We start from the raw sequence: 72089 nt of genomic DNA, 5'->3' as shown, positions 1-72089 counted from the left end.
AGACAAGCAGTCATGCTAGCGAAGGAGATGGGTTCGGTGAAGCTTATACTAGAATCGGATTGTGCGGGTGCTATGTCGAAACTGAGAAGCGGAGAGCTAGATCGATCAGCTCAAGGCCCTCTGGTTGAGGACATCAAGGCTCGGCTTGGCGAGTTTGAGGATGTCTTGATTACTCATGTTCGTCGATCTTGTAATGAGGTTGCTCATCGATTAGCGAAGGCAGGCTGTAGGAATAAGTTAAGTGAATCCTGGGTGGGTACTCCCCCTGGTTTTGTAATGAATGCTTTGGCTCTAGAGGCCGGTGATTAATAAAGAACAGCCTGATCTTTTCTCAAAAAAAAAAAAAAAAAAAAGCTTCTAGGGTCTTTGGACCCTACCCCTATTCAAAAAAAAAAAAAAATCTAGATGTTCGTCTCTAAGAGCAAAGCAATGGAAGGCACATATGGCTAGTGAGTGAAAATTGGTTTGGGCACCGATATTTCACAAGTTGTGGTGGGGGCCAAAATGAGAATTACATGTTGTTTTTAGTAAAAGAATTACATGATTTAAGCCTGCAATACATGTCATCCCAACAATCTAAGAGCCACTAGATGATATGAGCTCGGGATCAGTTTTGCATTTTCCGCGGAGGAAAAGTTCCTCCGCTTCCTATGTTGGATTCAATCCCCAAAATCTGGCCCTGCTCTTTCTTCTTTTTCGTTTCTCCTCGATCGATAAAGCAAAGCACCAAAATCTAGCTGCTCGTCTCTACTCCTATAGTCCTATCCACGAATCGAATGCGTGGGTCATCCCCCAGAGGGCTGGCTCGGCGTGGGGGAAAAGCGGAGATCCGGGATGCGCCTGGAGCCGCGGGCAGGCGAAAGCGATGGCAGACGGCCGCGCGGAGCAGAGGTGGTAAGCGACGGCTGGCAGACAATTCTCCGGCGCAGCTCACGGGATGGCGTCCTTCCGGCCATCAGGCCATTCCAGATTGAATCCCCGCCAGTTGCTACTCTTTGTCTCTGTTACCTTTGAACAAACAGGAGAATGAATCGCCTCACGTTTGCTGCTCACTGCCCATCCATCGCTGGCGCAAACAATGATGGAAATCAAATCTGCTAGCGTCGCTGTTAGAGTATCTGAAATCATCTTTAAAAAAAAAGCAGCATATATCGCTTCATGCTTTGACAAAGCGGAAAAGAAAGCAAGGAGAGTGTATACATGAAGACTGCAAGCGAGGAATCCTGCACTCTTCATTTACAAAGAGGAGGAGACAGCGAGCAAATCCATCTCGATTTGTCATACTCTTGCATGCGCAGCATATCTGCTCTCATTTTGGGGTGGATTAATAGGTTGAAGAAGAAGACCAGAGTAATTCAGGAGTTTCAATCAATACTTCAGTTTCGGCGAGCTGCCTGTGTCTGCTGCCAAGGTAATTAGTACGTAGTTAGTAACAAACAGTAGCATTTGCGACCTTTCTTTCTTCGTAACCATATTTCTGCCAAAACTTAGCATGCAACTAAGCTCTAAGCAGCACTACCGATTAACTATAACACTGGTGAGAGACACTCGTAACATGTTGTTGCCATCGTTGTGTATGTATATGCAGGTGGTGAGCCAAGAGAGATCTTGGAGTCATGTATTATATTGATTGAATTTGACGCTGTTATTCTCTTGCCGCTGCTTTTCTCTCACTAGGTATTGGACAGAGGAGTTTATCATGAGTCCAGTCCCGAAGGTACTACCCTTGTACATTTTATGTTAACAAAGCAGTACATGCATCCATGTTTTTTAGCTACAGTAACTATGTTGAGCCTATGGATGTGTACATATCCAGTGTTGTTAAAATCAATTATAAATCGTCCATGATAGTTATGGTTTTCTCACTGCTATGGTGCATTGGTGCTTGATCGGGCTGGTCGAATGTCTGGTGTTACAATCACTTCACTGTCAAATAGCCAGATTCCTAGATATGGCAGAAGGGCGATCAAATTTAAATTTTTATTCATGTTTCTGTTGTGTTTCATATCTAGTCTACACCAACTTGCTTGGAAAAAAAAACTCTGATGTTGTTGTTGTTGTTGTGAGATGCATGCAGGATTGATCTCTCACATTCCATAGTTGATATTGTTGTTTTCTACTTGTGCACTTGCACTTCAAGATTGTTTACTGAAAAACGAAATCGTCATGCTTGCTGTTGGTTATAATAGGCCTACGAGCTTCTTTCCTGCAGCGCACTCGCAACTAATTTTAAAGCCATACCTCATCAGACTCAGTTCATTTCTTACAGGCTATGCCAACAGTAGAAGAAAAAAATATAGATCCAGGCAGCTCTGATGAACGGGCCTTGTGTAACCAAATGTACTATATATCTCACACGATCAGGTATGTACATGGCGTCAATGACGGACCTATGTTGGGGCAAAACCGGGCAATGGCCCGCCCAGCCCAAGATATTTTAGCCTATACCGTAGATGGGGGGAAATTGCACAATCCACCACTTATTGATGTTGTTCTCGTTGCACAAAACACTGACTTCACATATTTTTTTGCACATGCCACCAACTATATGTAAGATTAAGATGTTTAAGAGCAAATCAGATGATCGAGGATCACCAACTATATGTAAGTCCATCCTAGGCGTTTTGCTCCTCTGCAATATTTATATAATGTTGTTGATTTAGAGATTTCCATTCTTATGCATGTTCTTCCATACCACTAGGTTAGGTTTGATATGGATATAAATGCTTCACCAGTAAAAGCAGCGTGCAAGAGGTATCTTCAGATAGGTGTTAAGCACCAACAACACGTCCTAAAAAGAAAGCACTTTGATAACCGTCTTCTCTGCGATGTACCGAAAGAAAGTCCTGTCAGTTCGATGAACGACGTTGAGTCAAATGAGCTTGTGCAGCACTCGATGGATCTCAAGATGAAGGTCAGTTATTTTATGAAAATCGAAGCTGGTACATTACATGCTTATGGCAGATGAACTTGTGAACTGAATTAATTTACTAGCCCTTTCCTCAGTTCTGACTTATGACTGCATTTTCTTGTGCATGAAGCTTGACTATGAGTACTGTTACTAATTCTACCATCCAGCAGGAAATCAGTGAGAAAAACAAATTCAACCGTGCTAAGGTCCTAATCCATCCGGCAACCGGATCATGCAACTATGTCGTGCACTTGGAAAACATGGTAATTCACGAACTGTCACAACATAAAACTGTGTTGTGATGAGTATTTCAAGTTTGTTGGTTATATAAGTTTGTTGTTGCAATCAACACACGTGCTAGATGATGTTCCCTGTTTTGTTTTTTTAGGACGGATTGGATTTTATTTATTTCACAATAACATCATTTGCAGAGCAACGTCAGTTCAAATTGAATACCAGTTATGGTAACTATAGTGCACATGGTCGCTAGCGGAAACTGTATATTTTATGTACACCTGAAACCTTTAAGCTGATCACCTATTTATGTTATTTTATTCAGAAGGACAAATACAACAGTAAAGAACTTAGTCCTCTGGATATGTTCAAAGAGTGTCACTTGAGCTGACATAACGGCTTCTCCACCCCGACAAAGGATGCAATTGTAAGTCATCTTTCAAAGCGTTGTAGGTAACGTTTATCTTATTTCTTGCTGCATCTCCTAACAATGATTCTTCATTGTAAAATAACGCTGAGATAGAATATGAGCTGTGTGGGTCACACATCACTCCTCTCGATCCAGAATGAACAAGCTTGCTGCAGAACTAGAGAAGGAGAAGTTGGCAAGTGAAGAGCTGTCCAATGTTGCCAAGATCCAGAGGGATCAAATTAATCAGCTGACAACCAAGGCAAGGAAAAGATTAGAAAAGCAGGCTGCGATGTCAGCAAAGATTGAAAGGTTTCTCATGCTTAAGTAAACGTAGACTGCATAAACCTGATAACGCGGTTCACATAGGTCGTGGTATGCTCAACGCTGGAAATGTTTTTTGATGCTGGTGGAGCTGGTCTGGTCATGTTGAAGAGATATCTTGGTGCTACTGTGCACGCTTAACTCTGATCTGATGTTATTGCATAACTGTAATTATTTTAGTATGAAAATTATATTTCTGAATGTAATAATGTAGCGTTTTCAGTTTTAGCATGCTCTTGTGAACATTGGTTATACGAAAATTAAGAAATTGAATTTTAATGGGTTGCATAAGAGGCAATTTTAAACGGGCCGATCCATCAACTAACGGGCTCAAGGCCCACGATCAGAGGGATTGAAGGCCCACCAAATATAGGGCCTAAAGGCTCACAAATTAACGGGCCTGAAGGTCCATCAAATGACGGCCCAAGGCCCATAAGCTAGTGGGTTCAAGACCGACCGACTAACGGGACATAAGGCACACCAACTAACGGGCCTCCAAGGGCCATCAAACAATGGACCTCAAGACCCATTAAAATATGGGCTTCAAGACCCATAGACTAATGGGCTTCAAGGCCCATAGACTAATGATCCTAAAGCCCATAGACTAATGGGCCTCAAGCCCATCGCCTAACAGGCCTCAAGCCCATCGCCTAACGGGCCTCAAGGGCCTTCTCCTAACGGGCCTCAAGGCCCATCGCCTAACGGGCTTCAAGGCCCATCTCCTAACGGGCCTCAAGGCCCATGTCCTATCGGGCCCACGTGTCATGAATCTAGTGGCACATTTGTCGCAGCGATGTTAGTTTATTTCAGAGCAGATGCTGCCACGTGTCCTCTGCGGGGCAAGCCACCGCATCGTTGAGAATATGCTAGGCGACAAAACAATATCACCCAACCGTTATAATGGTCCAATCATTGGCCTGACATATCGGTCGGGTACAGGGGGATCGCCCAACAAGGTGTAAGTCCATCACAACGGTCTGGGCCGGCTGGGCTTTGGGCTTGGACCTACCCGTCATGGATCTGTGACGCACTTTCCTAACCGTCAGTCTGGCCATCTGTGACACGAGATCCGCCACAGTCCTACAAACCGTCAGGATGAGGCCTCTATGACGGATTTTGCACATTCGCTGACGAACTAAAATCGTTATAGAAGCCTCAATTGTTACTAGTGCAATAAAGCGATGAATTCTTTGGCACTTCTTCGCTCTCCTTGCCGAGTTGGCATCGATCCTCCATCAGTGTGGGAGTGGAGTTGCAGCCCGCCATGCCAACTTTTTTTAGCAGCTTGTTGGTGTGGGAAGCTTAAGTGATCATGGTGCATCCACGTTCTTGCTTCGCCCGAAATAGTACCGAAGAAGGCCGAGATCGCTCATGCTGAAGAGGTTCTTCATCTCCTCCTGGAACCGATGCAACTCCTGCTGCTCCACGCCGGTGATGATGAGATCATCGATATAGACACCCATGATGAGCGGTGTGGTATATGTTCCTCACGAGTAAACGCCATGTTCACTGACTCTGCGCGTGAACCCGGGCGATGCCAGGCTCTTGTCTAGCTTCGCGTTCCACACTCTTTGAGCTTGATGCAGACCATATAACGCCTCGTGCATCTTGTAGACTTCATGTTCTCGACCATCGACACCAAAGCCCGACGGCTGTGTGACGAACATCACATCCTCAAGATTACCATTTAGGAAGGTGGATTTGACATCCATATGACGAACCTCCCAGCCATGATAAGCTTGTAGAGCAAGGATTAGCTACACCGACTCCAGCATTGCCACTGGTGCGAAAACCTCTTCGAAATCAACACATTATCAAGCAAACGGTTCGGCCCGTGCCGGTCATTCTTCAACTTGAAAACCCACTTGTGGCTAATTGTGTGGTGACCCTTAGGGAGCCAGGTGAGCGATATCATTGTCGTCGATGGCTTGAAGCTCTTTCGGCATTGCCTGCCGCCAGCATCTTCCGGTTGATCTTCAACAAATTATGACGGTTCCTCCCACACACGAACAACAAAAAACTCATCGTCATAGGACCATTTCGTGAGCTTGGGTGTATCCGCTAGCTGCAGTTGTCCAGGGGCCGCCGCAACAAGCAGATCGTTGATAGGGCATCTTGATTTATATCGTGATTTGCATCAGCTAAATTATTTCTTGTCGAGTTCTATACCATCAGATCCGCATCTTGATTTATGCACTTAAATTGCAAGTTTGGTTGTAATTTAAAACATTTAGTTGCAAATTGGTCTGCACCTGAATTTGTTTTGGCTGTAAATGAGTTGTAAGTACTTGTAAACGGATCGTTAGATTTTCTACGTGATTCATGCTAATCATGATTTGCGACATGGCTTGCAAGAAGAACCCCATGTCGGTGAATTGAAGTCTGCTGTTGCGTTCTTGTATGTTTTATTAGTTCATTTCATCTGCATAATTGCATGGTTATCATGTGCCAAGCTGTGCGCAATGAGTAGTTGCAAGCTTGCACGTATCTGCAAACCGCAGTCGTGTTCAGAACTCGAGAATGACACCACCTCTGCTTTTCTTTCGAGCGAGTGCATTGTCTCGGCTTGGTCAGCGTTTGCCAACCTCGTGATGTGAACTTCTCTCCTGACAGCCTTAAATGGGCTTAGACGGCCCCCATTACCCATGGATCGTAGGCCCATTGTTTTCCTTGTTCCTTGATCCTTTCGAAAGATATTCCGAGCTTTGGTGGTACAAGCAAGGCATTCATTGTTTGAACATTGCTCGATCGCGATTCAAGTGATCAGGATGTCATATGCTCTTCCGGCTGAGCACAAAACGGAACAAGTATATACTGTATAAACCTTTTGGTCAAACTGATCCATCCCTTTAAAAGAACTCCAAAAAAAAAAAGTGAATTAATAGGGAGAAATGAGAAGAAAATGGGGCTGCTCTAAGCTAGTATACGAATCAACCAATGTTACATAGCTCGATCATCGCCGGTTACTCCCTGAGCATTGCCATGGCCTTGAGCAGCACGGGCTCGAACCGTTCAAGATCGAGCTTCACATCCTGCCTTCCGAGGTAGTACTCCGCCACCTTGTTCCACCCGCTCCGGTGAACCGACTCCGGATCCTTCACGGCGGGGTGATCCCTGCCGAGCGTGTCCACCAGCGAGCTCTCCTCCACGCCGCAGGAGTAGGCCATGTACTTCAAGCCCATGTCCACCGCCGGCACCCCGAAGTCGACCTCCCCGATGTGCTCCATCTTGCCGTACGGCACCACCTGGATGAACACCGCCCCCGTCGGCAGGAACAGCGAGTTGGTCAGCCCGGCGCCGTGCACGCCCACCAGCACGTCGGCGCCGTTCACCTCCCGCGCGAAGTCGCCCACGTCCACGTTGAACGGCGGGTCCCCGATCACCACCTCGAACCCGACCCGCTCCGCCAGCGCCGTCACCTCCGCCACGTTCAGCAGCTTCCTCGGGTGCCGCCGCGAGATGATCATCATCCTCGGCTTCTTCTCGCTCCCGTCCACCACCCGCACCGGCGCGGCGCGGGGCAGCGCGAAGACGGTGCGCAGGAACTTGGTGAACTCCGGCATGGAGTGCCCCGTGGGCTCCTTCTCCGGGTCGATGCTGAACTCCTTGTGCATCCGGATGCCCACCACGGCGCCCGGGAAGCACCGGATTTGATCATCTTTATCCATGTCCACCACCTCGTACCGCGACAGCCGCGCCAGGATGTGCCGGTACTTGCCGACGTACCAGCGCTGGATGTTGGTCACCACCAGCTGCACCTCGCCGTCGAAGCGGATCGCCTGGAGGTAGAGCGGGATCATGATGTCGCTGAAGTCGTGCCAGTAGTTGCCCGTCAGCCCGCCCATGGCGACCACCAGCGCGGGAACCTGCGACGTCACGGCGCAGGCCGGCGCCTCCGCCGCCGTGGCCAGCTCCCGCACGGTGACCACGTTCATGCCGGCTTGGTGCTTCCGCGAGTAGGGGACGATGCTCCACGACTGCGGGTTCGGGTTGCTGCCGCCGGACTCGATGGTGGGCGGGATCAGCACCGTGCGCTCCGAGCCGTGGATGCGGACGTTGACGGAGACGTCGCACACGTCGGACGCCCAGGGCCCCTGGATGTCGCACGCCGGCTTCTTCGCCGGTGCGCTCTCCTCCGCCGCCGGAACGGTCAACCTGCTGCTACCGCCGTCATCTGCATGGATAAGCATCAACCATCATTATTACCTCATCGCTTTTCTCTCAGTTCAGATTCGGTGGAATTCTGACGGAGCAAAGTTTTCAGCACCCAACACGTCTCCGATACAAAAGTTGCAAATTAGGGAGTACTTTAGATTGAGAATTGGGCTGTGAGATCTAATCGAAACTCGTATACTTTTCTGCTGATATCGACGGGTACTTGGAAGAAGTGGGCAAGTGTATAATTCAGTACCGATAGGCGGCTGGTCCTGCTCTGTTTGTGTCGGGGATTCCTCTGTTTGTGTGTGGCCTTCAGTTTCGTCAACAGGTGGGGGCTTCTCTTGTACTTGCTCATGCTCTGGCTTGGGTGCTTCCTCCTCTGCTCCATGCATGGCAACAAACACATGATCAGATCAGAATTCACAAAATGAGATTTCTGTTGAATTTTGCTGAATTCAGATGCGGAATTTTGATGACGAGGGGGTGAATGGTTTTAATTTGTTTACCTTTGACGGGGAGTTGCGTCGGCGTCCTCTCTGCCACGGCAGGGGTGGCCGGCGTGGGGCTCGCCGGGGAGGTCCTCCGGATAGCTGCAAATTTGGGAAAAAATCTCATCAGTTTCATAACCAAGAACAACCAAGAACATCTCCATCTTCGATTCGCAAGTTAAAACTCTAGGCAAAAAAGTTGTTCCAAAAAAAGATAGTCACTAAATCGATACAGGGACTCTTTCGGCTGAACCAGGCTGAAATGATCGCAGCTTTTGATGCAAACTATGCTTGCTGGCCCCGATAAAGCACGCAAGAAAAAGCCATGGCAGAGCAATACCAAAACCACCAGAATCCACTCGGAAGAACTCACCGTTGGGCGCAGCGATGGCGAACTGCTCGGAGAGGGTGAAGTAGGTGAGGAGGACGAGGAAGAAGCCGAGGAAGAAGGCCACGCCGACGTACTTCTGCGCCGCTCCTCGCAGGCTCTTCACCAGCTTCCCGCCGCCATGATCGCCCCCCATCATCGCTCTAGGCTCTTGCTCTTTGCTCGTGAACTCTTCCTCTTTCTTGTGACGGATAGTAGATAGATATGCTGGCCGCGTGTGCGTGTGCAGGTATCCTAGCTTAGCTAGCGAGCGGCGACGACGATGGCACCAACTACTCCCTGACGCGGGAGAACCTTCCAAGAACACCTCAAATGGACCGGTTCGCGAGGAAAGGGCCTTTATGGCCGCCCTCCTCAGGGGAAGGGAAGACCTTGCCAAAATGATGCCAACTCAACTCAACTTTTCCTTCCCTCCTGACTGCTACGTCTACGTGTTAATCATGGAGCATACCTAGCTGTACTTCAGTAAATTGAGCATATATGCTCTTACTTGTATAACACCATGTAGTGCTATTATTCAGAAGTTTGTTTGACTATTAGTTAATCAGAAGTTGGCATATAAACTTTCCAGATCAAACTAATAATATTAGGATTATACCTGTTCTGGCTAGCCATTACATGAGCAGTTTGCCTGATGATTGACTAGGGCATGGGTTGGCATGTTGGAGAGGGAAGCAAAAAAGAGACAATCTTGCATCCCTGAGGCATGATTGATTGAATATGAATGTGAGGTGGTTGATCCAACTGGGTCAAACCTGTGGAATATGTGATTGGAATTTGGGTGTCTCTCAGTAGAGAACAAGAGTCATGAGTTGTCAGGGTATGTCATCATGGGGTCCACATCCCTGCCTAACTCGGAACTTACAAACCACAATATCCTTTTTCTTGCAGACACACACTTCCTTTTCTTGCTTTCTTGCTTTCTTTCCTTTTTTTTCTTCTTTATCGTGACATTCTTTCCTTTGATCCATATGTTCATTTATTTATAGGCAATAGATGCTAATTTAATTATGTACTTGCGACCACAGAACATCGCGAAAAAATGGGACCTCGGAATAATCTTTGGACTAAATTCGACTTTTCACCTCCTCATTTGACCAATTGGCATATGAAATTGAGAGCATTTTCTCTTGTACATAACACTAGGTAATTTGCTGCACTTTTTATTTCTAATTCGAGCTGACCAACCGTCACACCGACAGATCACACATCACATGAATTTTTTGTCCAGAAATTTTCATTTTCACACATGAAAAGGACGGTTTGGGACTTCGTAGATTCTTCATTGCCATCTTTTTCTAACAAAGACGGAGACAGATGCAATGTTAGTGGTTTCCCAATGCTCATGAGAAGTGACCTCTTACTGCAAATATAACTCCTCCAGTGCATTGTATATGTACTCCGTATATTAGTTCCTACAAAAAACTTTATTTTGTGAATTTAATTGAACTCACCAAAATTCACATATTTAAGTATGCCAGACTAACAGTTCCATATGCATATGGAAACTTTTTTGAACAAGTGTTTTTGAGAGCAAGCCAAAGTTGTATCATATTCTTATAGAAGGGGAGCTAGCACACCAAATTGCAAAAAACAGCCAAACCATCAGCTAACAATTGGATCGGCTAAGAGCATCTCTAACAGAGCCCGTAACAGGCCAAAACTATAAAATAACCGCCGTTTACGGGTTCAGTTTAGAAATCGGCGCAGATCAGTTACTCTAAACGGGACGAAACCGAAAAAAAATTACAGGCCGAGACTGAAAACCAATAGGGGTCGGAAGGTCGAACTGAACGCTGAACTGTACTCCTAGTGGTGTTTTGGCGGGCTGAAACTTCAGCTCCAAACAGTGCACTTCCGCCGGATTACTCCCGGAATACGGCCAAAATACGGCCAAAATTCGCCAAAATTCGGCCGGAGGACAGCCAAATTTCAGCGGAGCCCTACGTTGCGAGCTCGGGGAAGGAAGAGTGGGCAGCCGGCCGGCCACGCGTTCGCCGGGCGCGGGCAGGGCGGAGTCGAGCTCGCCGGGGCAGTGTTGCGCGGCGGGGCGGGGCGAGGTTGGGGCGGCGCGGGGCGGCTCGTCGCGGGATGTCGCCGGGGCGGCAGGGGGCAGCGCGGGGTGGCTCGTGGCAGGACGTCGCCGGGGCGGCTCGGGGCGGGTCGTCGCCGGGGGGCTCGGGGCGGGACGGGGCCAGGGCGGCTCGGCGCGGGGCGGGGCGAGGCGAGGCCGAGGCAGCGCGGGGCAGCGTCGGGAGGGACGGGGCCGAGGCGGGCCAGGCGAGGCCGGAGCGGCGCAGGGCGGGTGGCCGGAGCGGGGGCTGGCCGAAGCAAGCGTGAGCAGAGGAAGAAGAAGGATTCGGCCAGGAAAAATACATGGGCCTATTAAGAAATATTCTCTTTTACAGTTTTATTTTATGGGTCCTGATCTGCGCCGACACTTTTTCGACCCGTAAACATGAGTTCGGTGGCCTGAACTCAGTTTTTTCAATTCGCGTGTTTACGGGCTCTGCTAGAGATGCTCTAACATCACCACACAAACCTAAGCATACTCTCGTGATGTGTATTCTCTCCCTTGCATGGCTGCTAACTCCCCAAGATGTTGGTCTTCCTTGACGATGTTATAAACAATTTTCATGTAAAAGAATCTTGGTAGGCTTATACTCACTATATTATACTCCTTTTCTAGAAAACTGAAATGTGTTTGCATAACCTGTTATGTGCCAGAAAACATTATTTTGCTGGCATGAGAGAGACTAATCGGAGCAAGAAGTACGACCGATGCAATGTCGCAAATTTCCTATTGCTCATGGACAGTGACGACCTAGGCACCTACTGCAAATGAGTACTGCTCAATGCCCATGCAGTTTAAATTCTGTCCATTAACTCCTTTCCTATCAGTGTAGTTTCATGGATGCATGCTCGCCACTTTTGCCTACTCCTCCGTTATGTATACACATGGAAACCCATCATCCCGTTTTAAAAAACATAAAAGGAAAACCTTTTTTATAAAGGAAATATTTTAATACCAACATGATACCAAATAATCTAGTATCTCAATAACATAATGTCCAGAGCAAGTCTAGACATTATCACATCAACGGCACATAAAACAAAAAAAAAAGAGAAAACGTAAAAGTAAAAAAACATCTTTTATAATTATAAAAGTATTTTTTTGGAAACTCACAGTCTATTTGAAAATATAAAATTATATCTCTGCAGCGGGGTAGTGGTAAAAATAGATAATTTGTCCAAACGATATATTAGCCTTGCAGCAAAAATGTGGTGCTATCATGAAGAAGATGAAACAACTAATTGAAGATTATTTTCTCGCATGCCCATTTGCACAATTATTTTGGCAGGCTGTTTTTGTGTCATATAGTCAACCAGCACCAGCTAGTATCTTAATAATGTTTAGAAGTTGATTATGATGAGCCAATACGTAACTTTCAAATACTTGGATTGAAACGTGCATGCATTTCGTCTATTTTATTTTCATTTTTAAAAATACACGTAACATGCTTATGGATCCATCGTGTTTGACAGAAAAACAGACGTTCTAATTTGGAGGTATATTCTCAATTTATCATGCTTGCATGCTTTAGTTGAATTGTTTTGTGCAAGATTTATGCAAAATTCAGGTGAGCCCATTAAATATTTATGGCCAATGGAGAGGTCTGGATTGGAATCCACTTGCTCCTACCTTACCTAAGCTTTTGTGCTCACATGCTAGCTCCCAATTTGCACATGCATGCAGTCAGGCAGCTAACCAGATTCTAATTTTTGATCAAAATAAGAACCGACGGTTCAATAAGTAGAAGTGTTGTGGTTGGGTCGCGCAGGAGTGCAACATGCACGTCTTTGTCACGTACGAAAACCTAATGCAACATGGATGCGATTTATTGGTACGTGGCTACGTACGTGCTGCTGATTGCTGAAATCTGATAAAAATATATACCAAATATCCTCTCCAGAAATGAGAAGCAAGCTGGAATCAAATCCGGTCGGTGTGGTGCAATGGTGACCGATACAGATCAACGGCACGTACTATGTTGAAATTGAATTAATCCGAGTGTACACGTAGATATTTTTGGTTTGTTTGTAAATTGAAAGCTCCATAACGTATGACAAGCATGTGGTCACATCGCAGGCAAAGCCATCGTTCCGGCGGTGTAATCCTGCTGGGCAGGCAGGAGACGTAAACGAGAGAGCGACGGCTTACCCGACTGACTTTTCAAATGATACATTCTTTTTCTTGGAGTAATTCACCGATCTAATCATCAACCCTAGTACAAATAGTCTAAAAAAGTAAAGAAAATTATAAATTGGTACTCGGACCACCTAGCAACGACTACAGGCACTAGCACGAGCCGAAGGCGCGCCGCTGTCCTCACCCCTCCATAGCCTTAATCAGGCAAAACTTATTATAGTAGAGCTTATTATAGTAGACAGACGAAAAGTCGTCGTGCTAAAGTCCCAAATGACCAGCGCACCAGAGCAGCAACCATCATCGTTGATGAAAACTGTAGATCAGGAGAGACTGACATGAAACCACACCAACAAACACGAAAACCGACCGAATCTCATGAGACCCGACGGCCACACAACTTCACGCCCCTCCGTCAGTTAGATGCACCACCAGAGCGGGAATAGGGGGAGGACCTTATTCTAACTTCAGGTTTTAGCCGTCGCCTCACCATCCCAAAAGAGAGACTGAAAAGCAAACTAAATTAAGAACGGTAACTCTCCACAGGCGAGGGACCATGATCCGCCGCACCTCCAAGGCCCCAAGGCCACAGGAGGCGGAGCGGACCACTGGTTCGGAAGTAAGTGATTTAATTTTCTCTTTCCGCCGCCTCTACATATAATACTCTTTTCGCCGCCTCTACATATAATACTCACTTTGTTCGGAAGTAAGTGATTTAACTTTGTCTATACATGAATATATTAATATTTTTTTAATCGTATAGATATACCTGTAGGCGAAAAAAAGTGAGCCATACAGTATTTCTGGCCGGAGATAGTAGATCCGAGTGGTACAATACTAAAGAGCTGCAATTATATATCCATCATCTTGGTAGACTTATAATTAACACAATATCGCCTACTGCCAGAGTTAGCTACGCGTAACTAAACTACTCTCAAAGTTACAGGTGGGGAATTCTTTTTCTTAATTTTAAAATCTACAGGTGGAGAATATATATCAATTTTTTTGCGAAAGGGAGAATTTATATCTAAGCCTAGTTAGGAAATTTATACACTCAACGCGTACTATGATGTTAGGTAGAACATGCATGCATGTATATATGCATGTGCGCGCCGACGTGGGAAGTGGCGACCCATATGTATATGTTGAATAGGTCAAATGGTCAATAACCAACTTAGCGTGGCCTAATTTCTTGACCGGTCCAATTATGCGACAATCCTGAGCTGTTGATTAACCAGTTTTCTAAATAGCCTTTTATATATTAGGGAAACTATTGACTATATAAACATAGTGTATGTAAATTCCAAAAGTAAATTGGCTTATTTCGCACCATGATTCGAGGTAACATGATAAGTTGCAAATGGGTTGTTTGCAACTAGATGACACCAAATAACTAAAATTAAGTTAATACTTAATTAAAAAAGAATTGGACGCACCCATCAATTTTTTTTTACTAGTACCTTAGTTTAAAAAAAAACAAGGCTGTAAATTAAGGCAAAACTTGCTAAGTTTCACCAAATGTATATGAAATTATGAATATTTATATTTTTTAATAAATACATTATAAATAATAAATACTTTATGGTGAATCTATTGATACTGATTTCATATTGTCGATGTCCATATTATCATCTAGAGAAATAGTCAAGGTTAGACAATAGTGACTTTCAACTAAAATATATGCTTTGCTTTTCAAGAATTAGAATAAAAAAACGTGAAAATCCATTCTTGTTGTGCCAACGAAGCTCTCCGCCGCATGATTTTGATCAGAACCAATTGTAATATGCGGTATGGGAGTCCTGGTTGTCTTGTAACTTAGGGAGTAATTGTTAAGCCGTTTTATGCTGTCTGAAAACTTTTTTATAAGGATTAATTTTTGTTTGAAATGTTAAAAATAAAATCGATGTTAAGAGTGAAAATGCGAGGATGCTCACTTAACCGTAACTTTCACGGAGCACATAAACACCAGCTGCAGCGAAATAGCTAGTGGAATCCGGGTCAAGGTGGGCCCAATTTTTTGAAAATCAAATTTATGTTACTTCAAAGGTTTAAAAAGTAAAATATTTTTTTGCATGTACATATTACCTTCATACTCATGCAAATTTTCATGATAAAGTATATTTGTAAGTATCCTACACCAAAATGACGAAATGTGAAGTAACACTATAATTGGATTTCTACTGCTAAAAAAAATACAAATATTCATTTTCTTATTTTTTTCGTGTAGGCAACATATGGTTGTATTTTGCCTTGAAAATTTGGACGAGTAAGTATCATGCATGCGTGAATTATTTTAATTCTTTCTAAAATTCTGAAATAGCATTTTTCCTATTTAAAAGAAATTGGTACAACTACAACTTTGTCCACCAAATCTGAGTCGCCCGCTGCAGCTCCATGTTTGCATGGTCCTAGAGCACTATCGGAGTACTTTACTACGACTAGCTAATTAACTGCTCAATCATAAGCAGATTTTGAAAGGTGGCCGGTGTCGGATGGGTGTTGTTTACGCATGTGAGGAACTCAACGGTCCCAACCTGCTAAAGAGATCATGCAACGTCGACGTCATACAGAAAGTTCAAGTTGACATATAAAATGCAATCAGCACACCTGCAAGCTAGGGTGTGCAATCGTGCAGCAACTTTTTATGTCGACAAGAAATTAATTAATATTCGATGTAGTCTATATGCATGGATGTACATGTGTAACATTTCAACTGTTACTCAAAAAAAATGTAAACATTTCAAGTCTAGATACTTCATTATGTGCAAAATGTGGGAAATCATTAATATTCCCAGGAATTAGTGGTACATATATACATATGATTTGTTTAAAAATTAAGAAGAGAGGACGATTAATTAGGCCCCTTGCTATTGTTTTTAGCTTAACCGCCAAGGGAGAAACATATGTCAACTCGAAGAGACTATGTGGTGTTGGAATTATGTTTCCTGCAACTATATTCAAAATTACTTGGAATTATTTCATATTTGGAATACCTCATTATGGAAACATACATGTACTTGGCATGGAATTAAATAGTACTCGCTGGAATGTACTATCAGAAGCTTAAGGAAGCCGGTCAATTGTCAATGGAATACAGTAAACTTATTAATTATACTGAACAGACTACCCGGGTACTTTGATAATTGGAAGGAACCTGGTCATCGATTAGGATACAACCCTAATAGCGACCTGCATGATTAATGGAATTTATACATAATCATGATGCATTGCTCACTGGTGCATGTTCAAGGGACTGAACGGGTAGATTCCGTTAACATAAAAATTATATCGTGTCTCGTAGTTTGATCTAGACTCTATCCCGGAAACTAGTTTAAATAACTAGGAATCATATGTATAAGAGGTGGACTCGTTGGAAACAGTATAAGAAGATTCCTACCCCCTGGCCTCAGATATGCGAATTGTAAACGGCACCACGGATAAGCGCAGCGAGGAATACGGGATACACCGCTAACCCTAACATGTGGGCACATACATTCCAATGTATGAAGACACTAGTTTTTGTATTTGGAGAACCAATATGAGGATGCATCTAAAAGCACCGGTGCATGGAGAATTATCATCGAAGGCTTCAACCACATTGTTGAAAAGAGAGAAGAAGTGCACATGAACTACATAGAAATCGATGTTGTCATCAACTCTATCTTTGATAAAGATTAGGCTCAAACCAGCACCATGCAATCCGCCAATGGCACCAAAGGGGTCTCGGGTAGAATTTATATATAGAGATAAAAAAGGTTCTTATTGAGCAAATGGTTGTTTACTCTCTAAAATAAGTGAGGTCTCTTGCAAGGACTACGTCAAAATAATGTTTACACTCTAAAACCCTATAATAGGTAAATGTCAAACACACGGACTCACCTTTTTAGAAGGGCTTGATGCGGGTCAAGGAAGAATTTTTCTCTAGGGGTTCCTTTAAGGTGGGAAACAACATAGACACTCAATTTTTAGAAGATGTTTGGCTTGGTGAAATACATCTAGCTTAACAATACACAATCTTGTATAATATTGTCCAAAATAAGAATGTCTTAGTGGCCAATGACTTAATCGGGTTTCCTCTAAACATAAATTTTGGATAACACCTAAATGAATATAAATGGTCAAAGTGGTTGCACTTGGTTTAGGGTTTAGGGTATATGTTGTCTTTCTTGGTGCAGACCCCGGTGAACATTTTTGACCAATAAAAAGGGGTAAAACCAATATATATTGCCAACTATTCAAGGACAAGCCATTTTTAGGCAAAAAAAATACAAGCACCTATCAAAGACAATCTATAATTTTCTTTCCACATGTGAGTTAAACAATCAGATATACACATTCACTCAAGATATTTTTAGACATGTATATTTTTGGGTTTCACTACAAAGATGTTGAAGGATATGTTAAACACCACAAATTTATAACACCTCTAAAAGGTAGGATTAGTCTACAAACAACGATTTTGTTACATTTAACATGATATTGTTAGAAATTTCTTAAAACAAAAAAGTTAGAGGCATAACATATTTGTTTTCAATTAAATGTGCCTTAAATTCATCCCAAGAGTCTAGATATAAAAGTTACAATTTATAACAAAAATATGCTACTAAATATTTAATCAACTTCCTTATCCTATTAATTCTTATATGTATGTAATGAATAAATAAGTTAATTAATGTCGTGCACAGAGAAAACGGTTCATATGAAGGTAGAAAAGTTCTGTATAAACTAGTGACATTAATTATTCTAAATAGCCTTGGACTCACACTAACTGATTAGATACCATTGATATACTAATATTTAAATACTATATTGAATTAGCCTCTTGTCGGTAAATAACTATAATGGCCATTCTAAAAGACGGCAATGACATGCTTGATTGGCTGTTTTTGTGACCAACACCATCATAATTTTTAGGCCCACAAAATTTCTTGACAGAGTCCCAAAAACAAAACTCTTTGAGTGTTTTGATTATGTTTTACAGTAGCTAAAAGTACTTAACCATCGTCCAAATTAATTTACCTATTGTAAGTGTTGTAAATTTGTGCAACATTGACTAATACACTTGTTATAATTTTATTTCTATGTTTATGACATGGTTATGTTTTATTCTATAAATTTATTAGTTTATAAATGTGAAATTCATCAAAAAACATAAGTACATGTGCAAAATAATAAACAACATCACCATTCATGTCTCTCACAATAATAATACCAACTACATTCTATTGTCTACTATATTTTTCGCATTAGCATGTTAGTGGCAAATTTGGCGTGCACTGTATATCGCACACACAACCTCACACTCTCTCTCCTCTAGGATTTTGTAGATCGAAAGGTGTGACACCCTATTCTCTTCTTTCCCACACCTATTCTAAAATTTGAAGTATTTGTAGACTTTGAACCGAAAGTTCAATTAAAGGAACTTTTGCATATCTGAGTTCCTAATGAAGAGAGCTTACAAATAAGACTAATATTAAATATGTATTAAAAATATTTGAAAATGAACGTTTGAAGCTCGATGAAACTTTGAAAAACTTTATGAAACATGGTGACTTTTCTTGTTTGAAACAAAATATGTTTCACTGTGTTTCAAATCTTGTTCATCGTGGTTAGAAAAAAATTGAGAATTTTATTAAAGCTGAAATAGTAAAATGTATTAATAAAAACTATATAAACAACACCGAATTTCGGGTTCAAAATCATAAGGAAAAAACACATAATGGTTGCATTAAAACAATAGTGACTACAACCTGGAGACACAATAATTTAATGTTGTTTCAATGGGTTTCACTGTCTATCATAACGTTACATGAAATTTTGCTAATTTTGGGCTTCTTTATAAGATATCAATGGAATAAAAATACGTGTTTAAACAGATTATTATTTTGAAATTTATTCTGACATTTAAACTCATTTTAAAATTAGCCTTACAAATTAAATAGGTGGATAAATGGATAGCGGAGAGAGTATGAGGACAAACATATATTGCATGCAAAAAAAAATCAAAAAATGAATGAAGAAACCATTTAGTCTGTACATGCAAGCGTGTGCTCATCTGTGCTGCACTTTGTTCAGTCCGTGTACTCCCGCGCTTGTCTAGTTGGGGCGCGAACTAATTAACCGGCCAGCCGTAAACCGTTGAGATGTCATGCGTCGTCCTGCTCGTTACGTGGCTAGCTCCGAGTTCTGGGACAACGACGTTGATTGCAGAGTGCACATTAGAATTAATAAGATCGGACGGCTACCATTAGAGGTCGCCTCCTATTTAGATTTCAGATTGATAAAGTAGATCGAGAGGGCGCACGTATATACCCCTCCAAGTGATGCAAGCTATACCGCTTATGTACACAGCTTCGAAATTAACGAGGAACGGTACTTAATGGGATGGTCCACCAGCAAATGCTCTAGTCCTAGTCCTACCCCTGTTGTCGCGTTCGTTCTATTCTCACTGACGACAATCAGACAATGGCACCGTCGGCTACGACAATTAAGTATCATGGAGAGTGTGTATACATAGGTGGTGGATATGAGTGACAGCTAAATCCGATCTATCGACCTACCTGTGTTCAGATGCCTCGCAGCATGCTTTGCTTTTATCAAAGGTGCTTCTTTTGACTTTCTGCATGAAAGAAGGAATAACTATAGGTTCAATAGATGTCACTCTCAGGCTGATCAAATTGAATAACTGTACCCAACTCGGTTTAGCTAGCAGAAGAAAACCTACGGATCGAGCCCAACGACACTGGTAATTTCAACTATCATCTGCCCGGGCCAGGCACGCAGGCCCTTATATTTCAAATACGACCCATTCAAGCGACTGATCAAAATCCAGCAAGGAATGCCATGTTGCCCTCCTCTCACTCTGAAAAAAAAGGAGTACCAGGACCGGCTAGTAAAATAGGAAGAACGATAAAGGAGTAAAAGTGGAGGGGTAACTTAGAAGCTTGAAAACAATGGCGATCGACCAGTCGACCACCCTCAAGGGCTCATCGCCTGATCCACAGCTTAGATGAAGGCAGGGACGGAGACAAGGGGGGGGGGGGGGGGGCTTTTTTCATGGTGATTTATCCATGTCTGCCCCCCTCATGAAGTTCACAACACAGTTCGCCCCCCTCATGTTTCGATCCTGGCTCCGTCCCTGGATGAAGGATCATAGATTCATAAGAGAAACATGAGACATGATAAGATGGCGAGAGGGTGCGTGCAGATGTATAGTAGAAGATAAAGGTCATAGGCTTGTGCTATAGGAAATCAGATATTTGTACATGACTTTAAGTGTTTGGATCAACAAATTCGAAATTAATAGTGATGTCTATTTTTGTTTCTTTTTTGTCGAGAACCCAATTGTCTCTGTTTATCAAGAAATGTTACAATCTCTATAAATACTTCCCGTGATAAGATGGCTAGGCACTACCATTTTTACCTATAAGAAAGACCGTTGCCATGATTGTTTTAGAAGAAATATAAACATCTGATTTATGGTAAATGGTAGAGAATTCTAGAGATAAGATATTTGTTTACAATATCCCACAAAATAAAAATGTTGTGTATTGTAGGGTTTGATACTTATAACCTAAACTCCTAAAGCCAATACATCAGTATACGGGTTCCAGCTCTCACCAAGGTGAGCTATTAAGTACCCTAGGTATATCTCTAAGAGCGTCATAACCCATAACTTGAGATATTTAGCCATCAAGATAAGTCTAATATAAATTTTCTACTTATGCAATGCTTAGTCGCGAGTTTCAAAGCAACCATTAGTGAGTTATATGTACCTTCAGAGTGTTGCCAGAAAAATAATTAGAATATAAATATTACTATTTTTCTTTATCAACCATTTTTTTACTCGGAAATATTCATGTTCAAAGTGTTGAAAATAAAAAATTGTGACATTTTGATACTGTTTACGAACAGGTAATGTTGTAATAGATGTATTTATGGTTATAACAGAGGAAGAGAGCTTCTTGGTCTTGCTAGTCAACCATAGTGAATGCACCAACGGTTTAACGATCGAATAGTCCTCAATCAAAACAGGCTAGACCCTAGGGAAAGACTAGATGGGGCCTCCAGCTTGGGCTGATGAAATGTTGGGCCCCAAACCATCTGCACTGGACATTGTAGTATGTGGCCTTGTAGATTTCCTAATGCGCACAGTGGAGGTCGAAGCATATGATGAGTAATTTTAACTAAAATCAAATACATATTCTTATATTAGCCACACTGGAGTACGGTAGATGCATCTTTTACAAATAACTGCGATGGTGTTGGGCATAATAGTTGATAATTATAGTACTAGCTAATTGGATATAGCATTAGCATGGTGGCCTGTTATATGAGGGATATTGTGAGAATGGTTTCCTTTGATTTAGTATGATTTTACGTTGGAGTATGTTTGATGAACTATGTAGTTTAAATGAACACTTAGAAACACATATGTTATCGATCACAAATTCGATCAAAATCTCTCCATGAATAAGAAACTAGAACACGTAGTACTAAACTGAATAAAACCTGCGAGAGTGAACTGCGCTACACACAGTTCATACTATCTGGAAAGTAGCGACGGATCCACAAAACCAAAACGAGCAGACACGTACGCTATATATGTAGTGCACATGCATGCATTGTGTATAAGGTAACCAAATTTTATTGAACCGGCCGGCAGGCAGGCAGACGGACGAATTACGCGGCCGAAGAGGCGGGGAAGTACTTGATGCCGCCAGCAGCCTCGGCGAGAGCCGCGTCCAGGTCATCGCCAGCGACGGGGGCGCCCTTGTAGCCGTAGTCGAGGGTCTCGTCGTTGTACACGTCCCACCACCTCTTCACCAACATCTTGATCTCTTCCCTGTCCATGTTCGGCTCTTCCCCGGTGTACCTCCACGGCTTCGCACCCTGCACGCAATCGCATACATGTTAAACTTTAGAAGAAGTTCAATTACGATGTGGATCTCTGAAGGTTCCCTTGGTAAGCTTGGTACGTACCGAGGCGCAGTAGTGCACCACCTTGACCTCGCCGAGCTCGACGTTCTCAGGGTGGCGCCACAGCATCGGCAGCACCAGGTTGTACGCCGACGAGATCGGCTCGTACATGTCCCGGAAGAACATGTTCAGGAAGTCCTGCAAATTTTCAGGTTCATAGTACATGGATCATAGCAACACTAGGTGCCGCCCCTCTACTTAACGTAAAAAGCAATGCATGCATGAACGCTGTGACATACCTGCTCGGCAAAGGGCGTTGGGGGCGTGACGGCGAGCCTATCGAGGAGGTCCTTGGCGGTGGCGAGGCTGGGCTCGTGCACGAACATGCCGGCGTTGAAGTAGAGCGGCGGCGGTGGGCCGAGCTCCTGCTCCGGCCATGCCACCTTGTCGGGACGCTGCTGGCAGTAGCCGATCTTGTGCTGCGGCGTGTGGCCCCACGTCTTCTCGCAGAAGCAGTCCTTGACGGCGTAGAAGCGGCCGGTGTCGAGGTCGAAGAGGTGGTCGATGTTGCCGTACACCTGGATGTCCGCGTCCAGGTACACCATCCTCTCGTACTCGACAAACTAAATCACAGAATTTCCATGTAAATTATATGATGCAATGTATGCCAGCGCGACGACTTAGTGTTGTTTGTGTGCAGCGATTGAACAAGTATGTATGCGTACCTCCCAGATGCGGAGCTTGGAGTAGTTGACGACGTAGTATGCCCTGGCGAACTGGGTGAGGCTGCCGTCCGGCGGGAGCACGGGCTGGATCTCGCGGACGACGCAGCCCTGGTCGACGAGGGAGCGGCGGTGCGCGGCGGGCACGTCGGGGAGCACGGCGATCACGAGCGGGTAGGCCGACTTCACGGCGCGGAGCCCCTTTGCCAGCCCCACCACGCCCTTCCAGTAGTCGCCGTCGCCGGCCAGGAACGTCACGTACGCCCCGCTCTTCCTCGACGCCTTCGCCTCCATCGCTGCTAGCTAGCTGGTGGAATGGATCTAGCTTGTGCGTCTTGGGTTTTGGACGATGGTGCAAAAGATGCATTGTGCTCGGGGTGTTAAATAGGGAACGTACGTGTGACCGGGTGTTGCATGGATATATGGAAACATGCGATTACTTTCCACTGTGATTCATCTCCCTCCCTCCATATGTGGATATGTTTCCGGGGGAACTTGTTTAGCAGATCTTTTGGCGCTATTTTGGCGTCGGCAATCACGACGGCCAGTATATGGCAAGGGAAGATACGCCGGCGACTCCGCGAGAGTCTTTTCTATACAGATTAGATTAAATTTCTTGCCCAAACTGAGAACCTACGTGCCTTCTTTTCGGGATTCATTCTCCACCGACAAATGGACGGTGACGACACGGAGAGAAGATGATGCATGCCTTAAGGTTCTCAGTTCTGTCTTATCCCTCCGATGATGCAATCTCTCTTCTTGCGTTCTTCTCCTCATTAGAATTTCCCTTTCGAAGGATTTTCATCCTACAAATTAGTGAGTACAAGTAATTAGTGAGTACAAATTGGTGTCATAAGTTATATTTATTAGGTTATAGACTTATCTTGTCTTGAAATGTGTAATGTGATCATAACATAGCTAGTTACCACAACCCTCTTTTTTTCAATTAATAACTTGTCATGTCACCAAAATGCTTAGTTGGCATTTTATGTAGGAATATGTTAGGACATGTACAATGGGGTCAACCTTTCTTTACGCTTGCTACGTCAGCTTTTTTGCTTAGTTGGAGAAGAGAGAAAGAAAAAGAGAATGTCGTCTTCCCTTATCTAAGAGATGATCTCTTACAAAATAAGGGCACGTACAATGAGGTGATGTTAGCTTCTCTTAGCGATGTCATGTCAGCTTTTTGCTTAGTTGGAAGAGTGAAATAAGGAGAGAGAAGGTTGTCTTCCCTTTGATAAGGGATCATCTCTTAAAAAATAAGGGGAGATTATTTTCTCCATTGTATTCCTTACTCACATAATTTCCTACTAAAAATAATTAGTTCTCATTATTGCAAGAGATGACAATAAAAGATAATGCATTGTAATACTTATATTTATCCTTTTCTCTAGGTGACATGGACTACTAAGAGAAGGCTTGTCTTCCTACCATTGTACATGTCCTATGTTACTTCCACTACTACCTCTCTCACAGTTTATTAGACGTACGCGTACCCCTAGATCGCAAATTTGATCCAGTTAACATTAGAATAAGTTATAAAAATTAGAGTTATATACATTTTTGGTACCACAACTTGCACTGGATGTGCAGTTTAGTACCACAACTTGCAAAACGAGCATCTGGAGTACCACAACTTGCACCGAGCGAGCAAATAGGTCCACGACCAATCAAAAGCGGACATATGGCACTGTGATTTTTGCAAAAAAAAACACCCTTTATATTTGTCTCTCACAAATGTGCAAGGGTGTTTTTTTTTGCAAAAATCACAGTGCCATATGTCCGCTTCTGATTGGTTGTGGACCTATTTGCTCGCTCGGTGCAAGTTGTGGTACTCCGGATGCTCGTTTTGCAAGTTGTGGTACTAAACTGCACATCCAGTGCAAGTTGTGGTACCAAAAATATATATAACTCTAAAAATTATATCATTAAAAAGTTTAGATATTATATTTTCTAATGGTATGTTTTTTACATTATATAATTTAAATTATATAGATCAAATTAGCAACCTAGTGATACGGGGAGGACTAGTAAACTGAGACGGAGGGAGTATGAGACGGAGGAAGTATGAGTAGTCTTAAGAAACGACTACCATAATGTATTATTTTTTGGTGTTATATCTAAATTTAATGATTTTAGGCTCGTGCATGCATGTGAGTGGCTTATAAATGTATTTTGCTTACAGATGCGTGCAAGTACGTGTTGTATCTTACTTAGGGTGCCACATTATCACTTTGCCTATGATATCGCTTTAAGAGACAAACATTGGAGAAGGCCTAAAAGCTCAGCAAAAATACATATGCATTGGAAATCTACTTGTCTTGTTCTGATAACGGTCATAGGAACAATGATGTGATTTTAGGCAGTAGACACGCTGTACTCAAGACCTGTGCCACTTGATCATCGGTAATTAAATAAATAGCTCCAAAAACCATGCGAGTCCTGAGGTCTCAGCTGTATATGAACGGATACTATGCAGAGAAGTGGACGGCAGTAGTAATCTCAGCCTCAGGGTTAACAACTTGCTAAGTCTGAGACCGTAGTTTCAGTCACAACATTCCCAGTTTCAGCTACATTAAGTTCAGTCTAGCTTGCAGACTGGAAATGAAACGAAAACCCTGTATGTCAGGTGGGATTCATTTGGATAGCCAAAGATTATGTATGATCACCATTTTACTTGGATTCGCTTATCCAGCTTTACTTATTTATATAGCCTAGCCAAGATCATACTACGACGAATGGATGCTGACAGGATATAATTCTCTTCCATGTATATCACATTAGGACTAAACTATTTCTTCCGACTAGAATAAATAAATTCCCAGCATACCTGCTTTGTAAAAACTCTGAAGCAACTTGATATATCCAGAAGTGCACTAGTTATTTCAGTCAGCCTCAAACCTCTCCACAGTAGTTCCTCCTACTGGCTCAATGAGAAACATGGCACTAGTGGACGAGGGCCATATTAGATCGACAGTGCTGACACGCTTTTCACACCACAGTTGGAGAGCATACACAAACATATAAATTTACGTCATAATTGGTACTGAAACTCTCATGGCTGAAAAGAGCTGCCAAGCACAACCATATTAAAAGAGTAAATACGATGAAACCTGACTTGACATGATATCCGAGAAGCTAAAACTCCCTCAATGGTATTCAAAAGATCTTGCTAAATTAGAAACTTGGCTAGACTTAGACATGATAACTTTTTCAGATAACGATATAAACACGCCAACTACATGATGCAATGCAACAAACTCAGTGAGAATTGCAGCAGCCATTCCATCACCTGGAGAAATAATTTCGCTATCAGGTCAGCAACACAGGGAGCAGCTCTGTAATAGAAACACATTTCTGTCTACATATCCAACGAATACCTATCACAATAAAATAAATCATTGAAGCCTTTGGACACTGCAATTTGTTGTGTTCAAGGACTTGAATGCTGCAACCGGAGTTTATAACAAGCTAATAAAAAATTGAGTACCTAATATATATAGGGCTTCTGCCTACAGGAGCTCCTGTAGGAAGATAAGGAAAAGCTGTGGTTTCTACCCAAGTCAAAGCCAAAAAGAAGGGGCAATCCAAGGTTTTTGAGTCGTGACTCAAAAGTGACTCACCAATGCTGCGACTCGTTCTATAGTCGACGAAAGTCGCTGTGTAGTCGCCATAAGTCGCGAGTCGTCGTGATTTTGAGAAAACAACTCACCGACTATACAGCGACTATACAATGACTATACAGCGACTCAAAAACCATGGAGCAATCTATTGCTATCAGCTTATGGATTATGAAACAGCTAAACAATGGAGAACTCTAGGGATGTCAAGCTATCTTGACATCACCATATTCAGTATCTGGATATCATTTATGAACCAAAGAAGTACTCCTTCCGTCCCGAAAAGGATGTAGCAGATATGTCTAAATTCGGATTTATTTAGACACTATTTAGTGTATAGATACATCCAAATTTAGAAAAATCTGGGACATCCTTTTCGGGATGAGGGGAGTAGTTCATTTTATCTTTGCATCACCATCTTTAAATTGCGGTTTGTGTTATTCACATGTGTAAATACCTATAGCCAAATGGATAGTAGTTTGTGAGTGCATGGTACCCATGTTGACAGCTGGATATTTTCCATAGAAAAAATTAAACAGTTCAAATCTGGCAAACTATATTCAGAATATCTTCTTACCTGTGGAACCATTTCAGCACATCAAACCTGCCTGTCATCATATGAATTATGCAAAAATTCAGCTCCATTAGAACCACCGACAATGGCTGTGCCTAGAAGCATAAAGTCAGGAAGTTAGTAACAGTTCAGAGGAAAATATAGATGGGAGAAGGCAACAATGAGTCTGTTACATAGATCAGCTGACAAATACAAGTTCATTCAAATAACTAACTTCTGTAACTTGCATTTTATAGATGATTTATAGCTCTCTGAATTAGTAATATATGAAACAAAGTACATCTATTGTAAATGCAAGGAATATTTCTGAAAACAATATGCTTAGCTACTTCATCGTGAAGAATTTAGTTGATAAGAAAAACCATTACATTTTCTAGATTTTATCTGATGTAAACTTATCCCTGTCGCATCAAGCATACAAAACTAAGCATGCCAAAGTAATAAATTCTAACAACAAAAGTGATTTTGGGTATGCAATTTTTAATAAATGGAGCCTAATTAGAGCAAAGAAGTACAATTTCTTTTGACTAAACACGCCAAACTAATAAATTCTAACAACAAAAGTGCTTTGGGATATGCAGTTTTAAATAAATGGAGCCTAGTTAGAGCCAAGGAATGCAATTTCTTTTTGTGTGCTATAGAATTTCTAATCACTTGTAGGAGGGACTTTGAAAAGTGACAAAAAATATCATTTATGCTCGAGGAAAACAAATGTCATTACAGAAAGTAGGGATTCAGTGGGAGTTGTTATATTTTAGTTAGAAAAGCAAGACTAGAACAAATAAAAGTATCGGATAAAAGAATGTAACTACATTTGTGCATCCAAACAAGCCAATTATTTTACTAATAGACATTTGATTGTACATTTTAACGCACTTGTCACTCGATTTAGATCTCCCAAGAATGAAGACAGCTATAAGTTAAGTGTGTGTCTATACAGCAAAGGGAACAATTGTTGATTCAGCTTAAGTTGTTAGTGACCTAAGAAGCACAATGAAGATGTTTGAGCAAACATGTACGGAAGGTAACTGGATTAGGTTACTCCTACAATATAAAGACTAAGGATGAGCAATCACCTGGTGTATAGAAGCTTCTGAAAGGATGGTAGGAAGAGAAATGATGAGTCCAAGGAAGTCTGTTGGATTGCCTAGACTTGAGCTGAACCATGTATACATCAGAGTTCACATATATGAAGAAGGCACCAGTGTCCTCATCATATCCCTTCATATCCACATGTCCTTCAATCCGAGGAGGGAATCCAAGAATGGTATGAAATTCAACGGTCCTCCACGGCACCCATGTGGCACCATGGCCATTGACATTCATCTGCCACAATTTGAAGCATGAGCAATCGCATATGGCGAAGCCAACAGTGCTATCCTCAGCCCGGATGATCTGACGGTTGTCATAGGGAATATAATTTGTAACGGAAGGGCCACTGATCACAGTTAGGCTGTGCTCATCCAAATCAAACTTCACAATAACTTCACCGATGGACAGCCAGTAAAGGCAGTTACCAACAAGAACTGCAGATTTACCAATATCCTCACACGGAGCCTCTGTTGAGATGAGATTGCCACATATGCCAGTCTCTGAGGAGTAAACACAGGCTCGAGTACCCTGGCTGTGCACAGACACCATGACCACCTTGAAGGGGCTCAGGTAGCAGCCTCCGTGCACGTGGCCCTGATCACCGTCAGCGCAGAGCACAGCCCCGTGAAGGAAGGGGAAACCTAAATCTGGAGGAACGGCCACACTGTGCGGTTGGCGGGTGATGGGGTCAAAAACAAGGATCTCTTCCCACGCCCAGTCTTTGACGAGAACGCGACCGTGGTGGCAATCGAGCAATTCGCAGATGCCGGTGTAGCGTCCAAGGGAGAAGCGCTGAGGAGTTATGCGGTCGGGAGTGTCGAGGATGGGGTTGAACACGATCCCCTGGTCGCTGATCTCGAAGACGCCCAGAAGTGGCGGCTTCCGGTGGTGGGCGCGGAAGCTGCGGATGAACTTAGGGTCGGTGACGAGGCGCCGCCAGCGCCCGCAGACGGCTGATGCACGCATGAGGGAGGATGGCAGTGGCGGGAGACGGATGAGGATCTCCCGGAGCATGTCGTCGTCGTCCGGCAGGGAGGCAGGCGACGCCGGAGAAGTGCCGCGGCGGCGACGGATGCCGCGGGTCACTCCGGCGCCATCCCTATTCGCCTGGATTTGGGGATGGAGGCGCGGGCTGCGGCGGTGTGTCACTCCGGCGCCCTGCTCACCCGCGTGGATCTGGGGACGGAGGCGCGGGCTGCGGCGGATGGCCATTCCGGTGCCATCCTGAGTCGCCTGGATTTGAGGACGGAGGCGCAGGCTGCGGCGGCGGGGCATTCCGGTGCCCTCCTCACTGGTCACTGGTGTGGATTTCGGGCTGGAGACGATTCGTGGAAAAAGGGAGGAGGAGCAAATGGTTTTTCGGTTTCTGCTAGTCCTCGTCCTGCCCAGAGACACCCTAAATTGATCAAACATGCAAATTTGGTTATAAGTTTGAGGGTTTGAGTTTTTTTTTTTGATTTGAGGGATAAGCTAACACGTTTCAGGAACTTTAACGACGAACTGGGGAAGAAAATCAATAACATGCGTGCACATAAACGTTTGCTGGAGGTTGTTGATCAACTCGTTAATCATTCGTGATGTTCCATTTGTCGTACTTTTACCAGGAAGGACTCATGTAATTATAAAACTTTATAAATGATCCACTACTTGTATGAATCTAGTTAATATTTAATAGGATTTGCTAGTTCACAGCTAGCTGAGAACTAAGTTCGTGCCCAGTCAAGTCCTACACTGTTAGATTTGTTACGTGATTCGTGATAGTTATCAGTTGCAACATGAATTGCAACAAAAATTTGATGACATCACTTGACTGAGAACAAAGTTAGTTCTAAGTCCAACGCCCGTATTTAATAGTGATTTTAAAGTTACTTACTCCCTATGTTCATAATTACTTAGAAGCTTTTTGGAGACTGACAGAGTACTTCGTACGTTACTAATTGGATTGAGAATCATTGTATAGCGTTTATTAGAAAGTTCAATTTGTTCAGATATTAGGCCCAAGAAGGCAGAAGCCCCAAATATAAGTCCACCTTCATTTGCCGTAGAACATATAATTAGGGCTAGCTTCTCAAAAATATTCGGCTAGACTGATGTCAACACCGAACTGGAGCGGGCGAGCTATGGGCAATCCACTGGGCCGGGATATAAATTTCAATGAATAGGCCTCGACATTTCAATCTGACTTTGAATATAAGCTTGGCTCTTCTACGAGTCTTGTCGGCCTTGGTACATGCCCCATCTACTCTCTCGAATATAGGTAAGGACTAAGGACACCTCAGAGCATAACTGGTCAGTCGGTCCAACAAACGCTATAAGTTGGGCTCATTTACGTGTCTTGTTTCAACCTGAATAAATAGGTCTTGGGCCTTTAGTCAGCCAATTTGGCCCAAAGACTTATCGATGCGTAACTGACAGGTGTGTCCCACATCTTCATATGGGTGCGACAAGAATGCCTCATGGGACCCACGTAGGCCGAGGCCCACCAAACTCTGCCATGCAGGGCCCACCAAGCTCTGACATACTGGGCCCACCAAGCTCTAACATGCGGGGCCACGCGTTCAGAATTGACACATCTCCATGTGGGCCCGATGGGAATGGCACCTGGGACCCACATAGGGCCGACATATTATGTAAGCCCACCAAGCTCTGACATACGGTGCCCACCAAGCTCTGGCATGGCAGGCCCACCAAGCTCTAGCATGGCGTTCCCACCAAGCTCTAGCATGGCGGGGCCCACCAGGCTCTGACATGCGTTGCCAGGCGTCCAGAATTGACGGCAAGAAGACACTTGTGATCGCACGTGCACAAAAAATTGGCATGGCAACTAACATGTGGAGCCCATGCTGCTGGAACTGACAGGTCTAGGCCACTTCACAGGGTCGTGTCGGTACCTAACATATGGGCCCGAGTGTTGCAGGTCGGGTACATGTGTGCTGATAGTGGCTATCTCTCCTTACAAATATGGGTCCCAGTGTTTTAGGCCTTGGACTGTTGTGCGGGCAGACATAAAAGTACGTGAACAGAAGTGTGTAGAGGGTGGGTCAGGTTTGTCCACCGGCCCGACGCCCAGCTCTTATGATGCCCCCTCCCCGAGTCCGCAGTTCGGGCGCCCACCTCCCGCGAAGCTCATTTCTGGACAATCGTTGACGTTTAGAGCTCGCCCGTCGTGAATTTTTTGGGCCAAGCGGCCCAAAACACCACCTATGACGCGAAAACGCAGTACCATCACAGAAAAGGACATTCGTTGACGGATATCTCAAACGTCAGCCCTATAACGTCATTGAAGCCCCAATTGTTTGTAGTGAAGTGGGCTAATGCCGAAGACCAACAAGCAATAAGCGGGCACGATCACCAGAAGAATATCGGGCAAGGTGAGGAAACGATCGTAGGCGATGGACGCGGAAGTACGACGATTATGATCAGCATGTGCAAGATGCGGCTAGTTTTACAAACAAGGACGGCAGAAGGGACGATTACCGTCACAACTGATATCGAGGAAATAATCGGGATGAGCCAAGTTAATGTAGGGATTCGTAGCATAGAAAACAAAAAAATTCCTATCACAAGAACGACTAACAAGCCAAGATCTAATCTAGTAGATGGTAGCAATGAAGTGAAGATCAACATAACCTCGAAGATCTCTTAGTGTTCACGAGATAAATCTTGTGGTTGATGTAGTCGATCACTTGCCGCTTTCAAAAGCACGTAGAAGATCTTGACGGTGCCACACTTGGGCAGCACCTCCGCACTTGGTCACACGTACGGTGTCGATGAAGACGTCCTCCCCCGTTCTAGCGGGCAACGGATGTAGTAGATCCTCCTCGAAATCCCGCCAGCACGACGGCGTGGTGATGGTGGTGGTGGAGATCTCCGTCAGGGCTTCGCCGTAAGTAGTGCGTGAGAGAGAGAGAGAGGAGGGAGTAGCTAGGGTTTGGGAGAGGGGTCACTTGGGGCGCCGGCCTTGGGAGCAATGGGTGGTGCGACTGGCTTAGTGTGGCCGGGCCCCTCCCCTCCTCATTATATAGGTGGATTCCCTAGGGTTTTCCCAAACCCACTTTGGAGTCTGGTACTGTTATCACCAGAATTTGACCGGATCGGAGGTGGGCCGCGATTGAAGATGGGCTTAAAGAATATACATGGAAGAAATACATGAATCGGCCTTCTATACCAAGTTTGGGCTAGTTTGCCCGTGTATCTGTAACATAGTAGGATACGTGTCGTTTAGAAGTTAGAGTTTAACCCGTGCACGGTTAGGTGCACGCTCGAATTAGAAAGTCCCCCGGACTATAAATATGTATCTAGGGTTTATGAAATAAACAACAATCACGTTCACCACAAACCAATCTAGGCGCATCGCCAACTCCCCGTCTCGAGGGTTTCTTCCGGTAAGCACCATGCCGCCTAGATCGCATCTTGCAATCTAGGCAGCACACGTTTATTCGTTGTTCATGCGTTGCTCGTGCTGAAGCCTTTTTGATGGCGAGCAACGTAGTTATCATAGATGTTTTAGGGTTAGCATTGTTCATAGTATCATATGCTATCGTCGTGCAACCCTTAGGCATCTAGCCGCCCTTACACCTATCTTGGGTGTAAGGGCGGCACCCCGCTTGATCATTGTTTAGTAGATCCGATCCGTTATGATTGCTCCTTGTTCTTCAAGGATTAGTTTAATATCTGCATTGTTAGGCCTTACAAACGGGTTGAAGGATCCGAAGTGGCGCGTAGGGTGTAGTTTGCTAGCCCTAGACAGGATGTTCCGAGGATCAACTTCGTGTTGGTTTTTAGGCCTTGTCTAGGGTCGGTTTACGATCACCGTGCGTGGCCGCCGAGCTCAATCACGAGTAGGATGTTCCGATTATGCGGTGAAAACCCCAAATCGTAGTAGGTCGCTTTAGCTTTATCTTGATCAAGCAGGACCACCATCCGATCGTACACCTCGTACGCATCATGGGTGGATCGGCTCTTTGAGCCGATTCACAGGACAACCCGAGAGCCGATCGAGGCTCGTATTTAACGTTTACGTGTATGCCATGCAGAAAACTAAGCGAGGCATCATCCAACACCTTCCCGACCGGGTATAGGTCAGGTGGCACGCCCTTGCATCAGCATCGGACGTGCGTGCCGAAGGCTTTGCGGGCCGTCGCTCGGAGGGACCGGGGCCAGCCGCAGCCACGGGAGATTCCCGGCTCTACGGTGTTGCCCGTCGCTGCCCGCCGGTGGGTTTCGACCGCAACACATTCTCGGCACGCCCGGTGGGACCATCTTCGACATCAACCGCATCGCCATCTACATCCGAGATGGCGGAAGGCACTCCGAGTCAAGTACGAGGATCCGACCGAGGAGCTCAAGAAGAAGCATGACGAGATCAAGCAGTCCTCGAAGCCGACCTCATCGGCTCTTTTCACGAACCCGCTCACATGGCATCAGGTGGAAAGGGTTCTCACCTGAAGGCGCGCTCGATGGAGTGGACCTGTCCACCCCGTCAGAAGAACGCACCAGGTCGCTGCGTCAGGAGATTAATTTCATGGTGGCTCATTCGCTACACCGCCATTCTGAGAGCCTGGTGAACACTTTGGAGCGTGTCGCTCTGCGCGTGATCCAGGAAATCATGAGCCATCAATATTCTTCGTCAGGACCAGCTCTGGGGACTCACCGAGGAGAGATGCCACTCCAGTCCCGTCCACCGCTGCCGTTCGCGTTGGTAGCACCAGAAGTCCCGAATTCACGGCATCCGCCGTTAACATGGTGGGGCTCACTTACCCCGGAGGGTGCCGGCCAAGATTCTCGTTCAACATCAACATGATAGGGCTCGGGCACCACCCCGGTAAGGACAGCGACGAGGGCAGCTGCTCTCACGGCGAAGACAAGGAGGAAGGCTGTTCCACGCGATCGGCCCCGACACCTCCAAAAAATCCTGGTTACAATCAAGATGAAGGCCGGTTCCAGCGATCGGCCCGCATTATCCGTACCACACGCTCTCCCTGTATTTGGTGTCGACCTCACAGGTGACGGAAAGCTAGGATACGGGTTTACGTCGGCCGATGAGCTAGAAGAAGTCGACATCGGTCCTGGGGATAAGCCGCGACCAAATTTTATCAGCAAGAAGTTAGATCCACATCTTAGGGGTCAGATGATAGCTCTGCTAAAAGAATACCCAGATTGCTTTGCGTGGGATTACACAGAGATGCCTGGGTTGGACAGGAGCATCATTGAACATCGGCTTCCCCTTAAGAAAGGGTTTCGGCCGTCCAACAACGAGCACGTCAGATGAAGGCCGAAATTCTGGAAGAAGTCAAGAAAGAGATCGAGAAGATGTTGGCCGCCGGGTTCATCAGGCCATGCAGGTATGCTGAATGGATCTCCAGTATCGTTCCTGTAGAAAAGAAAGACGGCCGATGGCGTGTGGCCATCGATTTCCGAGATCTCAACGAGCCACTCCAAAAGATGAATATCCGATGCTCGTGGCGTAAACGTTGATCAATGCAGCTTCGCTGGCCATAAGGTGTTGAGCTTCATGGATGGCAACGCCGGCTATAACCAAATTTTCATGGCTCCGGAAGATATACACAAGACCGCATTCGAGTGCCGGGAGCGATGAGGCTTGTTTGAATATGTAGTCATGACCTTCGGGTTGAAGAATGCCGGTGCAACGTACCAAAGAGCCATGAATTATATATTTCACGATCCGATTGGCAAGTTGGTGGAAATCTACATCGATGACGTGGTAGTCAAGTCCGTCTCCATGGAGGGACACTTGGATGATTTGCGACGCATCCTAGACCGAACTCGGAAGTTCGGACCGAGAATGAATCCGAAGAAGTGTGCCTTTGGTGTGACGGCCGGTCAGTTCCTAGGTTTTTTGGTTCATGAACGGGGAATTGAGATCGGCCCGAAAAGCCAGGAGGCAGTGCGTACCATGCAGCCGCCCACCACGAAGAAAGAGCTCCAACGTCTTATCGGCAAGATCAACTTCGTCCGACGATTCATCTCTAACCTGTCAGGACGAATCGAGCCGTTCATGGCGCTGGTAAAGATTAAATCTGATGACGAGTTTCACTGGGGGGCAGAACAGCAGCAGGCGTTTGACGAGATTAAGCGGTATCTGACGACGCCGCCTGTGCTAGTTCCACCCCAACAAGACAGGCCGTTCTATATCTACTTGTCAGTAGCTGACACGTCCATCGCTTCGGTGGTGGTGCAACTTTATGAGGGTGTTGAAAAGGTCGTTTTCTACCTCAGCAGAAGGATGTTGGACGCGGAGACAAGGTATCCTGAGGTCGAGAAGCTTTGCCTTTGCCTCGTTCTTCACCTCGCACCAAGCTTCATCACATCCTTTTGACGGCAGAGATCATCGGCATCCGCAAGTCGACGTTGTCAAGCACATTCCGTCGGCCCTCGTTTTGAAAGGCCGGCTTGGTAAGTGGATGTTTGCGTTGACGGGGTTCGATCTTCGGTGTCGACCGCGAAAGCGATCAAGGGACAAGCGTTGGCCGATCTTATAGCTGAGCGGATTAATACTAATATAGCGGCACTATCCGTACGTGCGTGGGCTATGTTCTTCGATGGATCGGCTTGTGACGATGGTTGTGGCATCGGCATTCCGCTCGTGTCGCCTCGGGGGCAACATATTCTTTCGCCATCGAGCTATCTCGCCCCTTGCACCAACAATGTTGCTGAGTATGAGGCAGTGCGCAAGGGAATGGAGTTGCTTTTGGAAGCCGGGGCAGGGCAGTGGAGCTTTTGGAGACTCGAAGTTGGTGATCTCTCAACTCACGGACGAATACAAGTGCGAGAGTGAGTCACTTTTTCCATATTGGGTGGAGTGTCGTGAGCCGATGACACATTTTCGGTACATCAATTTCAATTGGGTCCCAAGGTCTCGGAATACCGACGCCAATGATCTCGCACGGATGGCGTCGGGATACAAGGACATACCCGACGGGTCGGAAGTTCGAGTGCGGCTTCTTGGAACAGGATGATTGGAGAGCCGATATCTTCAATTATTTGAAGGATTCGGCTCGGGGGGCACCCAAAAGGATAAGATACAAGGCTATGAAATATGTCCTTATAGGAGATGACATGTTCTACAGGACGTTGGAAGGGTTACTACTCAAATGCCTGGGACCAACCGAGTCTAATCGGCTCTTACATGAGGTGCATGAAGGCGCCTGTGGAACTCACCAATCGGCCCATAAGATGAAGTGGTTAATTAGGCGATCAGGGTTTTATTGGCCTACCATGCTGGAAGACTGCTTCAACTACTACAAGGGATGCCAAGCGTGTCAAATGTTCGGAAAAATCCAGATGGTACCTGCATCAGCGATGAACCCCATCATCAAACCTTGGCCATTTCGAGGTTGGGGTATAGATATGATCGGCAAGATACATCCTCCGTCAAGCAAGAACCACGAGTGGATTCTGGCCATTACGGATTATTTCACCAAATGGGTGGAGGCCGTTCCCATGAAGAAAGTAAAATCGGAAGATGTTATCCAATTTGTCAAAGAACATGTCATTCATAGGTTCGGGATTCCCCAAACCATCACGACCGATGGAGGTTCGGTCTTTGTCTCTAAAGAATTCGAAAGTTCTGCGATGACATGGGGATTAAGCTAATCCGATCATCTCCATACTACGCTCAAGCCAACGGGCAAGCCGAAGCATCCAATCAAAGCCCGATCAAGCTGATTAAGAGGAAGATTGAGGAGAACCCCAGGGTGTGGCATGAGACGTTGTCAGAGGCTTTGTGGGCCTATCGCATGTCATGCCATGGAGCTATAAAGACTTCGCCGTACCAGCTTGTCTATGGGAAGGAGGCCGTATTACCTTGGGAAATTACAGCTGGATCGAGACGTGTCACGTTTCAGAATGACCTGACACCTGAGGAATATGCAACCCTGATGAGTGACACTATTGAGGATGCAACGGAACTTAGACTTTGGTCGTTAGAGAAGATTAAAGAGAACAAAGCCAGGGTAGCTCGGGCATACAATAAAAAGGTAAGACCAAAGGAGTTTCAAGTTGGTGATCTAGTATGGGAAGCCGTGTTGCCACTAGGAACCAGGGATAAAGCATATGGGCAAATGGTCTCCTAATTGGCACGGTCCTTACAAAGTCATCCGGGTTACGAAGGGCAATGCCTACATGCTTGAACAGTTGGATGGTGTGAAGTTCCCAGTGGCCGTCAATGGCCAACATCTCAAGAAGTATTTCCCAAGCATGTGGGAGGATGGGCAGTGAGATATGGAGGCCGATTTTAAAATCGGCCAGTAAAAAAAAATCATCACAGCCGATGTACAGACATCGACTTGAGAAAACATGTGGAGACAACAGTATGCGTATAGCCGATGCACGGGCATCGACTTCAGAATAATAAAAGCCGATGCATTGCCATCGACTCTAGAGGAACAAGCTCAATTAAGCAGGTTAACAGATCGGTTTCAAGCCAGAAATCATAATATTTGGGATGAATCTCCTAGTGGTTTGTTGAGGAGTTCAATCTGCACGTTTAAGATGGTTTGGACGGGAGCTAGACCTGTTGGACCGTGTGGATAGGCAACGGCTTGGCCTCAAATCGCGTTTATAGTACAAGCCGATGCCCTATCATCGGCTCTTTGTACAGCGACTTCGTTCGACGATCGGCAAAGCAAGACTAATTGGGGAATATTCTCTTCATTAATAGTGGGATTTGTTACAAAGAAAGAGCCGATTGCTCGGGGAAGAAAGAACAAAAGCCGACTACTACTACTAGTCCCTAATCTAAGGGTCGTTGCTGCCCTCGTTGTCGTCGTCGCTACCGCCGGCGCAGCTGCTGATAGGCTCCTCATCGCTGCTCCCGTAGCCTTCTACGGAGCCTCGTCTTCCTCATCGTCGTCATCGCTGTCGTCGTCCCACCAGGCGCGGAGGCGCTTCGCCGGTGGGTAACCTTCGAGGGAGTCGTCGTCGTCATCCTCCGCCTCTTCCTCGGAGGAGGTGAAGTCGTCCCAGGAGAAGCGGTCGTCCTCGCTCTCCGCCTCCTCCTCCCCGTCGACGAGGAATCGAAGGTCGTCCTCTCCGTCGGTCAAGGATTTGTCATCCTCGGACCCGATGGAGGAATCTTGTTCCTCCTTGTCCCACGTCGTTGGGGCGAGGATGTCGTGCGCCGCCAACGAGCCCCACTCGGCGTCGGCTCACGGAAGGGAGATGATACATAGGAGAGGTTTGAGGAGGCGAGAAGAGGAGGAGGAGGAAGAAGACATGGCTACGGAGGAATGGGGGTTTTTTGCCGATGGCTAGTACGGAGCGAGGAGGGTGAAGGGGCGAACTGCTCGACACGGTTAAATAATGGGTATTGGGGAGAGTTAATGCTACAACAGTTTCCGAGGGAATGGTGCCAAAGAATTGTCGAATCGTGCATAGAAGTCAAGAAGGCAAGGCATCATGATAAAGGATACTGCGACGGTTCTGCTCTGCCACGACATGACCCGACGAGGAAAAGCATAATGATTTTGGAAATATCATTTCCAAAACCAGGGGGGCATGTGTTATCACCAGAATTTGACCGGATCAGAGGTGGGCCGCGATTGAAGATGGGCTTGAAGAATATACATGGAAGAAATACATGAATCGGCCTTCTATACATGGTTTGGGCTAGTTTGCCCGTGTATCTGTAACATAGTAGGATACGTGTCGTTTAGAAGTTAGAGTTTAACCCGTGCACGGTTAGGTGCACGCCTGAATTAGAAAGTCCCCCGGACTATAAATATGTATCTAGGGTTTATGAAATAAACAACAATCACGTTCACCACAAACCAATCTAGGCGCATCGCCAACTCCCCCGTCTCGAGGGTTTCTTCCGGGTAAGCATCATGCTGCCTAGATCGCATCTTGCGATCTAGACAGCACACGTTTATTCGTTGTTCATGCGTTGCTCGTGCTGAAGCCTTTTTGATGGCGAGCAACGTAGTTATCATAGATGTTTTAGGGTTAGCATTGTTCATCGTATCATATGCTATCGTCGTGCAACCCTTAGGCATCTAGCCGCCCTTACACCTATCTTGGGTGTAAGGGCGGCACCCCGCTTGATCATTGTTTAGTAGATCCGATCCGTTATGATTGCTCCTTGTTCTTCAAGGATTAGTTTAATATCTGCATTGTTAGGCCTTACAAACGGGTTGAAGGATCCAGTGGCGCGTAGGGTGTAGTTTGCTAGCCCTAGACAGGATGTTCCGAGGATCAACTTCGTGTTGGTTTTTAGGCCTTGTCTAGGGTCGGTTTACGATCACCGTGCGTGGCCGCCGAGCTCAATCACGAGTAGGATGTTCCGATTATGCGGTGAAAACCCCAAATCGTAGTAGGTCGCTTTAGCTTTATCTTGATCAAGCAGGACCACCATCCGATCGTACACCTCGTACACATCATGGGTGGATCGGCTCTTTGAGCCGATTCACGAGACAACCTCGAGAGCCGATCGAGGCTCGTATTTAACGTTTACGTGTATGCCATGCAGGAAACTAAGCGAGGCATCATCCAACACCTTCCCGACCGGGTATAGGTCAGGTGGCACGCCTTGCATCAGCATCGGACGTGCGTGCCGAAGGCTTTGCGGGCCGTCGCTCGGAGGGACCAGGGCCAGCCGCAGCCCTGGGAGATTCCTGGCTCTACGGTGTTGCCCGTCGCTGCCCGCCGGTGGGTTTCTGACCGCAACAGGTACGTTGCAAACGTATCTATAATTTTTGATGCTCCATGCTTGTTTTACACCAATTTCTATATATTTTGTTTAAACTTCGTTCTACTTTTATACATTTTCTGGAACTAACCTATTGACAATATGCCACAGTGCCAGTTCCTTGTTTTCTGTTGTTTTGTATTTTAGAAAGTTGTACAGGAAATGTTCTCGAAATTGGACGAAACAAAAGCCAAAACTGTAACGAAGACGGAGTCCATAGGAGATACGGAGCGAAATCAGGAGGTGGCCACGCCATCCCTAGGCGCGGCCCCCTAGGCATGGTGTGGGCCCCTCGGGCGCCCACCGACCTCGCCCTTCTGCCTATTTATTTATCTGATCGGGAAAAACCTAAAGAGACCCGAGCCTTCATCCACGAAAAGTTCTATCGTGGTCACCATCGCTGACCCTAGCTCGGGAGGGTTCTGAAGCTCTTCCCGGCACCCTGCTGAAGAGGAAGATCATAACCGGAGGCCTCTACATCGCCATGCCCACCTCCGAAGTGATGCGTGAGTAGTTCATCTCTGGACTAAGGGTCCATAGTAGTAGCTAGATGGTTGTCTTATCCAATTTATGCTTCGTGTTTAGATCTTGTGAGCTACCTATCATGATCAAGATCATCTTTATGTAATGCTACATGTTGTGTTTACTGGGATCCGATGAATATTGAATACTATGGTTGAGATTGATTACATACTTTTCATATATTATTTATGATCTTGAATGCTCTCCGTTGCTAGTAGATGCTCTGGCCAAGTATTTTCTTGTGACTCCAAGAGGGACTATTTATGCTCGATAGTGGGTTCATGCCTATAGTAATCTGGGAGAGTGAAAATAACTTCTAAGGTTGTAGATATGATATTGCTACTAGGGAGAAAACAACAATTCTTTGTCTAAGGATAATTCTATTGTTTACGTTACACACTTTGCTTAATGCAATAATATGTTGCTTGCAACTTAATACTGAAAGGGGTGCAGACGCTAACCGGAAGATGGATTATTAGTCATAGACGCAGTTCGGTTATGGTCTATGTATTATGTTGTAAAGAAGCTTGGTCTAGAATTAATAATTCTTATGATAAAACTAAACCTAAAATGACTCTAGGCCTGCTTCTTAGTAGCTTTTACTTTGGTCTTGTTATTTTTATAGATATGCTTTCGACACTGTAGTAGGAGGAGATTTCCTTCATTGTGATGGAGATCAAGCTTTTAATGCCATAAAAAAGTTGATTGCAACATTGTTATCACCAGGATTTGACCGGGTCAGAGGTGGGCCGCGATCAAGATGGACTCGAAGAATATACATATAGAAGGAATACGTGGATCGGCCTTTTATACCAAGTTGGGCTTAATTGCCCATGTATCTGTAACATATTAGATCGCATCTTAGTTTAGAAGTTAGAATCTTACTCGTGCACGGTTTGGTGCACGCCCACATTAGAAAGTCCTTTGGACTATAAATATGTATCTAGGGTTTATGGAATAAACAACAACCAACGTTCAACCACAAACAAATCTCGGCGCATCGCCAACCCCTTCGTCTCGAGGGTTTCTACCGGTAAGCATCATGCTGCCTAGATCGCATCTCGCGATCTAGGCAGCACAAGCCTGCCCACGTTGTTCATGCGTTGCTCGTATCGAAGCCTTTTTGATGGCGAGCAACGTAGTTATCTTAGACATGTTAGGGTTAGCATTGTTCTTCATATTACATGCTTTCGTAGTGCAACCCTTGCATGTCTAGCCGCCCTTACACCTATCTTAGGTGTAGGGGCGGCACCCCGCTTGATCATAGTTTAGTAGATCTGATCCGTTACGATTGCTCCTTGTTCTACAAGGATTAGTTTAATATCCGCAATAGTTAGGCCTTACAAAGGGGGGGATCCAGCGGCACGTAGGGTGTCGTTCGTTGGCCCTAAGCGAGGATGTTCCGGGGATCAACCTCGTGTTGGTTTTTAGGCCTTGTTTAGGATCGGCTTACGATCACCGTGCGTGGCCGCGAGGCCCAACCTGGAGTAGGACGATCCGATTATGCGGTGAAAACCCTAGATCGTCGTAGATCTCATTAGCTTCACCTTGATCAAGCAGGACCACCATATATTCGGACACCCCGTCTGAATCATGGGTGGATCGGCTCTTTGAGCCGATTCACAGGATAACTCCGAGTGCCGATCGAGGCTCGTATTTAACGTTTACGTGTGTGCCCTGCAGGAAACTAAGCGAGGCATCATCCACACCTTCCCGACCAGGTATAGGTCAGGTGGCACGCCCTTGTGATAAACATCGGCGCGTGCGACCAGGAGGCTTTGCGGGCCGTCGCTCCGAGGGACCGGGGCCGGCCGCAGCCCTAGTTGTTCCCGGCTCTACCGTGTTGACCGTCTCCGCCCGCCGGGGGTTTCGACGTCAACACATTCGCAGCACGCCCGGTGGGACACCCTTCGACATCCACAACATCGCCATCTACATCCGAGATGGCGGAAGACACTCCGGTCACGTACGAGGATCTGCCTGATGAGCTCAAGAAGAAGCATGACGAGATCAAGGCAACCCTCGAAGCCGAACTCATCGGCTCCTTCCACCGAACCCGCTCCCATGGCGTCAGGTGGAAGGGTTTCACACCTGAAGGCGCACTCGATGGAGTGGACTCGTCCGCCCCGTCGGAAGAACGCACCAGGTCGCCGCGGCAGGAGATCAACTACATGGTGGCTCATTCGGCCGCACCGCCACTCCGAGAGCCTCGGTGAACACCTTGGAGCGTGTCGCTCGCGCGTCGTCAAGGAAATCATGAGTCACCGGTACTCCCCGTCGGGACCGGCTCGGGGACTTTCAAAGGAGAGATGCCGCTCCAGCCCCGGCCGTTCGCATGGGCAGCACCGGAACTCGCCGAACTCATCGGCATACGTCGTCTACAAGATTGGTGGTGATCCTAGTGACTACCAATTCCTACCCGAGGCACCCAAGGAGATCCCGCCCGGATACTCGTGCGCATACGTACCGGACCGCAACGCCTGGGCACTCTCGAACCGAGGCTGCAATATCGGGGGCCTCCGGAACGGCAGGAGGAACGTCGGGAGCCGATCCCGAGAAGCAATCGTGGCTGGCTAAGTACGCCACCCCGACAAACCTCCAAAGCCCAGCTCCTGCAGCTTGGCTTAGAACCGGAAAAGCAAGCATGGCTGGTTAAGTATGCCACCCCGGCGAATCTTCGTGGTTCGACACCTTCAGCCATCACAGCGGATCAGATTTGTGAAATTCCGAAAGATCGGTTCGGCATGATGCCGAAAAGGAAGGCGTTCGGCTACACCAAGCCGTACCCCAACAGCTACGAACTGATCCCGCTGCCACCCAAATATCGGCTCCCGGACTTCACAAAGTTTAGTGGATCGGATGGGTCCAGCTCCATCGAGCATGTGAGCCGATATTTGGCACGAGCTGGGCACGATCTCAGCGTCGGATGAGTTGCGCGTGAGGTTCTTCTCACGGTCCCTCACAGGATCGGCTTTCGGGTGGTACACATCGCTACCACCGAACTCCATCCAAACTTGGAAGCGAGTTGGAAGAGCGGTTCCATGAGCGGTATCACTCGGAGGCTTCCGATGTTGGTTTTGCCGATCTAGCGCAAGTACGACGAAGCGCGGGGAGACGAGTGGCGAGAATACGTCCAGCGCTTCAGGACCATTAGGAACCGATGCTTTTCGGCTCGTATAAGTGAAAAAGAAGCGATCGAGTTGGCGGTGGTGGGTCTCTCATCATCAATCAAGGACGTGGCCTCCCAAGCGTACTACCCTTCGTTAGCGCACATGGTGCGAAGGCGACAGACATATGAACGGCGCCACCCGGATGTTTACCAGGGACAAATTCAAGCGGGTGGTGACCGTGGTTGAGGCGGACGAAGATGAAGGTGCCATGGGAGATCGGGGAGGTAGCAGTGGCTGAATGGACTCGAGCGACGAGCCCCGTGACCTCGCAAATGGGTGAAGCCACAAGGCCCTCCAAAAGGGTTCGACTTCGACGTGACTAAGACGGAGCAGATTTTTGACCTCTTACTCGCGGAGAAGCATATAAAGGTACCCGAAGGCCACAAGTTCCCCACGGTGCAAGAGTTGAACGGAAGGCCATACTACAAATGGCATAACACGTTCTCCCACACCACCAACGACCGCGAGGTGTGGCGGCGGCAGATCCAAATGGCGATAGAAAACGGACGGTTGATTTTCAACCAATACGCCATGAAGGTCGACACACACCCCTTTCCCGCCGTGAACATGGTGGAGTATGCTTGCCATGGAGGGTGCCAGCCGGGTTTCCTGTGCAATATCAACATGGTAGATCTTGGACACCACGCTGGCAAGGATGGAGATGAGGGCATCTGCTCTCATAGCAAAGAAACAGAGGAAGCCGCTCCACGCGATCGGCTCCGCCAAGACGGCAAGCGCTACGTAACAGAGGGAGAAGTGAAGAACATAAGATATCAGCGACCTCTCTCTGATCACCTCCTCAACAAGTATGTGAGTCAGTACGACCAACGCCGACGGTCCAGGCGACGATGATGAAAGAGATCGTCCGGCTAGAGAAGCCGGAAGACATCGTCGGCATAATCGCGATGAGGAGGAGCACGAGCGTTGTGCCAAGGGAAAGGCAAGGGAGCGAGACGACGAGGACGAGCACTCGGGATTGTCCTTTCTTCAGCAACCGCTGGGATTCAGGAATGAGCCGATTGCCAACAATCGGCAATTGCCCAGAATGCAACCGGAAGAAGAAGGAGGCAGCCAGCGTGTCCATGTTCGAGCGCTTAGGACCTCTCCCGCCATAGAGCAAACGAGCTGAGTCCCCTCACTTGAAGGATCTCGAAGATTCAGAAGACGAGGGAGAAGAAGAAGACAGGTATCACCGGCCAAGGTGGTGCCCTGATGGACTCAGCCGTTCCCAAAACGCGAGGTTCAACGATTGCGCGGCCCGGAAGAAGCCGAGAGGTTATACTTGCATACATTGAGGAAGGCAAGGCCTGATCCGTCGCAAAGGTTCAGCGAACCCTGGATGAAGAGGGTCGTCCACGGAAAATGGAGTGGCGCCCCAAGCAAAGGAAAGTCGATGATGAAACATCGGCTGGCACAAACATGGTGCTCGTTCTTCCGACAAAGCTTAGTGCTCCACGATCACACGATGCACTCAAGGTGGGCGACAGCAAGCGCACCAACATGATAAAGTCAGAGATTGGGCTGGTTTTATCTACCGGCCTGAACGAGTAGCAAGAGCACGTCAAGAAGCAAACATGGCGAGGCTGATCCTGGTGATCGGCCCCAAAAAATTTATGAAGGGACATTACAAACCTTCATCGAACCAGCAACATGGAGGCCGATTCCAGCAATCGGCCAAAATTATCCTCACCCACCATTCTGCCTGGGTTCAACATGTTATCCAACAGAGCCGATACCATCAATTCTCTTGACAGAATCGGCTCGGGGGGGCACCCAGGTGGATAGAACACGAGGATATGCAACGGAAGCGTCTCATCCTTTGGTGATGGGTATTGGAATATGGGGGCCGATACACTAGTCGGCCGTAAAAAAAAAAAAAAATTTCCGAAAATTCGAAAATTTTCGAGCACAGCCGATGCAGCAGACATCGACTTAAGGATATAGCCGAGGATATGTAACTGTCACGATCAGAGGGTCAATGGAGCACGAAGAGGGTTTTAATGACAGCACTCCTTAATGGAGTAGCTTAAGAGCTCGGATCCTCTCTTCAAGAACAATGCCAAGAGCAGCCTGGACGCGCAGATCAGGTCGAGCCGATCTAGCCGGCAAGAACTGAAGGCTCTCTGCTTTGAGAAGCCGATTTATGTCAAATCGGCTGGCTCTGCATAAATACAGCTAATTGGCGTATCCTCGTCTCTGTCTTGCCTTGACTGAGACTCGGGGGGCAACAGGCCTGGTAGGTGCCTTATTATTGAGAGCAGATTGGGGTTACCTCGGCTGTCACTGCATCATGATCTTCTCAGGGAAGAACTGGGAAGGAAAAGCCGTCGTCTGGTACGAGGTTTGGACCGTGCTGGTGCTGCAAGAAAAGGAAGAGACTGGTTTCTCAAATTAGCCGATGAATAGTCATCGGCCGCGGACCGCAAAACGCCACGGTCGAGAAAAACAATAATAGCCCGATTCGTCACTATCGGTCTTGGTGTGGCAAGCGGGAGGATGGAAATTGGATTAATGAAAGGAGAAATTGGAAGAACAATTCTCATTAATTCAAAGGAGCAGCTTTACAAGAAGAGCCGATGGCTCTCAAAAGAGGGATCTAGTGCCTAGTGCACTGCTATCGCTAGTCCTACTCTACTAGTCGTCGCTGTCCTCATCGTCGCCGTCGTCGAGGTCGTCGGCGCTGCTCCCGGAAGCTCCTCGCCGCTGCTGCCCCGGCCGTCGGCCGGAGCCTCCTCCTCCTCCTCGTCAACATCATCGTCCTCGCTATCCGCCCGGCCCGCGGAAGCGCTTCGTTGGAGGATACCCAATGGAGGCGGAGGAATCATCTTCCTCCTCCTCATCTTCTTCTTCCTCGTCATCATCGTCGTCCTCGCTGTCCGCCCACATGCGGGAGCGCTTCTTCGGCGGGAGCCTGGCGGAGGGGGAGGCCTTGGTCCTCTCCGCTTCTCCTCCCTTCTTCTCCTTGTCAGAGGAGATGGGGTGCGCCCCGGAGTGGAGATCGTCCTCTTCTTTGTCCTTCGGCAACGGTGGGAGAGAGGTGCCTGAAGCGGAGGAGGAAGGGGAAGACATGGCTGCAGGAGAGAAGGGTTTTTTGGTTTGGTGAACAGAGCAGAGCAAGGGGATGGAGTGGTGAGCCGTTTGGCACGGATAAATAAAGAGAGTGTGGTGGAGATTTAATACCATGACGGTTCTTGAGGACGTGATGCCGAAATTGACAATTCATACAGAGAAGCCCAGGAGACGAGGCGTAATGATGGAAGATTCTGCGGCAGTTCTGCTCTGCCACGACATGACCCGACAAAAAAAGAACATAATGATTTTGGAAATGTCATTTCCAAAACCAGGGGGGCATGTGTTATCACCAGGATTTGACCGGGTCAGAGGTGGGCCGCGATCAAGATGGACTCGAAGAATATACATATAGAAGGAATACGTGGATCGGCCTTTTATACCAAGTTGGGCTTAATTGCCCATGTATCTGTAACATATTAGATCGCATCTTAGTTTAGAAGTTAGAATCTTACTCGTGCACGGTTTGGTGCACGCCCACATTAGAAAGTCCTTTGGACTATAAATATGTATCTAGGGTTTATGGAATAAACAACAACCAACGTTCAACCACAAACAAATCTCGGCGCATCGCCAACCCCTTCGTCTCGAGGGTTTCTACCGGTAAGCATCATGCTGCCTAGATCGCATCTCGCGATCTAGGCAAGACAAGCCTGCCCACGTTGTTCATGCGTTGCTCGTATCGAAGCCTTTTTGATGGCGAGCAACGTAGTTATCTTAGACATGTTAGGGTTAGCATTGTTCTTCATATTACATGCTTTCGTAGTGCAACCCTTGCATGTCTAGCCGCCCTTACACCTATCTTAGGTGTAGGGGCGGCACCCCGCTTGATCATAGTTTAGTAGATCCGATCCGTTACGATTGCTCCTTGTTCTACAAGGATTAGTTTAATATCCGCAATAGTTAGGCCTTACAAAGGGGGAGGATCCGGCGGCACGTAGGGTGTCGTTCGTTGGCCCTAAGCAGGATGTTCCGGGGATCAACCTCGTGTTGGTTTTTAGGCCTTGTTTAGGATCGGCTTACGATCACCGTGCGTGGCCGCGAGGCCCAACTCCGGAGTAGGACGATCCGATTATGCGGTGAAAACCCTAGATCGTCGTAGATCTCATTAGCTTCACCTTGATCAAGCAGGACCACCATATATTCGGACACCCCGTCTGAATCATGGGTGGATCGGCTCTTTGAGCCGATTCACGGGATAACCTGAGAGCCGATCGAGGCTCGTATTTAACGTTTACGTGTGTGCCCTGCAGGAAACTAAGCGAGGCATCATCCACACCTTCTCGACCAGGTATAGGTCGGGTGGCACGCCCTTGTGATAAACATCGGCGCGTGCGACCGAGGAGGCTTTGCGGGCCGTCGCTCTGAGGGACTGGGGCCAGCCGCAGCCCTAGTTGTTCCCGGCTCTACCGTGTTGACCGTCTCTGCCCGCCAGGGGGTTTCTGACGTCAACAAACATATAGCTCACCTAGTAATTCCGATTCATCCCTTGTGAGCATTTATGCAAGATTAAATACTCTTGAGACAAGTACAACTTGCTTAAAATAATGTTATAATTTGCTTCGTGAAAATTATGATTATGTTTCAATAAATTCTGAACCCTCAAGTTAGCTCCCTACGGTAAAAGTTGATATAAATGGTGACAATTTTTATACTCATTGCGATATTATGTCTGAGTTTTGTCTTATGCCTAAAGATATTTATGAGTCTTTAAGTATTTGGGAACTTTCTGAGTGTGGAGAAGGAATATCTCTTACCAATAATACCATTGTATTACCCATTGGAGTAGCTGAAGTAGTCCATACAAGAATCCTAGGAACAATGGTATCTATTGATTATCTTGTCATTGAATGTGTAGTAAAGGGACAAATCACAGTTGGACAATCTCTACTAAAACTCTTGGGAGCAAAAATAGATGTGGGGAAAGGCATCATGACTCTCGCTCCCTCACGAGGCAATTTTGATTCTTTCCCTAACAAAAAGAGTAAAGGTAAGAAAGGTAGATGTAAGACTTCTGTCATTAATAATGTTGATGCTTCTTCACTTGAAAATAGTTGATGCGAGCCATTAATAATGTTGATGCTTCTTCACTTGAAAATACTTGATGCGAGCTTCGCACGCATCATTTTTAATGTGACCCACCGCCTCCTGTCACTACCAAGGCGGCCCCACCCACGAAATCCATCATGGAACTTGGCACCGGCGCACTCATTTCACGCCCTTCGCATAGGTGCCGACACTTACATATTGCCAAAAGTATTAGTGAACATTCTTTAGCTTTTGTTGCTATCTCCGAAAAGGGCAAGCGGAATTATTCAACAAGTTTTCTAAATCGCCTTTCAGGCGGGGAGGACTTTTCTTGGATATCCTGGCCGCCTCGGGGTGTTCTGGTGGCTTATTAGTTGGGGTCCGAACTTCGACTATGAAGATTTTAGATAATTTCGGAGGTGATTTTCATATCAAACTCCACATTAGGAATAGGTCTGATAACTTCATATGGAGTTTGGTTTCTATCTATGGGTGATATGTCCATTTTGCATCACTATTTTATATCATAATTTACTGTTATTCATTGATATATTTCATATTTAGAGGTGATACTTATGTTATTTCATTTATTTGCATGTTTCATGATTATTGGAGGATCATCCACCGGAGTCAGGATTCTGCTGGAAAAAGCACCGTCAGAATGCAATATTTCCGGAGATCAACAATTGACGGAAATTACACCGAAGATCTTATTTTTCCAGAAGATTGAGCTAGCCAACAGGAGGAGCCGAGGAGGGCCGCCATGGGCCCCCCATAGGCCGGCGCGGGCCCTGGCCTGGCCGCGCCGCCTTATGGGGAGGGGGCCCACAGCCCCCTTTGGCTGCCTCTCTTTCGCGTACTTCTTCTCCCCGAAAACCTAAGCTCCAGAGAATAATCGAGAGGAGACACAGCCGCCTCCGCGGGGCGGAAAACACCAGAGAGAAAAGAGCTGTCCGGCAGGCTGAAATCCGCCGGGGAAATTCCCTCCCGGAGGGGGAAATCGATGCCATCGTCACCGTCATCCAGCTGGACTTCATTGGGATCATCATCACCATCATCTCCACCATCGTCACCGCCATCTCCACCGCTGCACCTCGTCACCGCTGTAACATCTAGGGTTGAATCTTGATTGTTTGATAGGGGAAACTCACCCGGTATTGATTACTCCTTGTTATTGATGCTATTGAGTGAAACTATTGAACCAAGGTTTATGTTCAGATTGTTATTCATCATCATATCACCTCTAATCATGTTCCATATGATGTCTCGTGAGTAGTTCGTTTAGTTCTTGAGGACATGGGTGAAGTCTAAATGTTAGTAGTGAACTATGTTGAGTAATATTCAATGGTTTGATATTTAAGTTGTGGTGTTATTCTTCTAGTGGTGTCATGTGAACGTCGACTACATGATACTTCACCTTTATGGGCCTAGGGGAATACATCTTGTATTCGTTTGCTAATTGTGGGGTTGCCGGAGTGACAAGCAACTCTGAACCCCCGTTGGTATATCGATGCAGGAGGGATAGCAGGATCTCAGAGTTTAAGGCTGTGGTTAGATTTATCTTAATTACTTCTTGTATTTGCGGATGCTTGCAAGGGGTATAATCACAAGTATGTATTAGTCCTAGGAAGGGCGGTGCATTAGCATAGGTTCACCCACACAACACTTATCAAAACAATGAAGATTAATCAGCTATATGAAGCGAAAGCACTAGACTAAATTCCCGTGTGTCCTCAAGAACGTTTGGTCATTATAAGTAAACAAACCGGCTTGTCCTTTGTGCTAAAAAGGATTGGGCCACTCACCGCAATTATTACTCTCGCATTTTACTTACTTGTACTTTATTCATCTCGCTATATCAAAACCCCCGAATACTTGTCCGTGAGCATTTACGGTGAATCCTTCATCAAAACTGCTTGTCAACACCTTCGCTCCTTGTTGGGTTCGACACTCTTATTTATCGAAAGTACTACGATACACCCCCTATACTTGTGGGTCATCAAGACTATTTTCTGGCGCCGTTGCCGGGGAGTGAAGCGCTATTGGTATTGCTATGGATTAAGTTAGGAAGAAACTATTCTCTATATCGCTGTCTGGTAAAGCAGCGCATTGGTATAAATTTCTGAAGAATAGGGATTCTCTTGATTGGGAGGATATTGTGCCTTTATTTTATTCTAAATTCTATCCTCCAAGTGAAATTCACAAAGACCGGAACCGCATATATAATATCTAGCCTCATGATGGAGAGAGTATTGCCCAAACATGGGGGAGATTGAAGTCTTTAATGCTCAAATGCCCCATTCATGAGCTTCATGGTAATATTATCATTGATAATTTCTATGCAAGACTGTCTTTTCAAGATAAAACCTTGCTGGATACTACTTGTTCTGGATCATTTACACGCAACAAAGAAGAGTTTAAAAGGGACCTTCTTGATCGGATTCAGGAGAATACTGAAGGATGGGAGAACGACAAAGATAGAGAGTCAGGTATAAACTATGATTATAAATGAATTTTATGGATACTGATAAATTTTGTAATATGAGTGCTATTTATGGTCTTGACCCTCAAGTTGTTGCAAATTGTTATAAAGCTTTTGCCTCTCATTTTGAATTGCCTAGGAAGAATTTTGATAAGTATCATGAACCATACAAAGATAAAATTGATTCATCTATAAATAAATGTGCTGTAATTGAAACTGTTGATCATATTCTTCCTGAAGCTTATATTGAAAAAACTCCTTTCCCTGCTAAAATGAAGGAGCATTCTGTTATAACTAGTGCGGTTAATAAAAGTGCAAAGAAACCGATAGAACCTGAAGAACAAATAAAGGTTGAACCTGCTATTGCAATAGTTAAGGATCTTGTGACTGGAAAATGTAGAAGATGGTCATATTATTTTCTCGTGAAGATGCTTCTAATATTGTTTCGCATCCTAATAAGTCTAGGAAAGCCAGTGTTCCTATGCTCTCTGTTAGAATTGGTGATCATTGTTATTATGGTTTATGCGACATTGGTGCAAGTATTAGTGCCATACCTTATGAGCTTTATACGGAGATCATGCATGAAATTGGTTCTTGTGAACTTGAAGATATTGATGTGTTTATTCGGCTAGCTAATAGAGAAATTATCTCTCCTATTGGTATTGTTCGAGATGTGTAAGTTCTATGTGGTATGATTAAATATCCTGCTGACTTTTTGGTACTTGGTTCTGCTGCTAGTAAGTCTTGTCCTATTATTTTTGGTAGACCTTTTCTAAATATTTGTGGAGCTGTTATAGATTGCAAGAAGGAAAAAATTGTGACTAAATTTGTCTGGTGAATCTTATGAGTTTAATTTCTCTAAATTTGCCAAAACTCCTTATAAAGCTGATTTGCCTAATAATGATTTTAGAGTTGAACAAAGTGTGCGTCTATTGCTCTTGCTCCTAATAATCCTTTGCAAGCAACATTTGGAGGATAGTGAGAGTGAAGTCTTTAGGGAAGAAAGGAATGAGCTTGATGAAATTTTCCTTCGTCAACCTATTCTTAAACATGACTTGCCGGTTGAAGATTTAGGTACAACACCACCACCAAAGGAAGATCCTGTTTTTGATTTAAAACCGTTGCCTGATAATCTTAAGTATGCTCATATTGATGATAAGAAAATATATCCTATTATTATTAGTTCTAAGCTTTCAGATTTTGAGGAAGAAAGGTTATTGGAAATATTTAAGAAACACCGAGGAGCTATTGGCTACACTCTTGATGACTTGAAGGGGATTTCTCCCTCTATTTGCCAACATGCTATCAACATGGAAGATGATGCAAAGCCTGTTGTTGAACATCGACGTCGTCTAATTCCCAAGATGAAGGATGTGGTAAGGAATGAGGTATTAAAACTTCTTGAAGCTGGTATTATATATCCTATTGTCGATAGTAGATGGGTTAGTCCCGTGCATTGTGTTCCTAAGAAAGGAGGAATGATCAGTTGTGCCTAATGATAACGATGAGCTCATCCCTCAAAGAGTAGTTGTAGGGTATAGAATGTGCATTGATTATCGAAAAGTTAATAAAGTTACTAAGAAAGATCATTACCCTTTACCTTTTATTGATCAAATGTTAGAAAGGTTGTCTAAAAATACTCATTTTTGCTTTCTTGATGGTTATTCCGGGTTTTCACAAATTGCTGTTAAAACTAAAGATCAAGAGAAAACCACTTTCACTTGTCCCTATGGAACTTATGCTTATAGACGTATGCCTTTTGGTTTATGTAATGCTCCTGCTACTTTTCAAAGATGCATGTCTGCTATTTTCATGGCTTTTGTGAGAATATCGTAGAGGTATTCATGGATGATTTTTCTGTCTATGGGAATTCTTTTGATAATTGCTTGCGAAACCTTGATAAAGTTTTGCAGAGATGTGAAGAAACTAACCTTGTTCTTAATTGGGAGAAATGCCACTTTATGGTTAATGAAGGAATTGTATTGGGACATAAAATTTTCGAGAGGGGTATTGAAGTTGATAGAGCTAAAGTTGAAGCAATTGAGAAGATGCCCTATCCTAGGGATGTTAAAGGTATCCGTAGTGTTCTTGGTCATGCTGGGTTTTATAGGAGATTTATTAAAGATTTCTCCAAGATTTCAAAGCCTCTTACTAATCTTCTTCAAAAAGATGTACCTTTTGTTTTTTATGACGATTGTAAGGAAGCTTTTGAAACTCTAAAGAAAGCCTTAACAACTGCTCCTGTAGTTGAACCTCCTGATTGGAATTTACCCTTTGAAATTATGTGTGATGCCAGTGATTTTGCTGTAGGTGCTGTTCTTGGACAGCGAGTAGATAAAAAATTGAATGTTATTCATTATGCTAGTAAAACTCTTGATGCTGCTCAAAGAAATTATGCTACAACTGAAAAAGAATTATTAGCTGTAGTTTTTGCTTGTGACAAGTTTAGATCTTATATTGTTGATTCAAAAGTTACGATTCATAATGATCATGCTGCAATTAGATACTGTTGCGGTCAGAAACCCACCGGCGGGCAGCGACGGGCAACACCGTAGAGCCGGGAATCTCCCAGGACTGCGGCTGGCCCTGGTCCCTCCGAGCGACGGCCCGCAAAGCCTTCGGCACGCACGTCCGATGCCGATGCAAGGGCGTGCCACCCGACCTATACCCGGTCGTGAAGGTGTTGGATGATGCCTCGCTTAGTTTCCCGCATGGCATACACGTAAACGTTAAATATGAGCCTCGATCGGCTCTCGAGTTGTCCTCGTGAATCGGCTCAAAGAGCCGATCCACCCATGATGCGTACGAGGTGTACGATCGGATGGTGGTCCCGCTTGATCAAGATAAAGCTAAAGCGACCTACTACGATTTGGGGTTTTCACCGCATAATCGGAACATCCTACTCGTGATTGAGCCTCGGCGGCCACGCACGGTGATCGTAAACCGACCCTAGACAAGGCCTAAAAACCAACACGAAGTTGATCCTCGGAACATCCCTGTCTAGGGCTAGCAAACTACACCCTACGCGCCACCGGATCCTTCAACCCGTTTGTAAGGCCTAACAATGCGGATATTAAACTAATCCTTGAAGAACAAGGAGCAATCATAACGGACCGGATCTACTAAACAATGATCAAGCGGGTGCCGCCCTTACACCCAAGATAGGTGTAAGGGCGGCTAGATGCCTAAGGGTTGCACGACGATAGCATATGATACGATGAACAATGCTAACCCTAAAACATCTATGATAACTACGTTGCTCGCCATCAAAAAGGCTTCAGCACGAGCAACGCATGAACAACGAATAAACGTAGGCCGCCTAGATCGCAAGATGCGATCTAGGCAGCATGGTGCTTACCCGGAAGAAACCCTCGAGACGGGGAGTTGGCGATGCGCCTAGATTGGTTTGTGGTGAACGTGATTGTTGTTTATTTCATAAACCCTAGATACATATTTATAGTCCGGGGGACTTTCTAATTCAGGCGTGCACCTAACCGTGCACGGGTTAAACTCTAACTTCTAAACGACACGTATCCTACTATGTTACAGATACACGGGCAAACTAGCCCAAACTTAGTATAGAAGGCCGATTCATGTATTTCTTCCATGTATATTCTTCAAGCCCATCTTCAATCGCGGCCCACCTCTGATCCGGTCAAATTCTGGTGATAACACATGCCCCCCTGGTTTTGGAAATGACATTTCCAAAATCATTATGCTTTTCCTCGTCGGGTCATGTCGTGGCAGAGCAGAACCGTCGCAGTATCCTTTATCATGATGCCTTGCCTTCTTGACTTCTATGAACGATTCGACAATTCTTTGGCACCATTCCGTCGGAAACTGTTGTAGCATTAACTCTCCCCAATACCCATTATTTAAACGTGTCGAGCAGTTCGCCCCTTCACCCTCCTGCTCCGTACTAGCCATCGGCAAAAAACCCCCATTCCTCCGTAGCCATGTCTTATTCCTCCTCCTCCTCTTCTGCCTCCTCAAACCTCTCCTATGTATCATCTCCCTTCCGTGAGCCGACGCCAGAGTGGGGCTCGTTGGCGGCGCACGACATCCTCGCCCCAACGACGTGGGACAAGGAGGAGCACGATTCCTCCATCTGGTCCGAGGATGACAAATCCTTGACCGACGGAGAGGACGACCTTCGATTCCTCGTCGACGGGGAGGAGGAGGCGGAGAGCGAGGACGACCGCTTCTCCTAGGACGACTTCACCTCCTCCGAGGAAGAGGCGGAGGATGACGACGACGACTCCCTCGAAGGTTACCCACCAGCGAAGCGCCTCCGCGCCTGGTGGGACGACGACAGCGATGACGACGATGAGGAAGACGAGGCTCCCTTAGAAGGCTACGGGAGCAGCGATGAGGAGCCTATCAGCAGCTGCGCCGGCGGTAGCGACGACGACGACGAGGGCAGCAACAGCCCTTAGATTAGGGACTAGTAGTAGTAGTCGGCTTTTGTTCTTTCTTCCCCGAGCAATCGGCTCTTTCTTTGTAAGAAATCCCACTATTAATGAAGAGAATATTCCCCAATTAGTCTTGCTTTGCCGATCGTCGAACGAAGTCGCTGTACAAAGAGCCGATGACAGGGCATCGGCTTGTACTATAAACGCGATTTGAGGCCAAGCCGTTGCCTATCCACACGGTCCAACAGGTCTAGCTCCCGTCCAAACCATCTTAAACGTGCAGATTGAACTCCTCAACAAACCACTAGGAGATTCATCCCAAATATTATGATTTCTGGCTTGAAACCGATCTGTTAACCTGCTTAATTGAGCTTGTTCCTCTAGAGTCGATGGCAATGCATCGGCTTTTATTATTCTGAAGTCGATGCCCGTGCATCGGCTGTACGCATACTGTTGTCTCCACATGTTTTCTCAAGTCGATGTCTGTACATCGGCTGTGATGATTTTTTTTACTGGCCGATTTTAAAATCGGCCTCCATATCTCACTCCTCATCCTCCCACATGCTTGGGAAATACTTCTTGAGATGTTGGCCATTGACGGCCACTGGGAACTTCACACCATCCAACTGTTCAAGCATGTAGGCATTACCCTTCGTAACCCGGATGACTTTGTAAGGACCGTGCCAATTAGGAGACCATTTGCCGTATGCTTTATCCCCGGTTCCTAGTGGCAACACGGCTTCCCATACTAGATCACCAACTTGAAACTCCTTTGGTCTTACCTTTTTATTGTATGCCCGAGCTACCCCGGCTTTGTTCTCTTTAATCTTCTCTAACGACCAAAGTCTAAGTTCCGTTGCATCCTCAATAGTGTCACTCATCGTGGTTGCATATTCCTCGGGTGTCGGGTCATTCCGAAACGTGACACGTCTCGATCCAAATCGTAATTTCCCAAGGTAATACGGCCTCCCGCCCATAGACAAGCCGGTACGGCGAAGTCTTTATAGCTCCATGGCATGACATGCGATAGGCCCACAAAGCCTCCGACAACGTCTCATGCCATACCCCGGGGTTCTCCTCAATCTTCCTCTTAATCAGCCTTGATCGGGTTTTGATTGGATGCTTCGGCTTGCCCGTTGGCTTGAGCGTAGTATGGAGATGATCGGATTAGCTTAATCCCCATGTCATCGCAGTAACTTTCTCGAATTCTTTAGAGACAAAGACCGAACCTCCATCGGTCGTGATGGTTTGGGGAATCCCGAACCTATGAATGACATGTTCTTTGACAACTTGGATAACATCTTCCGATTTTACTTTCTTCATGGGAACGGCCTCCACCCATTTGGTGAAATAATCCGTAATGGCCGAATCCACTCGTGGTTCTTGCTTGACGGAGGATGTATCTTGCCGATCATATCCATACCCCAACCTCGAAATGGCCAAGGTTTGATGATGGGGTTCATCGCTGATGCGGGTACCATCTGGATTTTTCCGAACATTTGACACGCTTGGCATCCCTTGTAGTAGTTGAAGCAGTCTTCCAGACATGGTAGGCCAATAAAACCCCGATCGCCTAATTAACCACTTCATCTTATGGGCCGATTGGTGAGTTCCACAGCGCCTTCATGCACCTCATGTAAGAGCCGATTAGACTCGCTTGGTCCCGTGCATTTGAGTAGTAACCCTTCCAACGTCCCGTAGAACATGTCATCTCCTATAAGGACATATTTCATAGCCTTGTATCTTATCCTTTTGGGAGCCCCCGAGCCGAATCCTTCAAATAATTGAAGATATCGGCTCTCCAATCATCCTGTTCCGAGAACCGCACTCGAACTTCTCGACCCGTCGGGTATGTCCTTGTATCCCGACGCCATCCGTGCGAGATCATTGGCGTCGGTATTCCGAGACCTTGGGACCCAATTGAAATTGATGTACCGAAAATGTGTCATCAGCTCACGACACTCCACCCAATATGGAAAAAGTGACTCACTCTCGCACTTGTATTCGTCCGTGAGTTGAGAGATCACCAACTTCGAGTCTCCAAAAAGCTCCACTGCCTCCGCCCGGCTTCCAAAAAGCAACTCCATTCCCTTGCGCACCGCCTCATACTCAGCAACATTGTTGGTGCAAGGGGCGATAGCCTGATGGCGAAAGAATATGTTGCCCCCCGAGGCGACACGAGCAGAATGCCGATGACACAACCATCGTCACAAGCCGATCCATCGAAGAACATAGCCCACGCACGTACAGATAGTGCCGCTATATTAGTATTAATCCGCTCAGCTATAAGATCGGCCAACGCTTGTCCCTTGATCGCTTTCGCAGCCGATACCAAAGATCGAACTCCGTCAACGCAAACATCCACTTACCAAGCCGGCCTTTCAAAACAGGGCCGGCGTGAATGTGCTTGACAACGTCCGACTTGCAGATGATGATGATCTCTCGCCGTCAAAAGGATGTGATGAAGCTTGGTGCAGTGAAGAACAGGCAAAGGCAAAGCTTCTCGACCTCGGGATACCTTGTCTCCGCGTCCAACATCCTTCCGCCGAGGTAGAAAACGACCTTTTCAACACCCTCATAAAGTTGCACCACCACCGAAGCGATGGACGTGTCGGCCATCGACAAGTAGATATAGAACGGCCTGTCTTGTTGGGGTGGAACTAGCACAGGCGGCGTCGTCGATACCGCTTAATCTCGTCAAACGCCCGCCGCCGTTCCGCCCCCGCTGAAACTCGTCATCAGATTTAATCTTTACCGGCCGCCATGAACGGCTCGATTCGTCCCGACGGGTTAGAGATGAATCGGCTCGGACGAAGTTGATCTTGCCGATAAGACGTTGGAGCTCTTTCTTCGTGGTGGGCGGCTGCATGGTACGCACCGCCTCCCGGCTTTCGTGCCGATCTCAATTCCCCGTTCATGAACCAAAAACCTAGGAACTGACCGGCCGTCACACCAAAGGCACACTTCTTCGGATTCATTCTCAGTCCGAACTTCCGAGTTCGGTCTAGGATGCGTCGCAAATCATCCAAGTGTCCCTCCATGGAGACAGACTTGACTACCACGTCATCGATGTAGATTTCCACCAACTTGAAATATATAATTCATGGCTCTCTGGTACGTTGCACCAGCATTCTTCAACCCGAAGGTCATGACTACATATTCAAACAAGCCTCATCGCTCCCGGCACTCGAATGTGGTCTTGTGTATATCTTCCGGAGCCATGAAAATTTGGTTATAGCCGGCGTTGCCATCCATGAAGCTCAACACCTTATGGCCAGCAGCTGCATTGATCAACGTTTCGCCACGTGCATCGGATATTCATCTTTTGGAGTGGCTCGTTGAGATCTCGGAAATCGATGGCCACACGCCATCGGCCGTCTTTCTTTTCTACAGGAACGATACCGGAGATCCATTCAAGCATACCCGCATGGCCCGATGAACCCGGCGGCCAACATCTTCTCGATCTCTTTCTTGACTTCTTCCGAATTTCGGCCTTCATCCGACGTGCTCGTTGTTGGAACGGCCGAAACCCTTTCTTAAGGGGAAGCCGATGTTCAATGATGCTCCCGTCCAACCTGGCATCTCTGTATAATCCCACGCAAAGCAATCTGGGTATTCTTCTAGCAGAGCTATCATCTGACCCCTAAGATGTGGATCTAACTTCTTGCTGATAAAAGTTGGTCGCGGCTTATCCCCAGGACCGATGTCGACTTCTTCTAGCTCATCGGCCGACGTAAACCCGTATCCTAGCTTTCCGTCACCTGTGAGGTCGACACCAAATACAGGGAGAGCGTGTGGTACGGATAATGCGGGTCGATCGATGGAACCGGCCTTCATCTTGATTGTAACCAGGATTTTTTGGAGGTGTCGGGGCCGATCGCGTGGAACAGTTTCCTCCTTGTCTTCGCTGTGAGAGCAGCTGCCCTCGCCGCTGTCCTTACCAGGGTGGTGCCCGAGCCCTATCATGTTGATGTTGAACGAGAATCTTGGCTGGCACCCTCCAGGGTAAGTGAGCCCCACCATGTTAACGGCGGATGCCGGTGAATTCGGGACTTCTGGTGCTACCAACGCGAACGGCAGCGGTGGACGGGACCGGAGTGGCATCTCTCCTCGGTGAGTCCCCGTAGCTGGTCCCGACGGAGAATATTGATGGCTCATGATTTCCGGATCACGCGCAGAGCGACACGCTCCAAAGTGTTCACCGTGCTCTCGTAATGGCGGTGTAGCGAATGAGCCACCATGAAATTAATCTCCCGACGCAGCCGACTCGGGTGCGTTCTTCCGACGGGGTGGACAGGTCCACTCCATCGAGCGCGCTCAGTGAGAACCCTTTCCACCCGATGCCATGTGAGCGGGTTCCGTGAAAAGAGCCGATGAGGTCGACTTCGAGGACCGCTTTGATCTCGTCATGCTTCTTCTTGAGCTCCTCGGCCGGATCCTCGTACTTGATCGGAGTGCCTTCCGCCATCTTAGATGTAGATGGCGATGCGGTTGATGTCGAAGATGGTCCCACCGGCGTGCTGTAATGTGTTGCGGTCGAAACCCACCGGCGGGCAGCGACGGGCAACACCGTAGAGCCGGGAATCTCCCGTGGCTGCGGCTGGCCCCGGTCCCTCCGAGCGACGGCCCGCAAAGCCTTCGGCACGCACGTCCGATGCTTGATGCAGGGCGTGCCACCCGACCTATACCCGGTCGGGAAGGTGTTGGATGATGCCTCGCTTAGTTTCCTCGCATGGCATACACGTAAACGTTAAATACGAGCCTCGATCGGCTCTCGAGTTGTCCCGTGAATCGGCTCAAAGAGCCGATCCACCCATGATGCGTACGAGGTGTACGATCGGATGGTGGTCCTGCTTGATCAAGATAAAGCTAAAGCGACCTACTACGATTTGGGGTTTTCACCGCATAATCGGAACATCCTACTCGTGATTGAGCTCGGCGGCCACGCACGGTGATCGTAAACCGACCCTAGACAAGGCCTAAAAACCAACACGAAGTTGATCCTCGGAACATCCTCGTCTAGGGCTAGCAAACTACACCCTACGCGCCACTGGATCCTTCAACCCGTTTGTAAGGCCTAACAATGCAGATATTAAACTAATCCTTCAAGAACAAGGAGCAATCATAACGGATCGGATCTACTAAACAATGATCAAGCGGGGTGCCGCCCTTACACCCAAGATAGGTGTAAGGGCGGCTAGATGCCTAAGGGTTGCACGACGATAACATATGATACGATGAACAATGCTAACCCTAAAACATCTATGATAACTACGTTGCTCGCCATCAAAAAGGCTTCAGCACGAGCAACGCATGAACAACGAATAAACGTGTGCTACCTAGATCGCAAGATGCGATCTAGGCAGCATGTTTCTTACCCGGAAGAAACCCTCGAGACGGGGGAGTTGGCGATGCGCCTAGATTGGTTTGTGGTGAACGTGATTGTTGTTTATTTCATAAACCCTAGATACATATTTATAGTCCGGGGGACTTTCTAATTCAGGCGTGCACCTAACCGTGCACGGGTTAAACTCTAACTTCTAAACGACACGTATCCTACTATATTACAGATACACGGGCAAACTAGCCCAAACTTGGTATAGAAGGCCGATTCATGTATTTCTTCTATGTATATTCTTCAAGCCCATCTTCAATCGCGGCCCACCTCTGATCCTGTCAAATTCTGGTGATAACACATGCTCCAGAGTTTGGGCTTGAAGCATATGATAAGATCTTATGGAAAAGAAAGATGCTAAGCCAAGGCTTTTATTAGATGGGTGCTTCTTTTGCAAGAATTTGATTTACATATTATAGATAGGAAGGGTGCTGATAATCCTGTTGCTGATAATTTGTCTAGATTGGAAAATATTGGTTATGATCCTGTTCCTGTTAATGATAGTTTTCCAAATGAACAATTGGCTGTAATAAAGGTGAGCTCGCGAGATAGTCCTTGGTACGCTGATTATGCTAACTTTATTGTTTCCAAGTACTTGCCTCCAACCTTTTCAGCTCAGCAAAGGAGGAAATTCTTTTATGACTTGAGGCATTATTTTTGGGATGACCCACACTTATATAAAGAAGGAGTGGATGGTATTATGCGAAGATGTGTCCCGGAATATGAACAACAAGAGATATTGAGTAAGTGTCATGGTAGTGTTTATGGAGGACATCACGCCGGAGATAGAACCGCGCAAAAGGTTCTACAATCAGGTTTCTATTGGCCAACTCTCTTCAAAGATGCAAGAAAGTTTATTTTATCTTGTGATGAATGTCAAAGGGTTGGTAATATCTCCGGACGCAATGAAATGCCTATGAATTATACTCTTGTTATTGAACCATTCGATTGTTGGGGATTTGACTTCATGGGTCCTTTCCCTTCTTCAGAAGGTAACACTCATATACTTGTCGATGTTGATTATGTTACTAAATGGGTGGAAGCCATACCCACGAAAAGTGCAGATGGTGAGACCTCTTTAAGAATGCTTTTAGATATTATTTTTCCTAGATTTGGAGTTCCTAGATATCTTATGACTTATGGAGGTTCTCATTTTATTCATGGTGGTTTTAGAAAAACTCTTGCTAAATATGGTATTAATCATAGAATCGCTTCCGCTTATCACCCTCAAACTAGTGGGCAAGTAGAATTATCAAATAGAGAGATTAAATCTATCTTGCAAAAGACTGTTAATAAATCTAGAAAGAACTGGGCTAGTAAATTGATGGAAGCACTATGGGCTTATAGAACTGCTTATAAAAATCCCATGGGTATGTCACCCTATAAAATGGTTTATGGGAAAGCTTGTCATTTACATTTAGAACTAGAGCACAAAGCTTATTGGGCTGTAAGAGAACTAAATAAAGATCCTAAACTTGCCGGTAAGAAGAGATTGCTACAATTGAGTTCTCTAGATGAATGGAGAAGTGAAGCTTATGAAAATGCTAAACTCTTTAAAGAGAAAGTTAAGAAATGGCATGATAGAAGAATTATCAAAAGAGAATTTAATGTTGGAGATAAAGTCCTATTGTATCGGTCTCGTCTCGGATTTGTTGCGGTGGAAATTTCTCTCAAAATGGGAAGGACCATATGTCATTGTGGAGGTGTATCGTTCAGTGGGCAATTAAAATTAGTTCTCTCGCAAGGTAATGCCACACAAGTGGTGAATGGACAAAGACTCAAGCATTATATCTCTCGGTGATTCTTATAATGAAGATGTTGATGTTATTCGAGTGGTGACTCCGGAAGCTTTCATCAAAGGTCAAATTGACAGTTCTGCAGAGTTCGACTTTGAATAGGTAACAGTACTGGTAATAAAAAGTCCGCGTTTAACTTTCCGAACAATGTTTTAGCTATTTTTGGAAAATATGAAAAATTATGAGGTCGAAACGGAGTGGAGGAGACTGATACGTCTCCGACGCATCGATAATTTCTTATGTTCCATGCCACATTATTGATGATATCTACATGTTTTATGCATACTTTATGTCATATTTATGCGTTTTCCGGAACTAACCTATTGACGAGATGCCGAAGGGCCGATGCTTGTCGTTTTCGCTGTTTTTGGTTCCGTAAAGCCTAGTAAGGAAATATTCTCGAATCGGACGAAATCAACGCCCAAGCATCCTATTTTTCCACGAAGCTTCCGGAACACCCGAGAGCCGCGTAGGAGGGCCCCGTGGGCCCTGGATGACAGGCCGGCGCGGCCCAGGAGGGGGGCGCGCCGCCCTAGTGTCTGGTGGCACCAGGACCCCTCCGACCTTGCCCTTCCGCCTACTTAAAGTCTCCGTCGCGAAGACCCTACGACGTTCGACGAAACCAGAGAAAACCTTCCAGAGCCGCTGCCATCGCGAAGCCAAGATCTGGGGGACAGGACTCTCTGTTCCGGCACGCCGCCGGGATGGGGAAGTGCCCCCGGAAGGCTCCTCCATCGACACCACCTCCATCTTCATCAACGCTGCTGTCTCCCATGAGGAGGGAGTAGTTCTCCATCGAGGCTAAGGGCTGTACCGGTAGCTATGTGGTTCATCTCTCTCCTATGTACTTCAATACAATAATCTCATGAGCTGCCTTACATGATTGAGATTCATATGATGATGCTTGTAATCTAGATGTCATTATGCTAGTCAAGTGGGTTTTACTTATGTGATCTCCGGAGACTCCTTGTCCCACGTGTGTAAAGGTGACAAGTGTGTGCACCGTGTGGGTCTCTTAGGCTATATTTAACGTAATACTTATTCACTCGTTATGAATGGCATAGTGAAGTGCTTATTTATATCCCTTTATGATTGCAATGTGTTTTGTATCACAATTTATCCGTGTGCTACTCTAGTGATGTTATTAAAGTAGTTTATTCCTCCCGCACGGTGTAATGGTGACAGTGTGTGCATCGTGTAGTACTTGGCGTAGGCTATGATTGTGATCTCTTGTAGATTATGAAGTTAACTATTGCTATGATGGTATTGATGTGATCTATGCCTCCTTTCGTAGCGTGAAGGTGACAGTGTGCATGCTATGTTAGTACTTGGTGTCGAGTGTACTCCTCGCCAATGCCCTCCGATAGGGGCTTAGGGTTGACGGAATCCTGTAAGCTGACACGAGACATCGGTTCACAGACAAGCGGGGAGAGCGATTTACCCGAGTTCGGGGCCCTCGATGAGGTAAAACCCTTACGTCCCGCCTCGTCTCGTTCTTGATTATGATGATAATGGGTTACAATGGGGTGCCGAATAGTTCGGCTTAGATCTCGTCGAGATGGCTGTTGCTAAGATGTCCTAGCTCTAAGCTTTCTCTGGCTAAGATGGCTAAGATTGATCGTGTCCCTCGGCAGCCCCTCTCCTGGCCTTTATATAGGAGGCTAGGTCTCAAGAGGTCTCACCGAGTACGACTAGGTTTACAGTAGTTTTAGATCCGATCTTTCCTTGTTCGATCGCTTCCTTGTCTTGCCCGTCAAGGAACCTTCGGTGCGTCGTCCCGGTGGCCCATCTCGCCTTCGTGTGTCTTCATGGGCCTCCAATTAGTCAATACAGGATAGGGTAATGTGGGTTACTCGAAGGGTAGTGCCCACGCGCAGCCCCCGAGTGTCTAGCCGAAGATAGTTCGGGTAGAGACTAAAGCATGTCTTCTCCGATGTTCTTCTCCTTCATTGTCCTTGTTCATCTTGAATCTGCTCTCGTCTTCATTTTATCGGGTGCGCGTTAGCGCTCCCGATGGGAGTAGCCCCCGAGTCTAGGTACGGATGCTCGCAGTCCGTGCGTAGACTCAAGTTGTACCACTCGAATATTCTCCTCGCCGATGTTTTCCACAGGTCTTCATAGGTCATCCGATATATTTTTGTTTATGCAAAAGATAATGAGTAACGTGCCCAACCGTTGTTTGGTTAATCGCCGATGGCAAAACAACGTTACCCTACACAGAATCAAGTCCCCGGGCATGATCCTGGAGTGCAAAAAACTTCTATCGGGTGCACGCCGCGCTCCCGATGGGAGTAGCCCCCGAGTCTAGGTGCAAGCGCTTGTAAAACCTTCTTCCTTCGACTGTTCATCCTGTCAAGTCTTCATTTTATCGGGTGCGCGTTAGCGCACCCGATGGGAGTAGCCCCCGAGTCTAGGTGCGGATGTCTGCAGCCGGGCGTAGACTCAAGTCCTTCATCTGACAACTTTTTATATTTCCTTCGAATGCTTCCAAATCATGACGTCATTGATGACGTATGACTGCTGCGGGCTGATTTGATGGGTCCATCATGACAAGCTAGCCCTAGCCCTGTTCATTCAACGGTTTAGGGTTTGACCGTGTAACGATCGAGGTGGCTCCTTGATTTTCGCACAATCGTGGGCGTAGTGGGCCGTCAGTTCTCTCCCTTCCTTAAGCGCCACGTGCTTGCTCTAACTTTTTCTTAAAATCTCCAAAGGGCAAAAAATTCGCAATCTTCTCCACGGTTCCCGCAGCATCTCCTCATTCTTCCCCCTCTTCCTTCTTTCGCCATTGTTGCGCCGCCGCCACAGTTTCAATCTTCCTTAGATCTCGCGATGGTGAAGAAGAAGAATACCGCCGCCGCTGCTAGCTCCACCAGCGGAGGTGCCGCTGCCAAGTCCTCTCCTCCTCCGAAGGGGAGCGCTCCGAGTGCCCCTCCCCCAGCCCCGGCGCCGCTAGCGCCGTCGGGCTCGATGGCCAAACCTGGGGACTGGGTAGCTTCAACCGTCACCAAGCGTGACGGAAAGAGGTCCCGAAGCTTAGGATTGATATCCTCCGACGCGGGAGATGTGATCCTTCCAGGTGCGATCTCTCGGCCTCGATCCTCCCGCTGGATTTTCCGTGATGTTCTTATCTTTTCTTCATCGAGGCCTTTCGCTCCCCACTCATGGATTCCTCCTCCATCTCTTGCGGACGTATGAAATCCAATTATGGCAACTTACCCCCAACTCGATTCTCCATGTTGCTGTGTTCATCACCCTTTGCGAGGCGTTTTTGGGTATTGAACCTCATTTCGGGCTATGGAAGAAGATCTTCTATGTGAAAAGATACATCAGTAGTAATGGGTACTTTGTCACCGGAGGAGTAGGTTTTGTTGCTCGCTCAGAAGTTAATTACTTTTATTTCCCAATGAGAGAGTCCGTGCAAGGATGGAGGTTGAAGTGGTTTTATGTTAAAGATTCCTCGTCACCCGAATGTCGTCTTCCCTGCTATGCCGATGTTACTGAGGCCAAGCCCAAGGACTCTTGGAAGAACATCCTCTCTACCGACGAAAGAGCCTCAGCCGAAGAATTGTTTGCCAAATTCCTTCGAATCAAAGAGGCCGACGGCCAAACTATGATTGGTACGGAGGTGGCAGCGGTTTTCCTGAAGCGCCGAATCCAGCCGGTCATGGCCGAGTTCACCCGATGTGGTTATACTCAGGTCCAAAGGATGAGACCAGGATTAATGCTGCCGATCTATCGGAAAAGAGTTGCTTGATGAAGTTCGTCGTCTTACTTCCTTCAACCAGGAAGATTCGATTCCGCTGATCTCTTCTTATGCTCCCCTTGACGTTGATCATCCACCATCAGGGGTATTTTCCTTTCTTCACATCTCTATTATAGCTCCTTGCTTTAGCCAACATGAGTACCTTTGTTCTTACTTATCATTTTTCTTTGCCAGATCCCTATGGCTTCCGAAAATACACGTGATTCACCGGATGATACTTCTGAGGGGAGAGGCTCCTCAATCCCCGTAGATTTTCACACCACCGATCAAACAAGTTTAGAGGATGAACATAATGGTCCGATGAATCTTGAAGTTGCCGATGCTGATCTTCCCTCCTCAGCCGATAACGCTTGTATCGCAGACGGATCAGTGCGTTACGTCGACACTCGATCGTGATACTTTTGTTGATGCAGCTGCGGATGGGGCCAGAGCTTTTCCTGCGAAGAGATCAACCGGCGGCTTTGCCGACGAAGATGATCTCTTCGACATGTAAGTAGTTCCCTTTTGAAAGTTATACTGTGCCTCCCTTTTTTTTTACTCCTATCACAATCGACTGTTTACCTTTGCAGTGATGAGGGCTTTATCGAGCCTCTCCCTAAAAAGGCCAAGTCTGATGTCGTTTTGCCGGTCGTGGCGGCTTCCGAAGCTTCAGCTCCTAAGGCTGCCCCTATGCCTCAAGCTTCGACTGCGTCTTCCCTTTCTAAAGGGAAGGATATTTCTCCAACTGCTGCTACTACGGCTCCTTTTTCTGTAAGTCCTCTTCTGATCTTAATACAAATTTCTTGGAGCGTGCCTTGTTTAATTGCTTTTCTTTCTTTCTTAAGGACCTGCGTGGCGTTATCTCTTCTCTGGAGGTTTTCGCCTCCCGATTCACTTCTCTAGAGGCTGACAAAGTTCGGCTGCAAGAGGAAGTCGAATCTTCCTCCTCAAAACTGGATGGCGCAGTCAAGATAGCTGCCGCAGCTCGCCAAGAGATTGATTCTCTGAAGGAGGAGCTGGCCAAACTGAAAAGGAAGCTGAAGGAGGAGGAAGCATCCAGGCTGTAGGCGAGGCCCGAGCAGCCGAAAAGGATGAAGTTCTTCGTCAATCTTCTCTGGCCTTGCTTGGTAATCTCTAACATACTTTCGTCGAGTGACGCTTTTATGGATTTACTTTTTGTCAATGACTGAACTTTTCCCTTTCTTTCTATTGCAGAGGCAGCAAACATTCATGTCGATGCCCTGGAAAGAGTTCCAAATAACTCCCCAGCGAACGCTGTGTCAACGATTCTCGCTTCTCACCAGCTTGCACAAGAGCTTCTTGTGAAGGGGAAGGGTGCTCTGGCGCGGATGCACTCGATGATCTTCCCCAAGATTAAGCAGGAGAAGACCCTGGGACAGCTAATCGATACCTTCGCGGTTGACACCAAAGAGGTCATCGAGGTATTCAAGCGTACATCGCGTACTTTTGGTGCTCTCCTTGCCTTCCAGCTTATGATGGGTTACGGCTTTAAGGGTGACATCGAGGAAATGACTATGGGGCTTCCAAAAGGGCAAGACGGGCAGCCTGTTGATTTGAGCACCTTTAAGGCGTCTGCTCTTACTTGTGCCCGTCAGCTCCTTGAACTGGTTGCATCAAGGAAATCGTCGACTGGTCCTAGTTCATCGACTCAGACTCAGCTTCCTTGATTCTTGTAACAAACTTGTGCCTTGAGCTGATGCAAAACATTGCTCGCCGCAGAAACTCATGCTTTGTAATAAACTTCGTGCTAGCATTGTTGTTAGCACACTTTTGCTATGATATCGCTTTCTTGCGCTTCTCCCGATGGGAGTTATTTTGGACGTTCGGCTGTACCATATCCATCACTTCTTTATAACCAGTACTTTCTCAGGTCTTCCCAGGTACCCTCGTTTGTAGACGATTCGTCGGGTGCGCTCCTGAAAGCGATCGGATCCAGCGCATGAGAGACCGGATGACGCAGATGGAGAATGATTTACGCAGCACTTATGCCTTGGCTGCCATCATTAATAAAAAGAGCGAGATTGCAGCCGTCGTAGAGCGGTACATTCTTGGCGAGCTGCACACGGCTACCGAAAGTTTAAACTGTAAGTTTCTTGATCCCTTTGGCTGCTTGCTAGTAACTTCTTGTCTGAGTCTTCTATTAATTCTTTTGGCAGTCATAGCGTTGAACCCTTGTTATCACCAGAATTTGACCGAGTCTGAGGTGGGCCGCGATCAAGATGGATGTGAAGATATATACATGGAAGAAATACGTGAATCGGCCTTTTATACCAAGTTGGGCTTGTTTGCCCACATATCTGTAACATATTAGATCGCATCTTAGTTTAGAAGTTTGAATCTTACTCGTGCACGGTTTGGTGCACGCCCACCTTAGAAAGTCCGCTGGACTATAAATATGTATCTAGGGTTTATGGAATAAGACAACAACCAACGTTCAACCACAAACAAATCTCGGCGCATCGCCAACTCCTTCGTCTCGAGGGTTTCTACCGGTAAGCATCATGCTGCCTAGATCGCATCTTGCGATCTAGGCAGCACAAAGCCTGCCTACGTTGTTCATGCGTTGCTCGTACTGAAGCCTTTTTGATGGCGAGCAACGTAGTTATCTTAGACATGTTAGGGTTAGCATTGTTCTTCATATTACATGCTTTCGTAGTGCAACCCTTGCATGTCTAGCCGCCCTTACACCTATCTTAGGTGTAGGGGCGGCACCCGCTTGATCATAGTTTAGTAGATCTGGTCCGTTACGATTGCTCCTTGTTCTACAAGGATTAGTTTAATATCCGCAATAGTTAGGCCTTACAAAGGGGGGAGGATCCGGCGGCGTGTAGGGTGACGTTTGCTAGCCCTAGAAAGGATGTTCGGGGATCAACCTCGTGTTGGTTTTTAGGCCCTGTCTAGGATCGGCTTATGGTCACCGTGCGCGAGCGCGAGGCCCAACTCTGGAGTAGGATGATCCGATTATGCGGTGAAAACCCTAAATCGTCGTAGATCTCATTAGCTTTACCTTGATCAAGCGAGGACCACCATATATTCGGACACCCCATCCGAATCATGGGTGGATCGGCTCTTTGAGCCGATTCACGGGGGTAACTCGAGCCGATCGAGGCTCGTATTTAACGTTTACGTGTGTGCCCCGCAGGAAACTAAGCGAGGCATCATCCACACCTTCCCGACCAGGTATAGGTCGGGTGGCACGCCCTTGTGATAAACATCGGTGCGTGCGACCGGGAGGCTTTGCGGGCCGTCGCTCGGAGGGACTCGGGGCCAGCCGCGGCCCTTAGTTGTTCCCGGCTCTACCGTGTTGCCCGTCTCTGCCCGCCAGGGGGTTTCTGACGTCAACACATTCTGGCACGCCCGGTGGGACCGCCTTCGACATCCTCAACATCACCATCTACATCCGAGATGGCGGAAAGCACTCCGGTCAAGTACGAGGACCTGCCTGATGAGCTCAAAAGGAAACATGACGAGATCAAGGCAACCCTCGAAGCCGAACTCATCGGCTCCTTCCACCGAACCCGCTCCCATGGTGTCAGGTGGAAGGGTTTCACACCTGAAGGCGCGCTCGATGGAGTGGACCTGTCCGCCCCGTCGGAAGAACGCACCGAGGTCGCTGCGGCAGGAGATCAACTACATGGTGGCTCATTCGCTGCACCGCCACTGCGAGAGCACGGTGAACACCTTGGAGCGTGTCGCTCTGCGCGTCGTCCGGGAAATCATGAGCCACCGGTATTCCCCATCGGGACCAGCTCGCGGGACTTTCAAAGGAGAGATGCCGCTCCGGCCCCAGCCGTTCGCATGGGTAGCACCGGAAGCTGCCGAACTCATCGGCATACGTCGTCTACAAGGTTGGTGGTGATCCTAGTGACTACCAATTCCTACCCGAGCCGCCTAAGGAGATCCCGCACGGATACACGTGCGCATACGTACCGGATCGCAACGCCCGGGCACTCTCGAACCAGGCTGCAATATCAGCGGCCTCCGGAACGGCGGGAGGAACGTCGGGAGCCGATCCCGAGAAGCAATCGTGGCTGGCTAAGTACGCCACCCCGACGAACCTCCGAGCCCAGCTCCTGCAGTTGGCTTAGAACCGGAAAAGCAAGCATGGCTGGTTAAGTATGCCACCCGGCGAATCTTCAGGGTTCGACACCTTCAGCCATCACAGCGGATCAGATTTGTACAATTCTGAAAGATCAGTTCGGTATGATGCCGAAAAGGAAAGCGTTCGGCTACACCAAGCCGTACCCCAACAGCTACGAGACTGATCCCGCTGCCACCCAAATATCGGCTCCCGGACTTCACAAAGTTCAGTGGGTCAGAGGGGTCCAGCTCCATCAAGCATGTGAGCCGATATTTGGCACAGCTGGGCACGATCTCAGCGTCAGACGAGTTGCGCGTGAGGTTCTTCGCACAGTCCCTCACAGGATCGGCTTTCGGGTGGTACACATCGCTACCACCGAACTCCATCCAGACTTGGAAGCGGTTGGAAGAGCGGTTCCATGAGCAGTATCACTCGAGTCTTCCGATGTTGGTATTGCCGATCTAGCGCAAGTACGACGAAGCGCGGGGAGACGGTGGCGAGAATACGTCCGGCGCTTCGGGACCATTAGGAACCGATGCTTTTCGGCTCATATAAGTGAAAAAGAAGCGGTCGAGTTGGCGGTGGTGGGGCTCTCATCATCAATCAAGGACGTGGCCTCCCAAGCGAGACTACCCTTCATTGGCGCACATGGTGCGAAGCTGTCGGCATATGAGCGGCGCCACCCGGATGTTTACCGGGACAAATTCAAGCGTGCGGTAACCCTGGTTGAGGCGGACGAGGATGAAGGTGCTGCGGGAGATCGGGAGGTAGCGGTGGCTGAATGGACTCGAGCGGCGGGCCCCGTGACCTGCAAATGGGTGAAGCCACAAGGCCCTCCAAAAGGGTTCGACTTCGACGTGACCAAAACTGAGCAGATTTTTGATCTTTTGCTCACGGAGAAGCATATAAAGGTACCCGAAGGCCACAAGTTCCCCACGGTGCAAGAGCTGAACGGAAAGCCATACTGCAAATGGCATAACACGTTCTCCCACACCACCAACGACTGCAGGGTGTGGCGGCAACAGATCCAAATGGCGATAGAAAATGGACGGTTGATTTTTAACCAGTACGCCATGAAGGTCGACACACACCCCTTCCCCGCCGTAAACATGGTGGAGTATACTCACCACGGAGGATGCCAGCCGGATTTCTCGTGCAAGATCAATATGGTAGATCTTGGACGCCACGCTGGCAAGGATGGAGATGAGGGCAGCTGCTCTCATAGCAAAGATAAGGAGGAAGCCGCTCCACGCGATCGGCTCCGCCAAGATGGCAAGCGCTACGTCACAGAGGGAGAAGTGAAGAACATAAGATATCAGCGACCTCTCTCTGATCACCTCCTCAACAAGTATGTGAGTCAGTACGACCAACGCCGACGGTCAAGCGATGATGATGAAAGAGATCGTCTGGCTAGAGAAGCCAGAAGACATCGTCGGCATAATCGCGATGAGGAGGAGCACGAGCGTTGTGCCAAGGAAAAGGCAAGGGAGCAAGACGACGAGGACAGGCACTGGGATTGTCCCTTCTTCAGGCACTGCTGGGATTCAGGAATGAGCCGATTGCCAACAATCGGCAATTGCCCAGAATGCAACCGGAAGAAGAAGGAGGCAGCCAA

General features: G+C 46.6%; 3 protein-coding genes across 3 annotated transcripts; all 3 read right to left on the bottom strand.

The window, feature by feature from the left end:
- Nucleotides 1–6667: 6667 nt before the first annotated feature.
- Nucleotides 6668–9249, bottom strand: LOC124661776 (beta-1,2-xylosyltransferase XYXT1-like). Its single transcript, XM_047199661.1, has 4 exons — nucleotides 8898–9249; nucleotides 8543–8626; nucleotides 8290–8415; nucleotides 6668–8052 (listed from the first exon to the last, which is right to left on the bottom strand). Exons 1-4 carry the CDS (start codon nucleotides 9049–9051, stop codon nucleotides 6842–6844), a joined length of 1575 nt encoding a protein of 524 aa, XP_047055617.1. The 5' UTR covers nucleotides 9052–9249; the 3' UTR covers nucleotides 6668–6841.
- A 12552-nt stretch (nucleotides 9250–21801) lies between these two features.
- On the bottom strand, nucleotides 21802–23054 carry LOC124664183 (galactinol synthase 2-like). Its single transcript, XM_047201763.1, has 4 exons — nucleotides 22764–23054; nucleotides 22338–22661; nucleotides 22102–22236; nucleotides 21802–22011 (listed from the first exon to the last, which is right to left on the bottom strand). Exons 1-4 carry the CDS (start codon nucleotides 23052–23054, stop codon nucleotides 21802–21804), a joined length of 960 nt encoding a protein of 319 aa, XP_047057719.1.
- Nucleotides 23055–25562: 2508 nt separating this feature from the next.
- Nucleotides 25563–29041, bottom strand: LOC124666784. Its single transcript, XM_047204113.1, has 2 exons — nucleotides 28031–29041; nucleotides 25563–27049 (listed from the first exon to the last, which is right to left on the bottom strand). Exons 1-2 carry the CDS (start codon nucleotides 29010–29012, stop codon nucleotides 26979–26981), a joined length of 1053 nt encoding a protein of 350 aa, XP_047060069.1. The 5' UTR covers nucleotides 29013–29041; the 3' UTR covers nucleotides 25563–26978.
- Nucleotides 29042–72089: the final 43048 nt, after the last annotated feature.

This window comes from Lolium rigidum, chromosome 6 (genome assembly GCF_022539505.1).
Source record: "Lolium rigidum isolate FL_2022 chromosome 6, APGP_CSIRO_Lrig_0.1, whole genome shotgun sequence".
Lineage (NCBI taxonomy): Eukaryota > Viridiplantae > Streptophyta > Magnoliopsida > Poales > Poaceae > Lolium > Lolium rigidum.
The sequence above is the reverse complement of the archived record's forward strand: the minus strand, read 5'-3'. Positions and strand labels throughout refer to the sequence as shown.

Excerpts from the sequence above, each read along its gene's own strand:
- LOC124661776 (XM_047199661.1), bottom strand. The coding sequence starts at position 9,051 with ATGATGGGGGGCGATCATGGCGGCGGGAAGCTGGTGAAGAGCCTGCGA. Across the intron at positions 8,627-8,897 it reads CGCCATCGCTGCGCCCAACG|CTATCCGGAGGACCTCCCCG; the intron begins GTGAGTTCTTCC and ends CCAAATTTGCAG. Across the intron at positions 8,416-8,542 it reads GACGCAACTCCCCGTCAAAG|AGGAGGAAGCACCCAAGCCA; the intron begins GTAAACAAATTA and ends TGCATGGAGCAG.
- LOC124664183 (XM_047201763.1), bottom strand. The coding sequence starts at position 23,054 with ATGGAGGCGAAGGCGTCGAGGAAGAGCGGGGCGTACGTGACGTTCCTG. Across the intron at positions 22,662-22,763 it reads CCAAGCTCCGCATCTGGGAG|TTTGTCGAGTACGAGAGGAT; the intron begins GTACGCATACAT and ends TCTGTGATTTAG. Across the intron at positions 22,012-22,101 it reads TGGTGCACTACTGCGCCTCG|GGTGCGAAGCCGTGGAGGTA; the intron begins GTACGTACCAAG and ends GATTGCGTGCAG.
- LOC124666784 (XM_047204113.1), bottom strand. The coding sequence starts at position 29,012 with ATGCGTGCATCAGCCGTCTGCGGGCGCTGGCGGCGCCTCGTCACCGAC. Across the intron at positions 27,050-28,030 it reads CAGAAGCTTCTATACACCAG|GCACAGCCATTGTCGGTGGT; the intron begins GTGATTGCTCAT and ends TTATGCTTCTAG.